This window comes from Atheta coriaria, unplaced genomic scaffold (genome assembly GCF_025399875.1).
Source record: "Atheta coriaria isolate IRGN ID8LTWV9N9 unplaced genomic scaffold, Caltech_Dcor_3.1 hic_scaffold_4_pilon, whole genome shotgun sequence".
Taxonomy (NCBI): domain Eukaryota; kingdom Metazoa; phylum Arthropoda; class Insecta; order Coleoptera; family Staphylinidae; genus Dalotia; species Dalotia coriaria.
In genome coordinates this window covers 2,471,180-2,534,248 of record NW_027045446.1, presented here as the reverse complement: position 1 = coordinate 2,534,248, position 63,069 = coordinate 2,471,180, and the positions used below count along the sequence as shown (strand labels likewise).

General features: G+C 34.3%; 4 protein-coding genes and 1 long non-coding RNA gene across 11 annotated transcripts; all 5 read left to right on the top strand.

Annotated features, from left to right (window-relative positions):
- The first annotated feature begins 1,365 nt into the window (after positions 1-1,365).
- Positions 1,366-4,852, top strand: LOC135791090 (TATA-binding protein-associated factor 2N-like). 4 transcript variants are annotated; one of them, XM_065301407.1, is made up of 5 exons: positions 1,366-1,517; positions 1,583-2,316; positions 2,895-2,927; positions 3,246-3,278; positions 3,879-4,852. In XM_065301407.1, exons 1-5 carry the CDS (start codon positions 1,515-1,517, stop codon positions 4,141-4,143), a joined length of 1,068 nt encoding a protein of 355 aa, XP_065157479.1. In that variant the 5' UTR covers positions 1,366-1,514; the 3' UTR covers positions 4,144-4,852. The 4 variants fall into 4 exon arrangements, with proteins under 4 accessions (XP_065157479.1, XP_065157480.1, XP_065157481.1 ...); XM_065301408.1 differs by lacking the exon at positions 2,895-2,927; XM_065301409.1 differs by lacking the exon at positions 3,246-3,278.
- A 10,785-nt stretch (positions 4,853-15,637) lies between these two features.
- Nurf-38 (Inorganic pyrophosphatase Nurf-38) lies at positions 15,638-18,012 on the top strand. Of its 3 annotated transcripts, XM_065300817.1 has the most exons (9): positions 15,638-15,792; positions 15,855-16,114; positions 16,210-16,325; positions 16,394-16,664; positions 16,935-17,152; positions 17,353-17,411; positions 17,469-17,578; positions 17,691-17,736; positions 17,811-18,012. In XM_065300817.1, exons 2-8 carry the CDS (start codon positions 16,051-16,053, stop codon positions 17,729-17,731), a joined length of 879 nt encoding a protein of 292 aa, XP_065156889.1. In that variant the 5' UTR covers positions 15,638-15,792; positions 15,855-16,050; the 3' UTR covers positions 17,732-17,736; positions 17,811-18,012. The 3 variants fall into 3 exon arrangements, with proteins under 3 accessions (XP_065156889.1, XP_065156886.1, XP_065156888.1); XM_065300814.1 differs by having other exon boundaries at positions 15,643-16,114; XM_065300816.1 differs by lacking the exon at positions 17,691-17,736 and having other exon boundaries at positions 15,645-16,114.
- A 1,339-nt stretch (positions 18,013-19,351) lies between these two features.
- Cow (Proteoglycan Cow) lies at positions 19,352-44,592 on the top strand. 2 transcript variants are annotated; one of them, XM_065300863.1, is made up of 9 exons: positions 19,352-19,679; positions 38,684-38,744; positions 39,304-39,406; positions 39,776-39,952; positions 41,063-41,208; positions 41,924-42,364; positions 42,422-42,679; positions 42,753-42,905; positions 42,967-44,592. In XM_065300863.1, exons 1-9 carry the CDS (start codon positions 19,578-19,580, stop codon positions 43,083-43,085), a joined length of 1,560 nt encoding a protein of 519 aa, XP_065156935.1. In that variant the 5' UTR covers positions 19,352-19,577; the 3' UTR covers positions 43,086-44,592. The 2 variants fall into 2 exon arrangements, with proteins under 2 accessions (XP_065156935.1, XP_065156936.1); XM_065300864.1 differs by having other exon boundaries at positions 19,354-19,679; positions 42,768-42,905.
- A 355-nt stretch (positions 44,593-44,947) lies between these two features.
- On the top strand, positions 44,948-49,937 carry LOC135790933 (uncharacterized). Its single transcript, XM_065301216.1, has 4 exons — positions 44,948-46,906; positions 47,046-48,531; positions 48,582-48,692; positions 49,048-49,937. Exons 1-4 carry the CDS (start codon positions 45,077-45,079, stop codon positions 49,881-49,883), a joined length of 4,263 nt encoding a protein of 1,420 aa, XP_065157288.1. The 5' UTR covers positions 44,948-45,076; the 3' UTR covers positions 49,884-49,937.
- A 3,020-nt stretch (positions 49,938-52,957) lies between these two features.
- Positions 52,958-55,822, top strand: LOC135790387 (uncharacterized). The gene is made up of 3 exons (XR_010547747.1): positions 52,958-53,190; positions 53,257-53,380; positions 53,443-55,822. It is a non-coding gene; the product is annotated as an uncharacterized lncRNA (long non-coding RNA).
- Positions 55,823-63,069: the final 7,247 nt, after the last annotated feature.

Sequence of the window (63,069 nt, the reverse complement as noted above, 5' to 3'; positions counted from 1 at the left end):
AGCCGCAACTTGTGAAACACATTTTGTATAACTCGAAACGCATGGCATTCATTACTTTTGACAGTACACTGGCTATGCAGCCCGCTGAATACGCATCAATGTATCGATTTCAATCGTCTGTGAGATTAACATGGCATCCTGCGGTTATTCTACGTAAAAATCACATTATGACTGATTCGGTGTATGTTTGGTTGCTGCACGTTTTCGAGTATGGTTTCGTTGATAAATTTTGGAAGGATATTAAACAAGTGAATTTAAATTATACATTAATGGCGTCTGTAGGGGATAAAAACGATCAAAGAGTTGTTTTGACACTCAACCACTATGAACAATTGTTTGTTTATTATTTTAGTGGACTTGCATTGGCAACGTTTGTTTTTATATGCGAGTTTCCTTTGAAGATCATGTATATCAAGATCGAGTATACTAAAAAACACACATTAATTTAAAAATTTACTTTTTATGAACGCAAATCGACAAAATAAGAACACTGTGCTAAATTTTATGAGTAATAATAAATAATTAGTTAATTTATAGATTTCGCACGCAATTTGTGACAGATATAAAAGAAGAAAGTAGTTAATGTTTAATGTCTTAGATAATTGGCAAAACAATTATGCTAACATCTAAAAAATAAAGAAGAAAAAAAACGTTAAAAGTAGGTTGCACGAAATCATCTTCTAAATGAATTCGATTCGTTTTTGTTTTCTAAATACACTCTTTATAATTATTTTATTTTGGCACATGCGATGCGTGTACAGGAAATTAGAGAAATTTACCGATTTTTTGAATTGTGTTTTAAAAACTACCGTTTTAATTGCGTCGCCTCTTTCATTATCCAATTTTCGTGCGTACCTAAACTACGAATTGTGCTATGGCCCATTATTAAATCGATCAAAGGCCTTAATTTCCTATTTTATGTTTTATATTTCAATTAAAGCATAAAGCATAGGCATAACCTCACAATGTCAAAGTTATACTTCCTGCCATGTCAAGTATATTGTATATTTGGTTGCCTAATTTAATATTCCGCTGTCATACAAGTGTTAAAACACACCCGGTGAGTTTTACGATGTCCAAACATTAAATTACTAGAACAATGTGTGCATTATTAATATTATTAAATACAGTGTGTTTAAAATGTTTAAGGTTTTTATTTTTTTGCCTTTTTTGTATCGCTGTCTATTACAAGCGCATTATTCCCATTCACAAGGTTATTTCACCGCGCTGTCCTCTGTCCTCTGTGCGGCGAGCGTAGATTTTTGCCAATTCGATGAAACTGTTTCACGTTTTACGCCCCACATGTCTACCTATGTGGGAGTCCGAAAAGCAGCCGACCGGAGATGAGTATAAAACCGACGGCGATTTGATCAACGCATTCACTCATCGCGCTCTCACCTGCAGAACACAATTCAAAAAAACTTCGAAAAAAGTGTGTTTAAAAACTAGTGTGCTAAAGGAATTTTTATAAAAGTGGACAGTTTTAAATGTTACAGTTGTGAAAAATAATAAAAATGGTAAGTGCTTTTTAACTTAATTAAATTTAATATTCCAGGTTAATTTTTGTATTTTTGTGGTGAAGTTTCTATTAGATCATCGAGAATCAACGCGATTTTTGCTTCTATTAGCCTGCGCTACACTCATCAACAGCGCATCAGTGAAATCTATATTTTCCGCATCGAAAGCAGTCGATGATGTTGACGCAGCCAAATCACTAGAGGGCGTTAGTAGCGCGCTGGAAGACACAGACAAAGAATTATCACGAGTGCCGCGTGACAATAAATATTTTCTATCGCGTTATGCAAGCGCCGATTCAGACGCAGCCGCCTCCGGACCCAGCAGTCGCTCCTTGAAACCCGAAGAGTCGCCGGAGGCACGACAAGCCGCTAGTGAACAAAGCAGTGGCGTGGAGAAACGATGCAGTCGTTGTGGTTACGGCGACTACTACGATCGTTACGACTCTCGCTCACGGTATGGCGGTAGTGACGATCGCTACCGCAGTCGCTATCCAGATTATGACTATGATCGATATGACAAATACGATCGCTACGATCGTTATGACAGTCGTGATCGTGGTTATGATCGATATGATCGCGATAGATATGACCGGGATAGATATGATCGTTACGATCGATACGATCGTGATCGCTACCAAGACCGTGGTATTGGTTATGATAATCGAGGTTATGATTTCCGTGGGAGCAGCAGGCCCTATGATGATATAAGTCGTGGATATGATCGGGGTGGATATGCGAGTGGGTACAATTACGGACGAGGTGGAGATGATTATTACTATCGTGATAGAGGATATGATAGGTATGCAACCAAATTAACTTTTATTTATTTTTTGTTATTTTTAACGTGAAAATCATCATTATTTGTCATTGTGCCTTCACTGCGTGATGTTGTATGCGTATTGCGCAAACAATGAGACGGGCATTTGTAACAATATTAATTTACAAATGTGTGTTTGGGAGTTGAGCACTTCCGGAGGAAGTTGTCACGTGCTACTTAACCCGGAACGTAATTATGCACGTGTTTAAATTGAAATCAGTTTGCGTAAAACTGAAAACTGAAAGTTTTATTGCGAAATTTCGAAATTCTAAATGGGAATTGATTTATGATAAAAAGTTTTTAAGTTTTTCGTAATGAATCGAGCGAGGTGAAAAGATTACAAAGTGCGGTTTTCAAACTTTTCCACCTGAAAAAGTGTGAAGAGTGAAAAGTAAAGAAAAAAGAAAAAATGAACGAGGATATTAAAAAACTTGACGAAATATTAAAGCCATTAAAAGGGCGGAAAGTTGAGGTTAAGTTAAGGTGTCAACTTTTGTGCCACTAGAATTTTTTTTTTTGTTAAAACACTAAATTTTACTGGAAATTTCTGCTTTTTGCAGAAATCAGAAACCCCTAGATCCACCAATTGACAGGTACGAGTAGTCCACTTACACAAAACACGCCTACAATTCCTATTTTCCTCAATTTCCTTATTTTTCCCTAAAAAAACAAAAAAAATTTTTCCTTAAAACTCCAAGATTACTTCATCCATGGTACTAAACTTGTACTGAAATATTAAAAATTCTATTCTCAATATTTTTAATAAATTTCCAAGCAAAAATTGCAAAAAACACACTGTATATTAAGAAAAAACGCAAAAATATATCGCATGCATATAGAATAGCAAATTTACGTAGATCTAGTAAATATTATAATTATGCGTTTGTTTTTTGTTTGTTACCAATTTGTAGAAATCAGAAACCCTCAGGTCAGCCGATGGACAGGTACGAAAAAAGTACAGGCAACGTCTTGCACATAATTTCTTAAAGCAAAAAACCAAAACAAATCAAAAAATCAAAACCAACGCGAAACAATTGTGCAAACCTCCACCTTTAGTATTTGCAACGCAATAATGTACAAACCATAGCAATGCAAAACGCAAAGTAATCGAATCTTGATCTCGCAAATCTTACAAATCTTCAAATATTATCACAAACAACAACCACAAATACTCTCAAACAATAATTGCAGCAAATGCACCTTCATCAGGTATTAGGAGATGTTTTTATTTTTTATATTTTTACTTCTTATAGTTTGCATGTTGGAGAATTGGAAACAATAAACAAATATTATTATTTATAGAATAGTTGCGAATCGGTGGATTGACCAATAAGTGGATAAGTTACACAGGGCAAACATTAAACATGATTTTATTACAAATGTGGACATATTACATGAATACATCACACATCACACACTTTTTCTTAAAATCATTTTTCTTGAACTTCAATTCTTTGCTTCCTTTCGCCTATCAATAGAATGCATGTCAGAATCACGGTAATATTTAATAATTTAATTTAAAAAGAAAAAATGCGCGATTACAGATACGGCGGTTATGGCGGCGGATACGGCGGTAGTTACGGAGGTTATGGCAGCAGTGGCTACGGCAGCTACGGAGGAGGTTATGGAGGTTATAGCGGATCACGCGGTCGGGACCCATACAACGCGTACCCCTATGATAATGGCTACCGAGGCACTAGCTACCTCTATGGCCGCCCATCCAGCACCAGTACAACACTCAGACCCTCATCAATGGACGACAATTCAGTCACCGATAGCCCACAACAAACAAATTCACCATCAGGTTAAGCACGAGATATTAACACAGAAAACTAAAAAAACTAAATTACCAACAAGGTTAGCCACAATTCGTCGTAAAACGTTCCGAAAACGCCGAGACAATAGACGTGTCGGTGTATTTATTTTAAATTAAGGCCAAAAATAAGCTGCATTTTTCTCTCACAGTCGCAAGGTCACTTATACTCTAATTGTAATGATATATCATTGAGTAATATTTTTATTCTCGCTATCTTAATGTGGTAATAATAAGTAATTTTTAATTTATTTCCGGTTACTTAACTGAATCAGATTATTTTTTTTATAACAAAAATTAAAATCATGCTGAAAATGATCAAATTCATTCCTATTCTCATTCTCATTTTGGTTTGACACGGATGAGTGCAATGGACTTCCGTTTTTTTACTTCCGCGCTGCGTGTTGTAACTTGACATCCGGTCGCGTTTTTTTCTTTCATAATGACACAAACTGTTTTCATATGTTCAAATACAAGCAGATAACGGATTTGTATTTATCTAGAGGTTTAATTTATGATTATTGATGTACCACTATACTGCCTGCTTTTTTTACAATATTTTTTTGTTTTTTTAACTTTATTATTTGTATTAACTTTGCATAAACATATTGTAGTTAATTGAAACGTGTTAGTTTATTGAATATGTATGTCACTGTATGATATTGTGAATGATAAACAGAAAATTATACAAATATTGATATATTATGTGTGTTTTTTACTCATTTTCCAATGGTTTTTTGATCGTAACTTAATTGTTTATAAAGATAAAATATTCATAATTTATTTGTTAGAAAGAGAAGTTTTTAAAGATTATATGGTATAAATTTTGAGTTTATATGTTTTGACGTTTTTATTATACAAGGGAAAACGTAAATTGAGATTTTGCTTTTTTGAGAATTTTATTCAAATTTTCAAAAGTTTTTTGTCATAATTTAATTGTTTATAACGATAAATTATTAATGATAAGTTCAACCAAGAGAGAATTTCTGAAAGATTAAATAGTATTAATTTTGTGTTTGTAGGTATTGACGTTTTTATAATACAAAGGAAAACGTAAATAGAGATTTTGTCTTTATGTGAATTTTACTCATTTTTTCAAAAGTTTTTTAGTCGTAACTTAATTGTTAATAATAATATAAACTTAGTGAATAATTCATTGAACTGGAAATTATTGTAAGATTAAATGGTATTAATTTTTATTTTCTAGCTTATGTAGTTTTTCCTATACAAGGGAAAACTTAAATTAAAATTTTCCAAAAATTGCACCAATATTAAAAATCACTATTACTCGCAAACTATTATTGGTATAAACTTAATTTCTACTTTAAATAATATATATTTTCATAAACCAATAATTTCACCATTCATAACTCTTATCAATATAATTATTTTCGTTAAAATTTAAAAACGAACATTTTAATTCCGCATTTTCGTGTCCAATGTTTTTTTCCTCTTGAAACTCTGTAATAAATCTTTGAGCTTGCAGAAAAGTTTCGCTCGTTTTTCGCGTTTCTCTTTGTTCTATTTTTCCACCTCGGGCACCACATCTTCCCCACACAACATTCTATTTTCTTCCCTCTTAGTTTTTTAAACTTTAAAAATTCCGAACAAATTTCTTAATGTATGAAAATTCAGACGCCAATCAAACAACTTCTACTAATTCCATATAATCTAGATTAATTTCCCGCCATCAACAGAGTATAAATATAAATTTGTTGGCATTTGTCCTTCGGAAAATTATATCTTTTTGTCACAATGCATAAAACAAGCAGGAGTGAGTTGGACGCCTTGGAAAGCCCTCGGCATGCCTATTTATAATGCGTATAATACGCCTACTTCGGCATCTCCGCGCCGAAAAGAAACCGACAAAGTTACGAACGCCGCAAATTAACTTTTATTCTTCCGCAGGCCGGAATATCAAATAAGGGTACATAATAATGTTCCTTCCTCGTGCGCCTTCGCCTGCGCCTTCGCTTTGTTCATTTCTTCCTGTTATAAATCTACTTTGCTGCTAGTAAACCTTTGTCCTTGAACAATGCTGTTTCTTAGATTTAATTGACAAGCGCCATTTTGCCTATAGTCAGCTATCGTGCAATTTGTGTGGCATAACTTAATACTTGTTCCTGACAGTCTGCTCAGCTAGAAATTATATTTTTTCTTGCGAAAACTTGTTTTGATGTTTTCATCTCTTCAACTTTTATTTTTACGCCGTGTCGGAATTAATTTTACGGTTCGCTGGTGAACGTCACACTCGCAGCTCGAAAGTAAACAGAGCCCAGTCGAGTTGAAGCGCCCAGACAACACACAATGGCGGCGTGTCCTAGGACGTAACTTGTTACATAAATTTTTCCGCAGCTGCCTCTTGTCTTTAAAGCTTTCAGTGCCTGCCCGACGACCCCGGACACAACACAATGGCGAACTTAAAAATCTCACAAACAGTGCATTTCCAACGGCGTGCAAGGATTAAAGTATAAATCAAATTCTCGTTCGCAGTGAACAAATTCGCATTTTCAGGATTTGCACGATTTGAATACGTATATAGTATATAGGTATATGAGGCGGCTTTGTATCGCTTTTAATCTCGCTTCAATTTCCGGCGTTATTTAATCAACTACACTGTTGCAGCGAGTGAAAGAAACAAACATTGAGAAGAATATTGTTGCCGTAAGCTACAGAAGTTGAAACAGTTTTCAGGGAGCAATTTCACAGTTCTTACTGGTTTTACTGGCTTTTTTGGGGCGCTGTAGTGTTGATTTACTTTACAAACTTCTCACTTTTGCAAACTTGAAAGTTTTGAAAGTTTTTGTTCAATTACATGTGTTTTAGAAAGAACAAAACTTAAAACTGTCAAGTTGAAAGTATCGGTTATAAATATAATATAGGCAACACAATAAACTACAACCATCAAATCAGTAAACTTTTTAACCTAAAAATATACAAAATATACTAAAAAATATACAAATATTGATGTATTATGAATGTTTTTTTCACATTTTTCATAAGTTTTTTAGTGATAACTCAATTGTTTATAAGGATAAAATATTGGTTATAATGTCGTATAAAAGAGAATTTTTGAAAGATTAAATGGTACTAATTTTGAATATGGAAGTACAACAGTTTTTGATATATAAGGAAAAACGTAAATTGATATTTTGCTGTAATGTGAATTTTGCTAATTTTTTCAAAAGTTTTTTGATCATAACTTAATTGTCTATAATGATAAAATATTGGTGTTGGATTCATTAGAAGGAAAATTTTTGCCCGGTTAAATGGTATTAATTTTGAATTTTTATGGGTTAAAGATTTGATATACAAGGAAAAACGTAAAATAAAATTTTCCTCAAAACAGCGTAAAATTAAAAATTTTATAACTTTCAAATTATAGGTGATTAAAACCTAGTTTTTGTTTTAAATAATAAAGATTTTGAATAATTAATAATTTCATTATAAATAAACTTTCTAAACATTATTACTTTCATTAAAATAAAAGATTTATTGCATTTTTTCTCAATTTCAATATTAATTAATCTCCCACTCATGAGAAAACTAATAAAACTTTCGCAAAGGTAATACCCACATGGCAAACATGAAATTTTAATTTTTTCATTAAATTCGTACGTTTTAATTCCATCTGCGTATACTACTCGTACATCTGATGTCCTTTAATTTATATTCTTATTTTTATTTTCCGCTGAGCATCCGACCAACCGGCCAGTAATTTATGAGCAAAATTAAAAATTTAATTACTGCTGTAAAGTTTATTTTCACAAACGAGCGCCAACACAGCACAGCGAGGAACTGAAAACGTTGACCCACAGAGGCACTAAATCGCAAATGTTGCATACTTTGACTTGTCAAAGTACTCCACCAGTTGAAATAGAAAATAAATGCGCTAATAACTAATTCGCGATGCATTCGTGGTAGCGTAGAAGAAAGAAAATGAGGAAAAATGAAAATGAGTGAAACATGCTTTTAATTTTCTTCTGTGCACCCCGAAAAAGTTTTAATTTAACTTTAAGTTGTCGGAAAGTTTCCGCGGTCTGCCATTTTTTGCTGTATATATTTCAATTATCGTTGTTTAGCGCACCAGAAGCATTCGCTACGAAAATAGCAACAACAAACGGACGCTAACGAGTCTTAATTATAACTGGAGCGTTCCTTGCCGCCTCCAGGGAGATGTTATCATGCTTTGTGAGCAGTATTTTCAAGCGGCCAAAAATTAAACGCAAAAAAATTTTCAGGTTAAATTGATTTTTAGACCAAAAAATTCCACAAAAGAGAAAAAAAAAACAGATTTATTCTGTCTGTGACGGAATAAAATACCAAATGCAAGTTGATAAGTTGATAGTTTTCGTCAATAAGTTTTTCCATTTTCTATCACGTCGCGTTCCCGACGTCACTTCCATTCAGGCCGACGTCAAGCGGATTTCCATGTGTATTCATGTTGCGATTTTGAATGATTGATATTTTTATATGCTGCCGATGTGCGCGGAAACGTCGCAGTAAAAAGAATACCACGCGCGACGAGAGTGTGCACTTGGGTGAGTGCCCAAAAATAAAATCGAAATAAAGACATTCAAATCTAAACTGAATTGCGCATAACCTTAAAATGCTACGTGAACATGTTCGGCGCGGGATTGCGTTTGAAAGACGTGGAAATTGAAATGTTAGATTTTAATAGTGCGCGTTTTGAAAGTTATTGCATATCGAAGCTTAAATCATCATCGTGCGCGCGGTGCACGGTTTTGATTCAGTTGTGTGCACAGCTTTGCAATATCTCGAATGATGCAGGTTGTACTTTTGGATTTATAGGCGCGCCGCAAAGCGTTGCTATGTGGGCACGAAAAGTTTTTCCATTTCGAATTACATTCCTGCTTCGCTTTTTCCGGATAATACTCAACGCTTCGGCCGTGTCTGTAATTAAACCAATAAATCAATAGCCGAATGGAAAACTTTTCATATTTTTCGGCTTTTATTATATACTACTATGTTTTAAACTAGTTTTTTGTGCAAAAAAAGAATTTGCAATTAAATTTTAATAAAAAAATTAGTCAATATGTATTTTTAATTATTAGTATTATATTGTGTGGATAAAGTATAATATTCACATCCATATAATTTTAAAATAAATGAAAAACATGAAAAATTATATAAAATAAGTTTTTAATGAATATTTTCTCATTAAAAATTAAATTTTGTTTACCGTGGGCAAATGTGTAGGCGCAAGCTTCACCCCGTGACTAAAACCCGTGACTAAAGTATTTTAATCACGGCCATGGCTGTCCATGTTTAAAAAACTACTTTTTGTGTAGTTTTAATTATTATTAATAAAAATACATAGAAATATGTTAAACTGGAGGTACAATATTTTTTGATGAAAACATAATTAAATTTTGATATTTGAGTAAAAATCGAAAAGTTTGGGTCGTTTTTCTCAGGATATGAACACTTTTGATATATAGAGGTAGACGTGGCGATGAGTAGAAAGGGGAAACAAGAATAATGCGGAGCAGTAGCAGTGCGAGACCTTAATTTCCAAAAAGCAGCGCCCACGCAATCGAAGTGCATGCGGAAACTGCTCGATCGCGCACACCCCTCGACACGGCCACCAATCATAACTTTTATAATAAAAACGACACCGCAAAAGTGCCGAAAACCTTACTTTCCTCTCCACACCTCTCCAGCAACAACTAAAATATCACAAACGCAAAACATTTCTACCTAAAAAACTCATTATTACCCCGAAAGCTTAAAATAAATGAAATTAATGAATCCAACAAGAAATTTGTATTGTAGAAGCTGTAAAAGTAGTAATAAAACCTCTGGCACCCCAGGCGTAGTGATTGTTGTTTATCGTTGTCATCCACGGAAAGAATTCACCAAAGAATTGCCACCACGACGCTTGCGGCTCTTCTGGCCGATCATAAAAACGTCCTAATATCCTGCGCGACGTTGTAACTCTTCTCAACGAGGCTTTTTTCCACTGCGTCAGATGAAAAAAACGTTATACTTTAACAATTTAATAGTTTGTGTGGAATGTGTGTACGAGAGGAGTAATTAACGAGCTTGTGGACACTTATTGGAAACTATAAAACATTTACGAGTTTGTCGGACTGATCAAAATTTATTAGGATTATATAGCGTGGATAAAGTATAGTATTCACATCAATATAATTTTAAAATTATCGAAAAATTGCAAAAAAAAAGTCAAAAAATTGTTTTTCAATGAATATTTTCTTAATAAAATTAAAATTTAAGTAAATATATATTATTAATCAAGTAAAATTAAATTTTTGTTATTTTTTACATCAATATTATCCAAAAATATTCGAAAAACATAAAAGAAATATTTTTTTTTACTTTCATCTTTAAAGCAACAATTTTTTCACGATTTTGAAATACAAAAAGTGGTACTTTAAGCACGGACGGCCAAAGCCGTGATTAAAGTACTTCAGTCACGGGCTTTAGTCACGGGATGGAGCTTCTATACTAATAAAAACTCAAAAAATAAGTTTTTAAATCTATTTTCTCGGCAAAATTAAAGTTTTAGTTAATTATATTATTAATCAAGTAAAATTTCATTTTAATTAGAATGAAATTTATTTATTTTACCTCTGAATTTATTATTCACGTCCAAAAATAGACAAAAAGCACCAAAAAACATTTTTTGATGAATATTTCTTTGATAAAATTAAAATTTAAGTAATTAAATATTATTAATCAAGTAAAATTGTGCTTCAATTAGGAATAAATTTATTTATTTTACTTTTAAACTCACATTCGCATATTTATTCAGTTTATTTACATTTAATTAATGTAATTCGGAGTTTTTCACTCCCGTATGACGAAAATATTTTTTACAGCGAGCAAAGGTTGCGCCAAACCGGCAACTTTTTCGGCGATCAATCATTTAATTACGTTTTAATTTGAGTGTGCCTCGGATTATAAATAAGGGTCACCTTTTTATTCGCCTCCCACACACACAACATAAAAAAAATTCGCATACAGCTTGTTCCTCAAGCAATAAAATTTGTAATCGATTTGGTGTCATGTGTTTCATCCCCGCATTAGTATTTCAGGGATGACGCTGAATTTAGCTGCGGAAAATTCGAAATTCCGAGAACGGTGTCAATGTTGTATAAGTGTCGGTTAAATGTGTCCTCGAAATCCGCCCTTCTCACAAAGTAGGCATGTAGTGATAACCCGCAGCTTTCAGTCGTATACCGAGTGTTTTCGAATAAAATAATATGAAATTATTAATTTTGATATGATTGAATAGCGAACACGCTGTATGTTGTGTTATATTATATTAGAGTATCCCTAGTAAAGCGAATGTTGAATGGTCGCTGATAGTATTAGAACTTGAAGGGAGACGACGGTATTATTCGAGATGCTATCAAAAGGGATCGGCGTTGTGCGAAAGTGGAGTATGAACTCTTTCGGCTGTGGCGCGTGTTTTCGTGAGGTGAATCTTTAATCATGACCTATATCTGTATTATTAAATCCGGATTCTCTAAAAATAGAACGTTTTTTTGCTTCTTTCGCTAAAATAAACACAGATTTTATTTGCGTAGAAATTATTTTTATCGTGTTATAATATTTTTAATTGTTTTTTGTGGTTTTTGATGTTTTTTCTCTTTTTTGAAAAAAATTTGCAAGAAATGCATTTTTTCTATTATAAATACAATTTTTATTTCATCAGCAATTATTTTAGTAATATATCAAAAATATTTTATTTTTTTGCAATTTTTTTCTTTTTAAAGAAAATATTTGAAAAAAAAAAGTTTTTTTTTTTCTTTTTGGGGAAATATTTCTCAAAAAATTCATTTTTCTAAAATAAACTTAACTTTTATTTATCCAGCAATTATTTTTTTAATATTTTAGTAGTATATTATTGATATTTAATAGTTTTTCACATTTTTTTTTTCTTTTTGAAGAAATTTTTTCCAAACCAAATCCTTTCTAATTCTTTATATGCCCACTTATTATCTTTTTTAATCTGGTATTAACACATTAAAAGTCCTTAACACGTGTCATCCTGTATTTTAGATTTTGTAACAATGGTTACTCCCTCCTCGGGTCCGATTTTTTGCAAACTCCAAGCAGTATAGCTGCCGCAGTCACTTTTTCTCCCCTGACGTATTTCCTTGACGTATCCGATAAAATATTTTGCGCCGCCATAATATTTTTTCTTTGGCCTGAAAGCGCGCGTCACGATTACTGATGGCCGAGCAGAGCTCGCCTTTGCTTTTAAAGTTTTAGCGCGCGTCGCTATTTCACTCACCGACGCGATGCACGTAGAAGTAGAGGGTGGAAAAGCTTAGCACGGGAAAGACGCCGAAAGGAAATAGAGAACCGCAAGCGAAAAGAAAACCTTTATACTTATTGACACGGGTGGCAAACGGCGGCAACCTCTCGCATTCTGCCGCAGCTTGCGATAAGAACATTAAAGTGTAACTCATACCTTGCAGTATCAAAGCTTAAAAAGTTTCAAAAAAACCCGAAAAGAAGATAAGTATTGGTGTACTCGTAGAATGTGAAATTTTGTATTTGAAAGCAAATTGATTTGCCGTGAGCAGTGCCGAAAACCTCAATCGCTCTAATTAATTAATTGATCGGCTTTATATTGCCGCCCCCACACAGCATATGCTCGCCGTTGTGGTATTCAACCGCCTCAGCTGCAAGCGGCCCTAACTTGATACTAATGGCCGAGCATATGGCCCCAAAAAACCGCAGCCTCTATCGATTTAATTGTAACGTGTTAATGCGCTGCGCCCAATTCGTTTAGGCCATTAATTTTGTTTTGTTTGCCTCGTGTGACACGCACCGGAATACGGTTATAATTAGAATAAATTGACAGCTTCAGTTACACTACAATAGGCAACACACAATACACACAGATTCAACTTAACCAAACCTAACGTTTTTTTTTCCAAGTTTCAGCTTGTAAAATCCACCAAAACGGCTGAATTTTCGCAAAATCTGGAACGCATTACAAAACCACTGATTTACGATATTTCCACGCTGGGACTATGTATGAGAGAGTAAGACAACAGCGGCGGCGAAACAAGATGAAATGGGTCGAAATTGGACGCAAACCGCGAACCTAATGCTTGTTTGCTCGCTGCCATTGCCTGTTATAACTAATGCGAACTAAATTAAACGTACATTGCCGACAATGGAACTAATCCCTGAGCTCACGGTCTAAATTTGTCACTCAACTCCACTCAAAAGGTATCTGCGAGGCAATAATATACATATTCATATTATAATCTCATTAAATTCAATTTTTACACAGCGAAATAACGTAGATTCATTGATAAACACGTTATTGAATGCAGGCGCACGCATTAGTTAACAATAATAAATAATATCATATAACTGCATGTTGTACGATATTGTTATTAACGTAAATTGAATATAATTCACCTAGGGCGTAATCTGAGTTCAAATGGATGCTTGTGTCATTGACCTAAAATCAAAGTGGCATTTTTTAATAGAAATTTAATTGAAGGTTGGTGACATTTTGCATTATTATTATTTTGTTGGATATAAAATGTTTAAAATTATTTGTTTTCAGTGTTTTCTTTGTTAAATGTCTAATTTTTATTTTTTCTGATTTTAGGAGAAAAAATCAATCATTTTCGAAGTTTTAACATGAAATCTTCAAATAGTCGAGAAAACACAATTTTCATGAATTTTTATTATTATTTTGGGTATAAATGCTTAAAAATTATCATTTTCAGTGTTTCTGAAATGTTTAACTTTCTTATATTTTTTCTAATTTCAGACCAAAAAAATGTAAGATTTTCAATGTTTTAAACTAAAATCCTCAAAAAAGGCCGAAAAAGGCAATTTTGCTTTATAATTTTTCTTCTGTTGAGTATAAAAGTTTAAACATTTTTGTTTTTCTGTGTGTGTATTCATTGAAGGTTTAATATAATATATTAATATTTTTCCAATTCTAGGTCAAAAATGTGAAATTTTCAAATTTTTAAAGTGAAATAATCAAAAAATTCAATAAAAGAGCGATTTTATTCTTATTTTGGGCATAAAAATTCAAAATATTATGTTTTTCAATGTTTTTATATGTTAAATGTTTAACTCTCTGATTTGAACTCCCTATTTGAAATGAAAAAACCTGAAATTCATTCAAAGTTTTCCCCCAATTTCTTGAAAAAGGTACAAAAAACACTTCATTCCAATTGAAAGCGATTTTCCTCTCACATCCTTGGTACGTATTTCGGTATTCCATTTCCGGATCATTAGGTAACTGGTAACTTTTCTTTGCCGCAGCTAAATGCTCCATTATACATCATTTCTTGTATGTTTCTCCTGGTTTTTACCAAGGCGCCACAAAAGAAAAAGATTTCGCGGCGGAATACGAAATTTTGGTCGTTCTCATGCGACACACACTCTCGGAATATTCGCGGAAGGCGCGTGACAGCGACGTATTGTAGTTGCGAAGCATAATGCATAAATAACCGCTGAAAGTGCGAACCGATTTTCGTCTCACGTTCGATTAAACTTTAAAGGCGAAACTTTTCAAATTTTCAAACGCCCTAGTTTCACTCTGACTAAGGCAGTGACTGTCGTTTGCCAACAGAGTAAAAAATAAATAAAGAGGAAAGGAAACTCAACTTGTTTAAAATGTTGAGTATTTTTGGTAATATATATTTAGCTAAAATGGCAGCCATACAATTAATTTGTTTACCTATATTCATAATATCGATAATGACTATGAGTATCCTATTATTTCCATTAGCGACTGAAACGTAAACGTACATAATGCTCTAATTAAATCGTTAATACTCTTGCTCATTGATGTCTGCTCGTTATATTCCCTATTAGAGTCTAATTAGTCTTCCAATGTAACAAAACTGAAAATAGAACACATATTCTATTATATTACCAGAAACAAAATAATAAAAAATTTGTTTCTGCCTACCAGAACATTGAATGCGACGAATTTGTAAATAAAACATTCACAAGATAAGAAAATAAGATTTTTATGCGTAAATAAACGCGAAAACAGACAACTATCGCCACCTATGTATCTAAACAATCACTAATAACCAAAACAATATAAATACTTGCTTATATCTATCACATCATTGACTGTGAAGATAAGTGAATATAAAATATTCACAAAATAAGAATATAAGATGTTTATGCATAAATAAAACAGAAAACGTACAACTATGGCCACCTATGAGTGCAATTAGTAACTAATAACCAAAACAACCAAAAAAACTTGTTTATACCTACCAACGCATTATACGTGTAGATTTGTGAATGTAAAATATTCACAAGACAAGAAAATAAGATTTTATGCATAAATAAAATGGAAACCATACAACTATGGCCACCTATGTATGCAAACTGTAACTAACTTGTCAATAAACTTGCACCACGTACGATTATGAATCTAAAACCATGACGAATCGAACTAGAGTACAAAATCCACGGTCAAAGTTATATAAATATTGATAACAGCGGGTTCGCTTTACTAGAGACATTCAAACATTCTAGAAAGCGTTAAATTTCACGTTTTGTGCGTGTAATACGCACGCGTGCTTTTTAAAAACTTGCGTGTTTTCACGCGTTTTTTAACTGTACCTAGAATGTGTAGATGGTGATACCTTGTAGGATCTTAGATAATGTCGCGATTCGCATCGCACGTGTTAACAAGCCGGTCGTTTTGTAGGTTTTGCACCTCCGGAAGTAAAAGTAATAAGCGAGCGACGCTCGAGTTGCTTTCTACGCAGGAACAAATTCGTCGCCGACCTCACCTCTCGCCGCTGCGCGTGAACGCGAACGCAAACTCTGTCAATTCTCTCGTGGCGCATTCGCGTTCTATTCACCGTTCCTACACGACGTCGAAACCTCTAGCAGCTGTAGCAATGTCTCAATTCACCACCATCGAACGCGGTGCTCCCAACACCACTGATTATCGTGTTTATATTAGTAAGTTACAACTTATAATTTATAATACTTACAATGTGCGCGAATAAGTTGCATAACCTCATTGAATTTTTAAATCTTAACGCATATGTTAACAGGTGATGGAAACGGTCCAATCTCACCACTGCACGACATTCCCTTGTACGCTGATGAAGAGAAAAAGACTTTCAACATGCTGGTGGAAGTTCCAAGATGGACGAATGCCAAAATGGAAGTGAGTTCTATGCAGAAAAAAAAGTTTAAATTTCATTGCTACCAATTTTTTATTGCGTTTATTACCAGATAACACTAAAAGAATCCCTAAATCCCATCAAACAAGACGTGAAGAAGGGTAAACTGCGTTTCGTTGCGAATTGCTTCCCTCATCATGGCTACATCTGGAATTATGGAGCCCTGCCACAAACCTGGGAGAATCCTGACCATCTTGATGATGGAACTGGTTGCAAGGGTGACAATGATCCCATTGATGTCATTGAGATTGGCTACAGGGTTGCAAAACGCGGCGAAGTAATTCAGGTGAAAATTTTGGGCACCATTGCACTTATCGATGAGGGTAAGTTGAATTTTCATGAATAATTCACCGATGGCATGTTGGATGTTGAGTTAATAGAGCTTAATGGACAAACAATGTTCAATTTACTCGCTTAACCAATAGAATTAGTGTAGTAAATAAGTGTAATTAATTTGCGTTTCGTCCTGGTTTTATCCTTGACAATATACATAATTTATAGGATAATACATCCTTTGTAAATTCTTTCTTGACATGCAACTGGTAATAATTCATTTCCTTCAAGTAGAAATCAATAACTTTCATTGTCTGCAGGTGAAACTGATTGGAAGCTTATTGCCATCGATGTGAACGATCCAATTGCGGATCAAATGCATGATGTTGCTGATGTGGAGAAACATTTCCCTGGTTTGCTGAAAGCATCTGTGGAATGGTTCAAAATCTACAAGATCCCTGATAATAAACCCGAAAATCAATTCGCGTTTAATGGTGAGGCGAAACCAGCCGCATTTGCTTTGAATGTCGTCGAAGAGGTAATAATATTAATCCATGGGAAAATACAATTATCACATAACATATAAATCATCATCATGATAAGCGTAATCTTAAGTTTGATTGTAATCTTGATCCGGAATCAAGGACAAACATCAAGTGGCTATGTTTACAACTTGAACTTGACTTGTACCATGTTGTAACACTTGTCATTGTAATCATTCGTTTGATTATTGATTAGGTTCACAAGTTCTGGAAGCAGTTGGTCAATAAAGAAGTGGATGGCAAAGGAATTTCTTGGTAAGTTCACAATTTAAGTTTAAAAAATGCAAAAATTATGCTATTTTATGTATAAAGTTCGAATGTGACAATTGATGGAAGTCCATTCAAAATCTCCGAAGAAGACGCTAAAGAAATCGTGGCTAAAACACCCGGAACTGGCCCGGCTGAACCAATTGAACCCATTGGTAAGTAAAACATGCCTTTCATTCACTTTTTATCTGCTTTACTACTAAACTTAAGTTGATTTTACTCGTTTAACATATAGTTGCGTTGTTTCTGTACGTTTTATCATTTCAGTTGATAAAGTGCACTTTGTCTTTGTGAAGTCACAACTGTAGGCGGTGTACGTAGCAGTTTTCTTATCTTTTAATTTTAGTTTATGGAGATAATGATTAAAATTACATCATTTCTTTGCAGTGGATAAATGGCACTACGTCCATCTGAAGTAAGCCGTGATGGCGGAGTCAACGAACGCATTTCTACCTACCAGCACCACAAAAAATGCATTTAAAGATAGTTTAGTGATAAAAACTCACTGGGCACTGGATGTAAATGCATACGTGTTATTGTTATCGTATTTAATAGCGACTAAGGAAATATAGCTGTTTTGTGAGGGTCATTATGGTTTCCGGAAGGTGTTTTAGTCATTTTCATTGCACCCAACCTCAATTTTACTTAACTTAAGTCACATTGTATTTTATTACCAGTTTTGTGGAGTTTGTGTTGAAATATTTACTAAATCCGGTGTGCTCATTGTTGATTTACTACGAAAATATGGCCGTGTTCTATGTTTTTCTGCTTGAACGCCAAAATTACGTTTTGGGGGTGATTTTAAAGGGTTACAATCAGTCTTAAGTAAGGTATCATGAGTTTCGTCAGTTAAAATTAATGCTATGCCATTGTCTTCATGTATTATTGGCTCTTTTTTGATAAAAACCTCTTCAAACAGCAATTTCTACAAAGACTGCTCCAAATTAAATAAGAAAAGTGCATTGCGACGACATCTGTAGAGTAAGATTTGATTGAGCTACTTATAGTAATCGGAATACGTGTGAACTTGGCGCGTTTACACGCACACAGTCTCTTTGCCATATAAAAAAGGTAAACTCACTGACATATATGCATAAGGCACGTACCCAAATGCAAAACGCAGAGCCTCCCAGAGATGGAGCAACAATGCACGTTTTTACTTAAAATAGTCACGCAATTGTTTTGCGTAGTTATTACATCGTTTACTATTTTTGTCTATTCCTCACAGTTTTATCTTATTTCACACTTGATATCATACGAAGTCAAGTAATATTTACTTGAATGAACAAATTTATATTCAATTCAATTCAACTCTGCGTTATACTTTCTAAGCGCTTCAGAGATGGCACTAGAATGCACGTTTTAACTTAAAATAGTCACGCGTTTGTTTTGCGTTGTTATTGCAACGTTTTGTAAACATTACTATCGCAAGAGTGAGTTTTTGTCTATTCCTCTCAGATTTATCTTATTTCAAACTTGATATCAAGCAAAGTCAGGTAATATTTACTACAATAAACAAAATTTATACACAATTCGATTTCAATCGAATAAAATTTAAAATAAAATCATGATTGATGATCTGTCCATAGAAATTAAATGGTTAACAGTTTAAACAATCAAAAGAAGTCCTCGCGGTGAACAAAACGCTGCTCGTCTAGTATCAGGCATTCGCGAGCATGTGGCGCATATAATAAAATCGATTCGCGTTCTTAATGGTTTTGAGCGAGCTGGCGCGTCGCGGCGCCGCGGCGTTGCGCACCCGCTGCGGATTCTTCGCGCTTGGCGCGCACCGTCCTCCCACGCCGGGCGCGCGCGCGTATGATAAGGAGGCGCTTATCGCTCGCCACTATGTTAACGCATTGCAGGGCTTGCGGCCGGTGGTCTCCACGCCGACGGGCCGAAGAGCGAAGGAAGGAGGCGCGCCGAGAAAGCGCCGCACAGCTCGCCGCACCGGAGAACGTCCCGAGCGTGTGTGCCGTCGACCAGCGCGCGCCATCGAAGACGAAGAAGTGCTCCGGTATCGTGTGACCGCTCAAAACAGTTCCCAACCAAGTTAACCAAAAGGATAATTATTGATAGATTAAACACACTCGCACGATTGGATAGGGTGGATTATTTCGTGCGCGTGAGGGACTTGTCATTGTCATCATCGCCATGAAGGTGCAGGCGCTCGTTTTGATCATCGCGGTGGTCGCCTATCAGTGCGACGCGAAGCACAAAAAGAAGTTTGATGGTGATTTTGAGTTCGCCGAAGAGGTAAACAAAAATCAAATATCAAAGAACTTGTATTTCATTCCACAATTAGTATTAAGACGTTTTAAAAGGGGGTGTAACACATTGTCAACAGCACAATACAATTTTATTTGACATATTTATCGGAAGACGTACAAAAAAGACCACTTGAAGGTCCGACACCTGTTCATGCTACCGTGCTACTGTGTGAATATTTTTTTAATGAATTTCATCAAAAAAACACAAAAATTTTCGTTTTTTAAACGTTTTATGATAGAAATTTAAACTTAATTATGATCTAGTATTTGTTTTGGTGTTTCTCCGGTGTTTCTCTTTGTGGTATGCGTCTTGCTGCTTGCTCTTTCTTTATATTTCGAGGATGCCTGTGAAGGCGCAAAGTGCAAGCGCTCAGCGCCAAGCGGTCAAGCAGGTTCTTCGACTCCGAAAACCCATAGAGTTTTCGTTCTCGTGTTTTGTATGTATATTACATATACTGGATGAGATTTTTATCTCGTGGAGAATATTAGTATTTCATCCATTATCAACTTTTCACTTCGTTTACTCTTCGCGCTAAACCAGCAGCAAAGAATCCTCGCGATGAAGATAAAATGAATATTTGTTCATAAATTATCTTTCTATGTATATATTCAAGATGTGCATGCAGTGGCTGTGGAGTTATTCAAATAAACAAGAAGCGAACGTGATCAGTTATAAATTCACTGTAATTATCACTTACTCAACATATAAATTAATACAAAAATAATAACGATTACACACCCGTAGAATTCGGGGAATAAATTTCTGGTCGAAATTGAATTACTCACATTGACCCTATGACCTCCTGAACATGTTTGCGCGTGTAATTTCGTTAGTGATTTCGTGCGCGGTGGTCGCGTCCTTCATGTTGCTTGTATTGTGTGGTGTTGTCCGGGGTGTACCTGGGTGGTACCCGCCCTTAGGCGCGAGGTCGCACACGAACATTTCACATTTCACGTTGGCTTCGATGTTGTTATAGTTGGTAGGCTGGTACTACTGGTATAAGCTATGTTGTGAAATGTGAACATCGTTTGGGGCTGGAGGGACTCTGGAGGAGGGTCATGTGTGTGGTGGTCGATGTGGAATGAGCTTTCGATCGCCGCGCGCGGTTTAATGACGCTGTGTGTGCTGCGAATTTTACGATGTAATAACAACGCGTGGGTTTCGCGAACCGCAGCCGGTGTTGTTTGTCTTTCGGCTGCACCTTGTTACGTTGCAGGTTACAGGTTACGTGTTACATGTCATATGAGTCCCACGAGTCGGTGGTAATATTAGTTACTGATTACTGTTCATACAGGGCGGATATACTGGGAAAAATTTATGTTTTTTGTCGTTTTTGGGAGGATACAAGAAAATTTAAAGATTGTTTTGATTTGTGGTTGTAGATGATGTAATTATGTATCTATTAGAACAAGAATTGTTGATGAATGACTATTAGTTTGGAAATTATAGTAATTTTAGTTTTTTGAAAGAGTATGTATTAAAAAGGGCTTTTTTGATTATTATTGATATTTATACACTGAAAACTTTAAAATTGGTTACATGCAAATTAAAATATAACTGATAATTTGCAATAATATAAAAACTGTAAATCGTTCTTGAAGAAAATGGGAAATTATTAAAATTGACGCAAATATTGACATAAAATTGACAATAACTTGGAAATTAAACAAGATAGCGAAATAATTGTGGCTTCTATCGATAGATCTAACCAAAAACCTTAAGATTAACTATAATAAAATAAAAATATTGTTTATAATCAGCCATAGTCTATGAAAAAATAAGTAAAAAGAGGGCAAAAATGCAAAATTGTCTGAAAACTGATGTTAAATTCTTCTATAACTCCAAAACTATAAATGATAGAATAACAAATTTGATATCAATTGAAAGATCACAACAAAAACTATAAAATATGTTTTATATAAACTTCTATATTTAATTATCTTATCAGTAATATAAAAAAATATGGTCAATTTTTACGCAAAATTAAATTCTAGCAATTTTCAATGAATTACAACAAAATGGAAAGGTTATTTTATTATACAGCTACGTTTATATATTTATTAAAACAAAAATGATTAATTTATAATCTAATATTCTATTTTTAATCAATATTTTACAAAATGAAACACTAGTCTTCCAACGCCACAAAAGCAAACAATGTTTTTTCCCTGGTAACTATAAGCTGCACTTCATTCATTGGGCTTCAATCAACGCGCCACTTCAATCGCGCACATATTAAACGCCAGATATGAGCATGTCTAGCCAGGAAGCATCCTTCATCGTGATTTCTCCGCCGCATACAGTCCAAGTGCGTTCAACCCGAGGGTGGTTCTAGTCCCTAGAATGCCAGGATATTGTTCGCGGGTGAAAGCCACTCTAAATAGAAGTTGTTTATTGAAGTGCTCCACTGCATTTAAGCTGCGCTGGCATCGACCCTCAGACTCAGACTCTTCACGTGCATATATAACTTCCGTGTGGGCGAATACCACGCAAAGTGACAGGTCAGACACTTTAGACAGTTGCATTGTTCATGAATTTCTTCAAAACAACATCAGACTTCTATAAAACCAAGAATAAATGCATTCTTTTTAATTTTCAACGTTAATTGAGGTTGGAATTAACTAGCTTGTTTATTAACATTAACCTAATTTCATAATACAGGTGTACGCTTACATAGAACATGAAGAAAATCGATTTTCATGAATACACGCCATGAATAAAGTTTATTACACGTAGTTTTCTATTTGCTTATAATTATTATTTCAAAAATACGTTTGTTTTGTTAAAAAATCGTTATTTTACTATTTTTAGGCATAAAATTGTACGAAATAATATAACTGGTTTGAAAAAATTTAAAAAATTTAAAAAATGTGAAATTGCAAGAAAATTACGTAAAATTTGACTGAAAATTGAATATAACTTCCAAACTAAACAAGATAGCAAACTAATTTTAATTTCTACCAATTGATCTTATCAAAAACCTTAAGATTAGCTATATTAAAATTAAACTGTAATTTATAATAAGCTATAATTTATAAAAATAACAAAAATGGTGAAAATTCAAAATTCTGCAAAAACTGATGTTAAATTTGTCCATAACACCTGAAACTAACAATGATAGAAGAACAAATTTAGTGTCAATTGTTAGATCTTAATCAAAACTTTAAGATTGGCTTTATATAAATTAAAATATAATTTATAATTAGCCACAATCCACAAAAACCGTGCAAAAAGGCCAAAATCCAAAATTACGCAAATCTGATAGTAAATTTTTTATAACTTCTGAACTATTAAAGATAGAATAACAAATTTAGTATCAATTAATAGATCTCAGCAAAAACTTTAAGATTGGCTTGATATAAATTAAAATATAATTTATAATAAGCAACAATCACAAAAAATAGCTAAAAATATGACAAAAATGCAAAACTGTACAAAAATTGATACTTTTCATTGATTTTCATGAATACACCGCATGAATAAACTTTATTATATGTAGTTTTCTATTATATTGTACTATAACCTCAAAAATACTTTCGTCACATTTAAAAAATCGTTACTTTCCTATTTTTAGCCCTCGAATGGTACGAAATAATTTAAACGGCTTAAAAAAGTCAAATAAGTGGTAGTACAGTTTGTCCTTCATTCCATCGACGACCTTGCGCATTTACATTATATATTTAGCATGAAAAACGGGGCTGAAAACTTTAAACACTTTGCGCTCGGCCGCACGGCATGAAAATCGCTTTCGTATCGATTTATACAGAAAACATGCATATTTTGTGTCAACTTTGCGTTTAGTTACATTTACGTCTAACATTTCACCCTATTAATATACAATATGTTCTTTTCTATAAAAATTTAGGTTGTTTTTTAATATTTTCAAAAACACACTGTATAGTTCTCCGTATGGTAACATTGATAACATTTACCTTGAACACCACTATGGGTATGTTATTCGTATCGGGCTGGCGGTGTTCACATCAGAAAGTTTCCATGTTCGTTATACACGAATAAGTTATGCATAAGCATTGCCACGCCATGACGTGACGTGATCGGCGGCGAATCGAAACGAACGGAAATGTACCAGGAGAATTTTCACCCCTGGCGTGCGCGCGCGCCATCGCGGTTTTTCTTTTCTCTTGATTCGCCCCTGCAGAGTGGAGGAGCGCAAACGTGCCCGCGATTGAACCGCTGCGATAAAACGATAAACACGATAAAAAGCTAATATATGAAATGATTGATGATGCGTGCGAGGCGAGTTTCGCGATGCGGTGAGGAAGTAAGGAAGTCGGCGGTTGCTGTGCAGATTTTTGTTTGCTAACGCATAATATGCCAACATGGTGCCAAGCTGAATTTAATCGCAAGAAATAGATTTACTAATGTAATATGTGAAAATGTTGTGTTTTCGTGTGAACGTGCTTGAGAAAAATGGGAAATTATAAAAATCGGCGCAAAATTTGGTATAAAATTTGCAATAACTTGGAAAGTAAACAAGATAGCGAATTAATTTTGAAGTTAATCGATAGATCTCATTAAAAACCTTATATTTAGCTATATTTGAATTAAAATATAGTTTAAAATTAGCCATAATCCATAAAAACTTAGGTAAAAAATTGTCAAAATGCAAAATGACGCAAAATTTGATGATCAAATCTTTTATAACTCTGAAACTAAAATTGATAGAATAACAAATTTGATGTCCATCGATAGATATTGTCAAGAACTTTAAGATTAACGTCAAACAAATCAAAATATATTTTATACTTCGCCACAATACACAAAAAACTTGCAAAAAATTGGCCAAAATGCAAAATAACACAAAAATTGATGTTAAATTCTTCTATAACTCAAAAACTAAAAATGATAGAATAACAAATTTGATGTCAATTGATTGCTCTTATCAAAAACTACAAAACTTATTTTATACAAACTGTGAGTTTGTAATACCTTATCAGTAAAACTTAAAAAATCAAATGAATTTTGAGGCAAAATTTATTCCTCTTCATACATTTGCATATTTGCTTCAATTTTAGTTATGTTTTCATCATTTCACTCCACTTTACGAGTGTAAAATGTAATGTAATGACATTTTCCACTCCGTGGCTCACGCGTCGCAAATAAATGGAACTAACGCAAGAAACACACAGTCCCACGACGCGATTGTGGCGAACAAGTCGCGCAACTTTTGCGTCTATCATATCTTTGCTTTTATCTTCACAAAACCCCGTCTAGCGTGGAAAAATTTACGCCACGTTGCGCTACATACGTTATCATTTCTGCTGATATGTGCATTATCCATGCACCTAGCAAATAATTTACGTAAATCACTTTGATGGACCTGTCACTACCAAAGGCCACCACGGAGGAAAATCAAGCTTGTCAAGACCCCGAATTCAAAATCAGCGTATTTGACTTGGGGCTGTTTCGGGACGATGATTGTAGGGTTTCGAATCAGGCGAGTTTAACTTGGTCGTAATGTCGCCGTCGACGGCGAGCAGAGAGAGCTTTTAATGCTGAAACCAAGTCAGACGGAAAACTAGATAACACACACAAACACACACACGTGTGCACCGCCAGCATTCGCAAACAAATTTAATCATTCCAGAAGCAGAAGCTGGACATACCGACATGCAGGTTGTGTATCCGTACTTGAAGGGAAGACATTCTATTTACTATTGACAGATTTATCTCCAAGAGAAAGAATTTAAATGCAATTGAAAGTTAAAAAAAGAATTTTTGGGTAGATTTTTGTGGATTGTGGCGCATTGTTAGCAATATTTTTATTTACATAAAGCTGTTCTTAAAGTTTTTATGAAAATCTATTAATTGACATCAAATTTGTTATTTTATCTTTTTAATTTCCGAGTTATAAAAGAAATTAACATTAGATTTTGAGAAATTTTGCATTTTTGTCATTTTTTCGTAAATTTTTTGTAGATTATGGCTAATTGTTAATAATATTTTGATTGGAATGTTGCCAAATTTATAGCTTTTGATGAGATCTATCAATTGACATTTTATTTATTATTCTATCATTTTTAGTTTTAGAGTTATAAAATAATTTAACATCAGTTCTTGTGCAATTTTGCATTTTGCCAGTTTTTGCCATATTTTTGTGTATTGTAGTCAATTATAAATAATATTTTCATTTCTTTGAAGCTTATCCTAAAGTTCTTGATGAAATCTATCAGTTGACACCAAATTTATTATTCTATCATTTTTAGTTTTAGAGTTATAGAAGAATTTAGCATCAGTTTTCGCGCAATTTAGCATTTATGTCATTTTTAGCTATTATTCGGGGATTATGACTAAATAAAGAGCTCAACAGCTCTTTAAATATTCTATTGTTGTATGACATTCATGATATGTGCACCGGTATATTTCAAAAACTTTAAACTTGGCATTTTACAAAATCCCTCTGATGTGTGATATGCTTGAAAGCTCACTTTATGAATACGTAACGTGTGAATGCAGTGATATTTCACAAAATAACACAGCATAACAAAATCTTTTATTTAAAATAAAATAATTACGATAATTTTACAGATGTCTAAAATATTCTTACTAATCTCCGTGATTTGAGCTCTCAACAGTCTGCAGTCAATTGTTTTGATTGTTGTGATTGCTGTGATTGATCGGCTTGCAAGTTGCGGTTTTGTACACATGATCCACATGATGAACGACTTCATGGTTCATGCGCGATAATGCACTGAGCGTAATGAGCACAAGTCAACAACAATAACAAACACCATTACAACAGAATACTACGTTTACTAAATGATCAGTTTTGAGACATTGACGTCATCCATATCATAATTGAGGTTATATTTTTAAAAAGGTAGCAATAAATTAATTTGTTCTAGTTTTAGTTATCATGCAGACGAAGTTTTTGAGTAAATCAATAATAGTGATCGTCGAATTATGCCCGCAAGGAGGTCAGCGTAATATGTAACACAATAACACAATATGTAAATTGAGTAAACAAGTCAACAACATCAACTTTATAACTTTATAATACAAACATTTTTATTGGAGTTTTTGTTGATTATAAAAAGTGAAGTAAAAATTCTGTTTTTGTTGGTTAGGGTTGATGTTTGCATAAATTTACAATGTTACTGTGGATTTTTCCCTTATAGCAGGCAAATAAAAAAGGGAGGGTTTATTTCATATCTTATTTTGATGTTTCATGCACCAAAAATTTATTTTTTGTTTTCGCGCGTTTATAATGAGAGTTTTTCGCCTTGCATTCGCAAAATATTAAAAATCTCGCTGTAATTCACAGCCCGGTTGCATATTTCCCGTGAAATATGCATATGCAACCCAAAATACACAAATGAATAGCTGCAACGTGAAATTTACACCATTCAAGCATGCAAAATGCTCGTACGTGTGGATCGATCAATTCGCACGATGAAACATGAAAGCCCGAAGGAATTTTTACCAGAAAAGTGAACGAAGCGATAAAACACACGTGATCGCCGCTTGTATTGGCTAATAAATAATTTTTATTGGGAATTACGTGCGCTTGCCAACAGTATATAAAGCAATAATGCGTCGTAATAGGAAACGTGCGTAAAATAAATAATTTCAAATCGAAATATATTAGAATACTGCAGTTTATTCACGCATTATAATATGAGCGCATGAAATAGCTTCCAATAAAGCACAATAACATAGTAAATTTGAACACAAATAGGCAATAAAATTCGAAGACGTGCCCCAGCCGTATCAGCTACGTGCAAATTTTTCCGATTTCTTTCGACGAGCGTAAAGTTTGCACATCATCTCAGCTTTCGACGCCTGTGCGCGAAAGGTTACTTCCACATCAGCTTCACATTCGGTTCAGATTGTCCCGTAATGTGGATCGAGTTATGAAAATTGCATTTCGATGCGATGCGGCAATGTTTTCCCATTTCGTCAAATCGAATTACGCCCGCCTTCAATCAAAGCGCTTATTTCATCTTAATATAATCCTAAATCGATGAAAATGAAAATGTAATCGCCGAAATAAATTTCTGATATTGATCGTCTCATTTATTTCATTTTATTTTATATGGAAAGAAAATATTAAATGAAATCTTTTGATAAATCGTTTACTTTATTATTTGTATTTTGTTTCTGTTGGTTAAAAGGAAAATTCATTAAAATTTCGTTTGATTTTTGACCAAATTAATTTTCCGTTGCGAATGTATAAAATATACGAAATAAACGACTCGCAGAGGTCGAAACGGAGACAATTCCGCCGGAAAACTCGATCCCGGGGGCGGCGAATGTCGAATGTCGGACCGCATGGTGCACCCGGCACCGGATGTACTCTAATGTCAATCTATAAACTCAAGAAACAAAAATCTATATATAAAAATATGGCCGAAATCAATTTTCTACGAAATTTCATCAAAAAATAAAAGAAATTTTTTTTTGTTTGAAAATTTTTACTTTTGATTTATAAACCGGTGTCACGTGTAATATATCGCTGCGCTTCCGATGAAATCTGACTCTTTGCAGAAGATTGAAATACGTGAATGAAATATGATACACCAATACGGGTGGAATTCACTTCACCGGAAAAATATTTGTTCATATTCCCGAGAAAATCTGTAGATATTAAACATTAATACCGAAAAACCTGCTGGTTTTATTTATAAATTTATATAGAATATTATTTATGCGATTTGTGAGTGATAACAAATGCAATTTGCGTTTGTACAGCGCATGAGGCTTGCCAGGGCGTGAAATTTAATGAAAAGCCATCATTCGTTATAAATTGACACGACAAGCATGACCAACATTGCAGCGTGCGCAAATATAAACATTCACAACTGATATTGCCTCCCATTTTTCATGTCTGAAATTCAGTATTACACTAAATTATTCAAGCGTGGATATATTTTTAGTTTTTCTGCGCGAAATTTTTAAACGAAAATATCGAAATGTAAAGAGATAAAAGTAATGGCAATGGAAAGGAAATAAAATAAACGACGTGTCGATAAATCATCATCTACATCCATTTTCGCCATTTTTCAACACTTCTCGTCGGTTTTTTTCTTCTTCGTTTTCTTAGAAGTAACGTTTCCGCATTTTCTTGCGCACACATATAACGTTTTTTCTTGGTGTGTTGGGGGTGACCCCTTTGCGACGGCACATTTTATTCGTTGTCAGTTATTGTTATACGTGCGCGCAGACACATTATATATTTTTATGTCGAATGGAAGAGTAAGAAGAAGAAGAAGTAGGAATTGTAGATATGCGGGCGCCATTAATATTCACCAGATCTTAAATAGGAATTATATTCTTGGATATAAAATGTGGTAGGAATTCTGGAGAGATACAAATACAGCTTGTCAGGTGTCAATCATTTGATTGTTTATTTGTTTAAGTGCACTAGGAAAAAAATATTATTTTTTTCATAGAAAATTTGATTATTTTTGCTTATATTCTTGACAAATGATTTTTTTTGATCAAATCAACGTGAAATTTCACGAGTTTTGCATTTATTTCATTTTATCGACAAAAATAACATTTATTGAACTCCAAACCCAATCAAAAACTAAATTATTCAATTTTTAATGCTTTAATTCAATAGTTTTTGGATTAAACGTATAAATCTGTGTTTTAAAAATTTATTTGAAGCACAAAATTGACAAATATCGAAAAATATCGCTTGGAGACTTCTTCTTAATGTTAATATTTTATAACTTTCTAAAAACTTATTGCTTCTAGTGACAAGTAGATAACGTAATAACCAATCCCCGATGTTGAAAGTTGTTAAGAAACTTTAAAATACTCATCGTTGACATATTGAATCAATATTTTCTAATTTCTTTTTTGTTTTTATATTTTTTTTTAACTTAAGAATCAGAAATAATTCAGTCTGGTTTTAATGGAATTTAATTTAATTTTAATTGCATTGGTTTTATTGTAATTCTTACTTTACGATTGCGATAAGACGAAGCATGGAAACCTAATGATGTCGAAACACGAGGCGCACCTAAGCGAGTTTTCCATAAACATCATCGTTAAGTCCAAGTTTACAGCCCGCTTGACTTTATAATCCATAAACACAATTTTATATTTTATATTTGGCGTGTAATTTTTATTGCCACGCACTTTTTATTTTATTTTCCCCCAAAAATATATTTTTCTACTTCTACTTTTAAAACACCTGTTTTTCTCCGATCCTGATACACAAAAAGTGCTACTTTAAACACGGGCGACCAAAGTCGTTACTAAAGTACTTTAGTCACGAGTTTTAGTCACGGGATAAAGCTTGCGCCTGCGCATTTGCCTCAAATATTGGAAATAAAGTGAAAATTGAGAAAAGAGCATAAGAATCACATGACAAAAAGATGTTATACACTCGATTGATTAAGCACTCGTGACTAAAACTCTTATTTTACCACTTGATCGTTAATATACTATTTTCATGTATATTACTGTCAAACCGTTAATTTTACACAGTGTAAAATGTGTAATTTCCACTAGAATATCGTAGATAGTATATATTAGGTGCGATGTGCAAAACCTGCATTAATTTCCGGGATAAATTCCTTTCTTTTTCTTTTCCTTTCCAGCGACCTAGTGCGCTGTACTATCGCGTTTCGATCTAACCTGCACAGCACTATTATTTGTGTCAGTAAGACGCGTGTGTATTGCACATTTTCTCCACTACGTGCCGCGCTACACTCACCCTTAACTTTACCCTTCGTTTTACCCAAACAGCACCCCCACGGGCGCAGGTAGTTTCATGTCTCATGTTGCCGACATGCGACACAGTCTTATCCGCTTGTAATGTTATTATTTTCAATTCTCATTTTCTCATTTTCTCAAGTTGAATTTAGAATTTAAGTACCTCTTAAATTTCCACATTAAACGCACTCAACGTTTGTTAGCCCGCCTTTAATCTGATAAAATAGTTATGTTAGTGGGTCAGTGGAAACGCAATAAAATGTAAACACGATTTGTTCTTACCTGTGTGCAAGTGCACGTGCCGTGTACGTCATTTCGTTGAGTATTTGGAGTGTTTTTCAGCCATTTGGCCGGTGTGCAAGTGAGGCGGAAACAATTCAATGAATCGCAAATCCAATTAACATTACCACTAAGCCATTACGCCGGCAGAGTGCTCGCCGCAAGAAATAATTGTGTAGTTTTTGTGTCTGCGAGTACAAACAAACGCAATTGCGCTCAGGGCTCGCTTTTGGTACTTTTGATTAATTTGTTTTTAATGTCGGTGAAATGTTTCCGTACCGGTTACGTCCGGACGACGTGCCGCACATAATGAATAAAGTTTTATGTATATTCAAAGGATTCGAAACCCTAAAAGAAAAATGGAAAACACATGGTTTTGAATAAATAAAGATTAATAATTTGCTTTATATGCTAGTAAAATATGATTTTGTGTTGTTGATATTAGAATACCATTTATATTGCACAACAAAATCATACATTTTAGCGATTGAAAATTTTCAGTTGCAAATATCTCGTAAACTAAAAGCAATAGCGACTAACCGATTGAAGATTATAAAAGACGGGAAAATTCTCTATCTGGCAAACATTAAGAATAATTAATTTTTGTAAGGTGAAAGGTGTAAAAAACGTGACAAAAGTGCTAAAAAATAAAATTTTTGTTTTTCACAAAATTTCAAATTTTTGAATTACGAAGATCTTCTATTCGAAAACCGCTAGCGACCAACGAATCAAAGAATACGAAAGGTTAGAAAATTCTTAATAAAATAAAATAATATCAGATACAAATTTTGTAGGGTAAAAGTTCAAAAATTTTGACTAAAAGTGCTAATTTCCCAACTTTTTTATTTTTCCCACTTTTTCAATTGCAAATCTCTCAACAACTAAAAGCAATAAACAGAAACGGATTAAAGATTCTTAATCTACGGGAAATTCTCTATAAAAAAAGTTATTTAAATCATTATATAAGTTGACGGATCAAACATTAATCATATGCAAAAAACGCAAATTTCATTTCCCATAATTTTTAATCTCAAATATTAAAATATTCAATAATTGATATTGCAATTTCAATTAATAGCAGTTTGAGCTTCCATTAGTTGGCAATTACTTGTATTAATCTGCAGAGCTGTTACCCGCGCCGACACGTCCCCGGGTCGCCAAATAATGCGGCAATAAATTAATAATTAAATGATTAATCGTTCAATTATCAACGCGCCAACGCTGCTGAATGAAATTATTAATTTCGACAAAGCGCGTTCAAGGAGGATCGGCGCATAGAAATCTACCCTCACCAAGTCTGAATACAAGGGGTGAGGAGTATAAGGTACACAAACATTTCCTTTGTTTACAAAACTCACCTTAGAGTAGGTAAATAATAAAAAATATAAAAATCACTTGTGCATTACGCAATTAAAATTAAAAACTTGATAAACTTGTTTGCTTGGCGTGATGTCAAAAAGTTGAAAGTATGAAGATGTGCAAGGGGCGGCGACGTCATTAATAAAAGACGACTAAATAATAGAAATGCACTGTCGGCGTGGCTCGGGGGGCGGCCGGCGCACAGAGCATGGGTAAAGTAATGCGCATTCGGCTGTGTGCCGCCGGTTTACGAGATGCGGTCGTGTGGCGGCGTTGTCATGGCGACCAACGTATATCGATCTCGGGGGCGGCGCGGTACGGGGAAGCGGTCTCACACAACCACGCAATTCAAGTACTTATATTAAAATTCTACACATACACGAATATTATTTAAATAATTAGTTTTTTTTATTCTCAACTGAAATTTCTTTTATTTTTCTCTCAAAATTAGAAGATTTTTGTGTGTTTTTTACGACACATGTGAATGTGACTGTTCCAAGGATCATTAATGATACTAAACGAGGGTGAACGATGTCGAAAGTCCTGCAGGGATGTTCAAAACAAAGCATGAGTTCTTCATCCAAACCGGAAATGGAACAGAGCGAAAATCATAAAAAAAACTCTCTGTTACAAACGGTGACTACACTTTCATGTGGTTTCTTCTTCGTGAGCCCTTAAAAACTCCACTCGCATATACGAGGGAGGTCGAGTGTCATTAATAAATGACAGCGTCAAGAAGTCATTTTCAGGCTGCCTACACAGCAAAAGAATTTTAGTTTGCTGAATATTCTAACTCTAACGAGCTGTGCATATTAAACCAACTCATCATAAAAGAAATAAGTAATAAGCACCTCTACGCGTAGCGTAAAAAAATGCAAATGTGATCACCAGTGACGGATGTGAAGGATGGCCTAGGGTGTTGTGAGCTATGCTAACACCCTCTAGTGGTGAGTGGTGTTCACTTCAGACGGTAATTAATGGCTTCTTACTTTCACTTTTTTGCTGGCTACAGCAAAGATTTAGAGTTCAAGGTTTTTATCCACGGGCTGCAAACGATGCAGATCATCAATCACAAAGTGTGGAGAATCTGATTTTGATTTTGATTGGAATTACAAACTCTTTTCTGTAGAAGAGAAAATTAATGTGTATAGTTGGTCTCGTACACATTATGAAAGCAAACACGAATTGTGTGCTTACTAACTGTGGAAATTCAGGTATTCTGAGAGCAAACAACAAGCAAGCGCAAATATGTAATAACACGCTGGTAGCACCTACAAGTACAACCATAGAAACTAGAGCAGGGTGTCAGAGCTGTATGTTGAGCTAAAGCGGAAAAAACCAACCAACACATACATTCACGTTGCTATATTCTGGGAACAAACATGAGAAACTAGAGAAATACATCAACGCTGAGAACGCAACCAGGTACACATTAGAAGTGGGTTGTGGTAGAGTGGTGGGGGAAAACACAAGAACGCAATTCCGTGGTGCAAACACGTGCAATTCCGGAAACTAAGCATTTTTACAAATACTGTACTTAATGCCTTCGGATTGAGTCTACGGACAAAAATAGGAAGTGTAAAGGTTTAAAGGTTAGGAATATGACCTGGTTGAGGTGGAGAGGTGATAAGTTCGTAGGTAAGCGTAGTTTGATAAGGCTGTCGAGTGAGATCGCAACGCAGCAAAACGCAAAACACAATAGAAGCATAAAGGGATTATAAATATGGATGCTAATGGTTTCCTTACGTGCACGCCGCGAATTTGCCCACACTTTTGTTCAACCCACACACATGGAAGGACGAATATCGATCGTTTGCCATGTTCAGGGTCTCCTCTAATATGAATTCCGTTATATTTTCGCATATTTCCACATTTTCCCATGGTATCAATCGATAAAACAACATAAATCGTTGTATAATAAATTTTACTTCGTTTTGTAGCATATAGATGGCGAAACACACTAAATATCTAACCTAACTAGTGGTTAAGATTAAAACCATAAATAAAAACAAAGTTTCGTTCGTGGAAAATATGCTGCACTTGCTCGTGCGCCATATTTGCGGAATAGTTGAATTGTTTAAGCATGGCGGACATAAATTTCCCGTGCGTGCCCACGTTGTACGGGTACAATGCCCCGTGTGGCTGCGAATTCCAATTTTCAGCAAAACTAGTTACCAGTTACCAGTTACCAGTTACAACTTGGTCGAAATACATAGTATCCTACTATTACTTTCGCAGGGGTTGGAAACTTTGATCAGGGAAGGGATGCTGCAGCTACAACTTGTTTTCGGGATGGTAATGTGTAAACTAGCGCTGATTTCAATAACAAGCGAAACAAACAACAAACAATTGAATTGTCAAATATTCAAACAAATAAATTTCACAAAAGTTAACTTTTTGGTTAAGTGAATTAATGAATACGTAAAGTTCCAGTGGAGTCATAAAAAGTATTTATGGGAATTCGTTAATTAAGTTTTCGCAATTCCCTGGTTCATAACCTACATTCATTATGACCTAACCTATGAAGTCGTAAAATATAAATGTGTATGTTGGGTTGCATACAGTTTTTTTGTAAATTTTCTATTTTTATTAACTTTAAGTCTTTAATCTCACATAATAATAATAATAATAATAATTTCAAGAGTGGAATTGTCAGCTCTCATACTTGTGTTCCGCCGCACATATACTTAGGCAACACACAACGCGACGCAAACTTTCTTAATTACAACCTCTATTGTTTGCCAGTTTGCCGCGACAGGGGGTGACTTGACTGCGTGCACTCTTTAGAAGCTCGTCAACATTGCATTGAGGGCACTGAAGACACACACAAACGATATGAACAGTGCTCCCAGCTCGACATACGAGTACAAAACTTTGAAGTTCCAGTCTTCGAGTTTAATTCGCGCATAAAGTATGTCAAACAAATAACTAATGCTTTTATCTGCGTGAAAGTGACTCGTGATTATTTCTATTTATCTCTGCGTATTGTAAAAGTCTAATGAAATGTTTGATAAAAAAGTTATCAGCGAAAAACACAATGGTGGAGGCGCCGTGCGGAAAGAAAATTGTGTCGGGCTTTTGTGAGTGAACATTCAGATATTGCCGAATCGCACGCACTCTGGAAGCCACATTGATCGCGTGTACAATGTACAAAGTTAAACGAATAAAGGAATATAACAGAACAGAACAAAGCCATTACACAATTTGAATAAAAGACGAATTCTGCGTTGTAAAGCATTTCGCGATTGCTTTTATTTTGCTGTAAAAAATACAAAAATTGCATCTGACAGTTTTACGCGTGTGGATAATTAATGCAAGTGGGTTTTTTTCTTCTTCTTGGTTTGGCTTTATGTTCTAGGTTATACATACGCTCGGTGTAGTTTGCAACCCTTGGGGGATGTTCCGACAAACGCTTTCTAAGCAGTCTCGCGTTCGCATCTGTGAACGACACGCAAACGCGCGTTGTTGTTGCCTTGGGCAGGTTGCTAGGGTTTTGATTAAAACTACTAAACGCTCATTATGTTGGAGTTTGTACTTCAAGTTTACGCCCCCCTACGAAAGTTTAAACTAATTAACATTTTGCACTTTTGGAGATTAGCCACGCATAACCTAAATATCATTTTTAATTTTAATTTTAATTCTAACGCTATTATAATATATTTTCATTAAAAAACGTATTCGCAGACGTGTTGAGCGTTAGGGATGAAAAATATTGCGTGAAGATAAATCCTAGAAGCCGGTAGGTGGTAATGTTATTAAATATTTTCTACAAGATAAAGCTGATGCGCTTAAATTTAAAAATTCATCCGCTTGAAAAATGGGTCATAAGCAACAACTCCCGAGGATATTTTAATAACTAAACATTCGGCGATAACAATACATCAGCGTACGTTCGAATGTTTGTTTTTTGAGGCGGTGTGTCGAAAGTGGTTTCCCTAAGCGTTATGTCCCATCGGGGGCTGAATACAAATGACCTCTTTATGATTTTGCGTGGTTAGAAATGGACATGGAATATATTGGACTGGGGCTGCAGCAGAGGCACGAGACCCTAGAAATTCGAGTCCTAGTTTAAAATGGGATGACATACCAGAGTCCGAAGGGGTTTTAGAGCTTTGGGAATGAAGTGATGCTTCATAAAGTTGCAGTTGCAGTTGGCGGTTGCATATTCTGTGACTCGGACGGGTTTAAGTGGGAAATATTTACGATCTGCGTATTTTTAATTCTGGATATATCCGGGGTAATCTTCTGGGTATTGTAAACAAAAAAAGCTGGAAAAATTGTTTTTTGAAAAAAAAAAAACCTCAAATTTTTCGTTTTTCTGTGTGTTTTTTTATGGTTTCCAAGTATTAAGTATCTAACTAGAACAAGGTTTACCCGTTAAGCTCTTTTAATTGAAAACGGAATCAAACAACATCTCAACCAACACTCAAAAACATCCCTGGAATCAAATGGAATTGCACTTGAAATGAAAGTTTCGCTGTTTCGCCCGTTTCCCCATCCGTGAGTGACTAACTTGTGTCGACATCTACACAATCATCACTACTTCAAGATCCTGCTCAATGCAACACAATCCACCTCTGTAATCCTTCGCTTCTCTCTACGAAAAATAAAATTTTATCTGAACATATAATTGTATTCAATTTTACAGCGTTTTAGACATTCGCAGGCTAATAGCGCGCGCAGAGCATTTTTGAAGAAACTTTTCGTAATATCCTGAAAACGTTTCGAAATTGCTCGCGAAACGATTTCACGCTTACCGTAAAAGTGGAATTGTTCGTACTCGTGCAAAAGTAAAGAAAACTGTTGAGTTCTTTGCTGTGGCTACGGCTTCGAAGAGTCGAAATAAATGGTTGTTACGTAAAAAGTTGTACGTGAACAATACCGCAAGGAAACTTGGCGATACATTGAAGAATTTTAACTGTAAACATAAATAAATGTCACTGGAATGAAAGAGCACTTTTATTTTCTTTACTTCGAGTAAAATTTTCAATTTCTACAGGTTATAGAATCGAGGTTATGTTTTTTTAGGTTAAGTATTTCTTATGCTGTACAAAAATCGATATAAGTTGTCGGTGGAACTAAATAATTTCATAAAATATTTCTTCAGCAACTCGAAGCCAACTTCCCAATCAGTATTCCAAGTATATTCTGAGTCCAGTGGGACGCATTCGGGAGTATCCAATGTGCCACCCAGTTTGTTTAAACTTTAGCTGGGATTTACCCAAGTCATTCTACATCTACCATCTACTCGTATTTTGTAGTATGTTGGTTGGGTTGCCTAGTTTTTGTTACTTTATCTTTATTTGTTCCAATTTTCTTCTTTCTCCTTTTTTTTCTCTGTGTGATCGATTTGCTTTAAACTCAAAAAAAACTTATTTTGATCATTTGCAGTATCCAGAGACTTTCATACCTCCTCCAAGTTTATGTAGAAGATTCATTGGCGCAGAGTACTCCCGGGATGCGAACTTTTTTTACAGTTTGCGAATTTATTTCGCGCGAGTGTTTTTTTATGGCACTTAGGCGGCGTTTAATTTGAGGACTTCTAAGATAATGAACTCCGGACGTTTTGCTTGGAGAAGGTGACAATGAACGCGTCGACAAAGACACTAAATACAAAAGATATCAAAGAACAAAAGCACGCGAAACAAAGACGAGTGGAATTAACTCCAGAGCGCGTACATTTTTCAGCGTTCGGAGTGCGATGTGATCGCTTCAGCATTAAATGTTTAGTATTTTCAAAAGTTTACAACTTTCCTCAGAGTTCGTTTACGTACTCTTATCTCTCAAGATTTCTTTCATCTCCAGCGGGTGGTTTTTGGGTCAGGAAAGATTGTGTGTGCGGAAATTATGAGGTCGTAACCCTTTGACCCGCCTGACTGCTCCCGGGACCTACTTTGTCTTTTGCAATTTAAGATTCTTTGAGATCTCAACTTTTTCTTTCCAGAGTATGATGAATTTCTGCAGTGCTTTCTTTTTATGCGAATCATAATAGTCCGTGGAGAATATTAGAAACACCAGAAGCACTTAAAGGCTTAAACTCTCTTTATCTCTTCTACTACACATATGACTTAGACTTAAATCTCTACAGGTTGTAATTTGTTTACGTAAGCATACATTATCCTTTTCCGGTAGGAGATGTGAGATAAATTGTGGCATAGTAATATATTGCGTCTGGGAAAGCGTCGGGCATAATAAATACGAGGGCTGGAGATGTTGAGAGGAAGTGCCGTAGGAACCTGAAGTGCGTCGTGATTGATTTAAGTGGTATGGGTTGGATTTGCACCGCCCAGGTCTTGAAATGTTACAAATGGCAAGATTATAAACTTTAAAGGCCGAGGGACTTTGGAAAATCTCCGAGGGACACCTGGGAGCAATGATATTCGTAATTATCGGAAATATACTGAGTGTGACAGAAAATTTAAATTTTTAAAATTTTATTCTAAAAACCAATTTTCTAAATGTCAAATAGGGGATTGTTGGGACTAGGAAAGCTATTATATCAAAGTAGGTTCCGAAACCGGGGCTTAACGCGGAAAGCTACACTGATGAAGGAATCTTGTACCAAACAGATTGTAAACCTAATCGTATTGTACCCAAAACACTTTCCCAAGTTCCCCCAAACTCTAATTCTAATTATAAACCATTTTTTGTTGTTGTTTCAGGATGACAATGTGAAGTTACCGAAACCCAGCGAAAAGAAGCGATGGATTCATGACCCAACAAGTAAGTATTTACATTTAACTACTTTTAGTTTATTAAGATGTCCGATCTGTATATCCATCTTCCACGATTTAATTTTATTTACTCGCAGTGTCATTGTGCATTTTCCGGCTTTGTTTTCCCAACACCGGCGGTGTTTGTCTGATTTAAATTAATTCAAATGGAGGTGATTTGTATTCGTCACCAGTGGGGGTAACGTTTAGATTGCGTTTCGTGTTTTTGTCATTTGCTTAATAACAGTCATGCTATTGTTGGCCGGAAATGAAAGAAAATTAAATAAATTTCCGGCAAGTTGCAAGGATATTACAGTGTGAATCCGACACGTGTATATTGTGCACATTAACAATAACATTAATCTTATCGATTTCCCGAATTGTGGAGGCGGTTCTGGTGGTGGCAATAAGGGATAATGGTAATGGGAATGTGGATACATGCTGGTATAATCCTTGTGGATTGCAAAAGTGATTTATTTTTAGCATTACAAGGGGTTTTACACTTTTTTTTGTTGAAATATTGATTTTTAGGTTAAAAATTTCGATTAATTACAAACGATTTATTTCAGGTGATTTGTGTCGACCACTCAACTGTAAGAAGAAGGAAATGTGCCTGTTGGAAGACGCATTCACAGCAGTGTGTGTCTCCAAAAAGGAATTGCAGAAAAACGGGTAAGAAATACGAATAAATAGTGTTTTTCGGTGTCGGACGCCAGCAAAAAAGAACTCCAGAGGGCATTGGGTCGTTACGGAAAAATCGACGTAGCTTACGAAAAAAACCATCCACCCCCTCCGGCTGTTAATGGTATTAAATTTTAAACGACGCAATTCGGCGCAATTCATTATTCCACCAGTTTTGGCCCCACAGAGCGATTTTTTGCGAAACGCCTGGCGCTGCCACCAATCTACTCGTACAAAAGCATGGTTATAAATGAACAAAACGAATTAAACGAATCAAACGTGCAGAACGAAATAAATAAATAAAATCCACTGACGTGAATAATAAATTTTTTGATTCTTTTATATATTTTTTTTATTTAGCGATGTGGTGATACCAAAATCGCCATCCGGAAGCTTCGAGTCAAACGACGGAAACCGGAAGCGTCAGCAACAACAAGAAGATGCCGCTGACTTGGACGACAGCGACGATGACGTATTTTATGACACCGAGGACGATCCCGAGGACGATGCTGACGAAGATCTCAGCGATTCCAATCTGTGAGTGTAGAAGTAAATTTTGTGTGTTTCCCAGTTTTAAATATGGTTGACATTTCGTATTAGGTTTTCGTTTATACTTTATACAAATCTTACCTTTCCCGCTTTGTCCACATCACACGAAAGAGAAAAAGATGGAGTGAAACGCTTTTCATCAGCTTTAAACCCTTTTCGTGGGTGTTGCGCGACGCGTCTCCAACATCCGGAGTCGACGTCGACGTCGGTTAGAGCCCCGCTTAAGCCAGTTTCGACGTAATCCGATTTTCCTGCGGTTTTCCAACCCCGTCGTATATTGCCTCATTCAAACTATTGCTCAACCCTCGCTTTTGAAGGGCTTATATACCGATCTAATCTTTACCTGCACGTGCACCAGAATTTGCACCTTTGAATCATATTGGTATTGGATTTTCGACGAATGCCAACGAATGGAATTTGATTATTTGAGGTTAGAATTCTCCGACTTCAGACCGGAGTTTCATTTATGTATTTAGATATTTCCATCCCATTGCGAGGCGACTGTGGTGCTGCTGATAAATCCTAATTGGGTTTTTAATTGCCAATTTGCATTTTTAAGTGCACGCAACCTCTGCACAAATATCAACAGATATAAACATTAAAACATTAACGCTGCAAGCAAGTCGCATTTAATTGCTGCGTTAAATTTGAGCGCAGCTATAAAAACATTTAACAAAGTTCATTTAAAACTCACTCAATTACGAGCTGTGTAAAAGTCAAACGCAAGAACTCTCAAGGAGACCCGCTGGGTAGTTTCTTCATTATTTGTGTTTACTTTGGTTAACAGTGTTGACTTTGAGGTTAGGTACTCAAATACAACAATAGGATATAAATATAACCTCAAAATATAAAAATAATTCATTTTATTTTATTTTTGCTTTTTTTTTTGTTTTACATTTAAGTGGAAATGGAAAGATAGTGAAAAGCTCAAAGGACCTTTTGTCATTATCCTCTTCGATGCGTTCGTCCCCATTGCTCCCAGTGGTCCTCCCAGAATCCTTCTATCTTTGGAATCCTTTGTTTCACAAACTACTCGTTTTTATAGTGCTGAAACACTTCCCCAAAAATACTGACTTTTGCAAAATAAAAATTTTCCAGATGTAAAACTTGTCCGGTGATTAAACCAACGTTCCTCTGCGGATCGGATAACAGGACCTACAGCTCCTTATGTCGATTGGATTATCACAACTGCATCCATCATACAACGATCCGCGTGATGTGCAAAGGATTCTGTCCGTGTAAAGGTAACTATTTTCATGTCATAAAATGGCCGACCATAAAGTCATCTACTAGAGGGTTGTTAGTTTATCGCGCTTCATCAGCCCTTTATAGAGGATATTACCCGTGATATCAACGAGGGTGCAGAAACAGGGTTTTATTAATTAGACTTGTATGTTTGAGGTTAGGTACTATTAACTTTCAAAAACATCATGGTTAGGGACTTTAATCTACTCGGGTGTGAGGATTTGTTTTTCACGTTTTTTGCACAACGAAGTGCGACGGTATTGAGCAGGAAATAAATGGCGGTCATAAATTTGATATAATACCGTTTGGTGTATTATGAAAACGGGTCTCTTTCCGGCCGAGCGTTTGCTCCTAGGAAGGATCAAACTTATATCGGAAAGGTCCCACTGCTAGGGAAATATAGCCGGGGCGTAAGTCAGTGGGAATCGTCCCATCGGCCGTGTAAGAAGGATGGAAGTGTGGAATTGTCAGGATAAAAGAAAGTTATAGGCACGGGATACACAAAAGAGCTTGCAGCACTCCCCATAGTGGATGCACAAGTCGTTCCGAGTTCAAAGGTTGCTCCAAGGCGTTTTTCGCTCGAATAGCTTCCACCCCTCCTTGTGCTTCGATTCAAATCGATTTGAAACGGTCGATTGAATCTGGAAACACAGACATTTTGAATGCTTTCAATTTTCCAATGATCATTAACGGTTTTATGTTGTTTTTTTCAAGAAACTGACGTGCATTTGCGAAAAAAGCAACGCCAACAGGAACGTCTCAATAGTTTCATGAACAAGTACAAAGCCACGCTGGATAAAACCGGATCCATATCCAATAGCATGACAGCTGAGAAACCGGTACCATCTTCATTGAAGAATGATGTCTATACCTTCACACCACAAGACTTCAAATACGAGAATAAGCATTATAAATACATCAAGTACACAAAGTATAACAACAAGGATAATAACATTTTATATGCCGAAGATAAGGAACACCTTAGAGGTTACAACGATGTCCTTGAGAATAAGATAAACATGGTACCTGCTACACCACCAGGGAAAACCTGTACTCCCAATGCGTTGCAAGCGATGGGGAATCGTCTTTTGGACTGGTTCTCGGTTGTTATGGCGGATTCATCCAAACGACGACGACCCAATCGCAAATCAAAAGGTTTTACATAATTTTAACCATGGGGTACCATCAATTAATACAATAAATGTATTTTAGCTCGTTTTCCCACTGTGTGCAAAGGTGAAGTCCGATGGATGTTCCAACACTTGGATCTCAATGGTGATGGACGATTATCTCTTAAGGAATTATACGATTTGGAACACGATCAGAGCGAGGTATGCCTCAAGCCATTCCTGCAACAATGCGACACCGATCGCGATGTGATTGTGACACCCAATGAATGGTGTCGCTGTTTCCAACGCACTGAGCGTCCCTGTGCAGCTGTCAAGCGTAAGATCACGCCGGAATTACTAGGTAGGTCTGCGATGCTTGTTCTGGTATGACTATTTCTATACTTTTTGTACTGTTTGTGATGGTATTAATCTAGTCATGAACGTGTTAGGAGTCTACGTGCCTGACTGCGATGTGCAGGGGTACTACAGGCCAACGCAGTGTCACAGTGCCATTGGGATGTGCTGGTGTGTCGACAAACATGGCGTCGAATTCGCTAATACTCGCACGCATGGTAAACCTATGTGTGGTAAGTCAAAACATGAAAAATTTTAAAATTTGTTTTAATTTTTTAATTGAATTTTGTTTAGAATCATTATTAAGCAAATCAAATGATCCACCACCAGTAGCACAAGAGTCTAGTGATGATGAAGACGACGATGCGGATCAGGATATTGAAGGAAGCGCAGACCGTCCGGAGGATTATTAAATAACACACAACGTGAAAGTAAAAAATAACAACATTCCATTAAAACATCATCGATAATGTTATTGATACAAGAAGGAAATCAAAGTTTAACATTTATAAGACAACCATATAGCACAAATTCGTAAGCGGAGAAAAATTTGAAAAAAAGTCCTTCAATCACACAGATAAACAGATAAAGGTCAATAATTATGTAAACTAAACCTATGTAATGCGTAAGAGGACGTCATTTGTACTTAATTAATTGTTAAGTAAGCTGTGCAATGTGCAATCCATATATTTGGCTCGCGATACCAACGCAACAACATATGCGCTGAATATAATGTGTAGTTTTGGCAATACGTGTTCATCCGCCTCCCTTTTCCTACCATTTCATCTTCCACACACCAAACACAATCTAGCAAGCCCTCGAAATGATTTAAAATAGATTCTAGACGCTAAGAAGTACTAAATAAAAACACAACGCTTTGTAAGAATGATTCACACGAGGGCAAACATCATAAACATTGATATTAGATAATATAAGAGATGTAAGCTATGAATTTCACACTTTAAATGATACAATGAGGAAAATGTATGTGGACACACGAATTATACGCACACACACGTAAAAACACACAAAACATGAATAATCGACACGAAACCAAGGAATCTTTTTTGCTAAATAGGTTAGTAGCTAAGTGTACATAGTCTTTAGTTAAATTTCACTGAATTGCGTTTGACGTGGTTTTGTTTTGTCTTTGACAATGCTAGATGAACTGTATTTACATCTTTTTGAAAATGAATCTATCTGTCCACGAATTAACGATTTTCTATGCTTGGAATCTTAGGCTCTCTGTGTGTAACAAGAGTGTTTTGACTGGGCCCTAATTTTAGCACTCAAAATGAAAAAAAACCATACACGATACTTGATATTGATGATATTTATTAACTATGATATTAATTGTAATAACGACGATATAATGATGATAATGAATGCAATTAGTTGATATTTACTGAATAAACCCCTCTCGATTGTATATCAATGATGAATATTATATTCTATATTAAATGAGATTTTATTTTAGATTGCAGTGCATTACAAATATCAACATATAAATATATATTGCATTCGTTAGAACACAGCATTGGTTAGAATTTCGATATTTCGATTTTACACACATTGATTAACCCCGTTTGATTGATGAATGATGATCATCATCTTCTTGCATAAAATAAAATAAAATAAAAATGTGAAAGCGGCACTAAATTATGTTCCTATCAGCAGCGCGTACATAACATCGTCGATCGAATGGGCGTAATCGATGACAAATGAATCTATATATGAATATATTACAAATATCTATATGATAAATATATGATAAATAATTAATTGTTAGATAGAGAGGAATGTTTCGTTTCTTTGATTCGTAACGTGTTTCATATTGAGTAATAATTATTTTTATGTCGGTGATGATGTAAATGCGCGAAATGTAGTAGATTATTGAATAAACATATACACAAACATTAATTAAGTATATTAAGTATCATGTGGTTAAAATGGAGTTTTAGTCACGAGTGTTTAATCAATTGAGTGAATAACAACGTTTAGTCACGTGATGCTTACGTTATTTTTTTACTTTTACTTTATTTCTACGTTAAGTTTCCGTATTTGAACTTTTTATTTTAAAATTTCAAAAGTCGTGACTAAAACCCATGACTAAAGTACTTTAGTCACGACTTTGGCCGTACGTTTTAAAATACCACTTTTTATGCCTCAAAACCGTGAAAACCTGGCGTTTTAAAGATGAAAATAAAAAAAAATAACTAATTTGTTTATCTCTACTAGTATATCCATAGCAACACCCTAAATTTTAATAAATATTAATAAATAATTTTGATTTGAAAACGTCATCCTAAAAATTTCTAGGTTTTAAATTAAAGTGTAGTAAAAAAGCGTGTAAAATGCACGTTTTCTATTAAAAATCTCCTAAAAAAATGCTCGGGGTGTGAAGATGATTGCACGCAAACGTTTGAATCGCTGCGATTCAAAAGACATGCATTCTTTGATCGAATCCAGCGGTTATAGCAGTGGATTCGCCAAGCAGTCAAGACGCCTGCAATCATCCTCATCTGTGAACTACGACTCGAGAGCAAACCCCGATGAAAAATGCAGGTTCAGAGCACGATCTTCAGTAGCATGTACTAGTTTATCAGAAACCGCAAATAAACCAAGTGTTGAAGAATGTAGATCCACTCAAACAATCACCTCGTGGATCATGTCCAATAATATGACCCGATTGAAAACAGCGTATCGATATTTAACACCTATCATTGATGATATCATCAGTCGAGCAACAAGTTACACACATCAAGAATTCAAGGAATTGTTAATCAAAAGACAACCGATTTGTTCTATAAGTTACACGCAATACATCCGCGCTTATCAAGCATCAGAAATCATCAATCAAGTCGGTGAAGAATTGGGTTCAGTGAATAAAAATTTACCCTGCGAGGTGGATTTTACAGTTAATAATGTAGCAACTATAAAAAGAGAAGATTTATTAGAAAATATTGAACGCATGGCAGATAGAATTTTCATCGATCGTGATTTAATGAAACAATTGGTGAATCTACATGAATTAATCACAGAAACAATCAGAAAATTAAAAACTTCTTTAGAGCAAGTTAGTGTTGAAGGTCTGGGACAGGATACAAATACACCCGATGCCGCCAGTTATTATCAAGATAACTTTGAATACAATCAAGGAAAAATTGATAAAGATGCCATCCGGAAACATATCGCGAAACATTTTATAGTAATAGGTGAACCTAAAGATAAAGGCTGTCATTGTGATGATGGACCTGTAAGCAGTACAAATATTGACATCAAACATAATAGTATTGTCATGGATGCACAGATTGATGAATCATCACAACCGTTACAACAGAAACAAAAACATAATTATGGTTCAGGTGGTACTCTTATGAATTCAGTGGATTCACAAAAGTTTACAAAGAAATATGTCACACGTACAGGTGATTATTTATTTGATCATCACTCTGAGAAGTTCTCAATTGATGAAATTCATGATTTAGCGAAGAAAAGCGCTCCCTACACCGTCGGAGTGCGTAGATATGAATTAAAATGTAATGAAGGTGTGACTAAAGCATGTGCAGTTCTCCCTGAAGAAATCCAACAGGAACCTTTACATAATTCTGAAGAACACGATCCGAATCATGTACAAAATTATTATGATATTGATGATGATCCTTTGGTGTTAGCTGAATCAGATAGCAATCAAATGGTGCATTATGAAAATATAGAACCTGATATAGTGGCACCACATGAACATGAACATGAACATATTGAGAGTGAAGAACAAATTCAAGAGCATATAATGGCTCCTATGCCTTCACCTGCACGTAGTCCTATTGCTAGTCCTTATCAGTCTCCCCGGACGACTGATGCAGGACCTAATTTTTGTAATAAAACTTGTTCGGCAAAAGAAGAATCTTGTTCGAATGTTACACCTTTACTTCGTGAGATGATGGCGAAAATCGCTGAACAATTGATGATTTTAAAAGAAGATCAGTTGATTGATTTTGAAAATAAGGAGTTTACACCCGCGGAGTCTCCGGCGGTTGAAAAGGAGCATTATATTATGCAGGAAGTTATGTATTGTCTACAGGCTTTGGAAGATGCGCAGGAGAAGTTGATTTCTATGAATTGGTTAGAAGTTAATTCCGAGATGGCGGATACTCCTCTTGGGTGTTGCTATAGAGAATATCCACATGTACATTCAAAAGTTGCTGGGATACCTATTATTGTAAAAATATCACAGGTAGGTTAAAAAAAAGAGCACCGTGACTAAAGACCGTGAATAAAGTACTTTAGTCACGTCCGTGTGTAAAGTACCACTTTTCGTGTCTCAAAACCTTAGAAAAAGTAAAAAAAAACTTTTTTAATTTTTTAATTTTTAGACGTTGTTAGATTTATTAAACACTGGATATCCTTACGGTCCAGGAAAAGTAATCCCTGAAGAAATTATCCAAGTCGCTGATGAAGACACAACGATTAAACCAGTGACAGCAACCAGAGGTTGCGGTTGTAAACCACCGACTTTCAAGAGTCTCATCCGAGAAAAATGCGCTTTAGCAAAAATGATCAGCTCCCGCAACAGATTCACATCCCGTCATAATAAAGAAAAAGACAAGGTTGTAATGATGACAGTAGATCCAATGATAAACCCAATGATGGATCTGTTCGGTATGAGTGCAAATTCACTCCTAGCAGAACCACCTCCGGCTTTCCAGGAGTACGAACCTGATATCTTTCAAGTAATGCAAGTCGCTGATAGTAACACCAGTTTACCCTACGCTGTCACACGTGCCTCCCTACCAAATGTAACCATATGCCCACCGATGGACATAGAAATCTCCCAGTTTAACATGTCCGTGCGTAATTCCATCGTGGATCATCCAAAACCACGCATTCAACGAGAATTACAAGAGATAGGTATGCATAATTTACTGCGGGCTTCTGTTCCTGCAAAATGTTGTATGCCTAATGTCCTAAATCGTGTTGATGCCGATGATGAACCATATCATGCCAGTCTGAATTCACTTCCGCTCACCACTTCGGATTTGCAGTTGATCGTCGATGTCGTCCAGCAAGATACTATTATGGCAAAGCACTGTAATTACCATCCGATCAACTTCACTGCTACCATTCAATTCAGTTTTGAACGTTACACCAATTTTCAGGAGCGATTGGTGCCAACGTGTCGCGTGTATCTCGTCTATTATTTTGAGATTTTCAAAAAAGACGCTGATTCCACTGAGGTTATGGGGAACTTGAATGATAAACATCAACGGGGAATAACTTCACATCATAGTCATCGCAGGAAGCAACGATTTGAGCATCGATATTCAGCGCCATCTACGAAGAGTAGCTATGAGCGTAAAAGTCTTGTAAGCGATTTTTTTAAACGTTTTATGTTCTCGACGCAAAGTTATAATAATGGTGAGGATGCAAGATACACGCATCAAGTGAAAGTTAATAAAAGTAAACCTAAGAGTTCGAAATGTAAAAAATCTGAGAAGGATTACAAAAAGATTCATACTGTGCCTAAACGGTTGAAGAATCAAAGATTACAAGCTTGTTCAGCTGAATTTGAACGTTTTGGTTCACCGAGTGAAGAAGTGAAAAGAATTGATGATGGGAATTATACAGAAATGAATAAGATTTCGTCTTCGATGAAGAATTTTACTGTTGCGACGATAACTCCGACGAAATATAAGTTTAAAACACGGAAGGAGAGTGAAAAAGACTTGCAGAATTGTAAACGGAGCAGTGTTTCTCCTTTGAATCAGTTTAAACAAAAAGTTGCACAATCTACACTTGCAGAAAGCAATAGTAAGGAGACAATTGCTGAATTTGTGCTGTTAACACCGCAACAATCTAAAAGTAATTTTGTTTTTTTAATTTTTGGAAGATTTTAATTTTTTTGTGTTTAGATTCGGAAGAAGAGAAAAAATCAGAAAAAATGAAAACTAGTAAAGATTTTACAACCAGCACGCATAATTTGGAAACCATTTATGAAAGTGAAGAGAAATTAATATCTAAAGGTACTAATATTGTTTATATTTAATTTAATTTATGAAAAAAAGTTTTTTTCTACTTTCATCTATAAAACACTGCTTTCTCGAGGTTGAAACACAAAAAGTGGAACTTTAAACACGGATAACCAAAACTATGACTAAAGTACTTTAGTCACGGGTTTTAGTCATGGGGTGGAGCTTGTTATTACTACTTCTTAATTCGTTCATTCTTCTTTTCTACTTCTTCCAATTTTTCCATGGTTTTAAAACATAAAAAGTGGTACTTTAAAAGTGGACATCCAAAACCGTGACTAAAGTACTTAAATCAGAGGGTAGAACTTACGTGTGCATATTTATAATATACTATTTTTTATTAACCTAGAAATGTTAGATTCTACAACTCCACAATCAACTTTCTTCGATTTTCTTCGTTCTTCGGAAATATCCAAATCCTTCCGTCGTTTCATCGAAAGTGACGAAGCTTTAGAAATCTTTGAAAAAAACCAAATGGAACCCGAAGAGTTCTGGAGCACATATTTCAAAATGCGTCGTGAATTAACTCGCACACCTCCAAAATGCTGTTCGGTAACAAGCGCAGGTGACTCAGAAATACTCGTATCTCACACCGAAGACGATCACACAACAATCGAACCACAACAAGAATTAACCATCAAAAAACCAACTAAAAAACAATCACGCATTCCTCAGAGAATACGCACTCCACAAATTGTAGACACAACAAGTGATTTCTCCATCGATAAAATTAAAATCTATGAATCTGGAAATTCTAAAATGCAATGCGCTTGTAGTCACCTCTCCGTCATGTCAAACATACAGAATTCGCCATCACCGAACAAGACGAATATTTACTTCTCGGATGTTTTAAATGAAACCGCTGCTAAGCAACCAGCAGCTGAAGCGACATCAATGCACTCATTGCGTGTGTTGGCGAATAAAAACGGCCCGGGATACATCACGATTCTACATCCGGCATGCGGATGCCCGGAAGTTTCCATCTTTATTCCTTGCTACTGCGATGAGAAAGGTCCGAAACGCGCAGGATTAACAACCAAACACATGGCACGCATGGCGGCGAACACGAACGGCAGACATATTCTTTTACCAGCGTCTTGTCGAATTCCTCGACTGCGACACGAAACACCAAACAAGATGAATACGAATAAACTACGCAGAGTGCCTGAAAAGTCGCGATTCTAAGTATTACGATTACGAGTAAACTGTACATGAAGTAAATCTAACCTCAAATCAAAATCTAAAATATTTTTCTTTGCGTAAGATTTAAAAATATTACACTCCATTGCGTTTCTTTTCAAGTTTCAGTACCAATAGTATTATCCCCTCGTGCTTTTCAAAATACTAACAATGGCGGATCTTTCTTTCGGTGGCTACCTGGCTTTATTTTTAATTTCTTGTGTGACCCCCGGACGGCAAACGTGTGCGCACACCGGTAGGCAACACAATGCAAACCTACCCTTCGTGTATTTAAATTCGAAACTTCAAGACGTCCAAATTGAATGGAATCAAAGTCTTGCGTCAGCAAGACCCTCGGAACGGTCGGCGGGCATTGAAGGTGACTCTTTCTCATCGAATTGAATGCGTTCTATAGGAACAAAGGTTTATGTGTATCACACGTGCTCCTAAGTCAGCTGCGTGCTGAGATGGTTTTAAGAATAAGACTCGTGCCAACACTTTTGGTTTCTAGGGTTGTAAAATTGAGAATTCTTGGATTTTTATGGCGCAGATACTTAAGTAGACTTGAATTGAATAAAATTTATCTGTTTTTGTTAACTTTTAATTGAAATATTTATTTTTTTATTTGTTTTTTATTTTAATCTTTAATTAGATACTTTTTCTATGGTTTTGAGACACAAAATGTGATATTTTAGACACGGGCGGCCAAAGTCATAACTAAAGTACTTTAGTCACGGGTTTTAGTCACAATTTTAGAAATTTTAAAATTAAAAATTCAAATATAGAACCTCAACATAGAAATAAAGTGAAAGTAGAAAAAATAGCGTCAGCATCATGTGACTAAACATTGTTAAACACTCGATCAATTAAACACTCGTGACTAAAACTCACTTTTTACCACTTGATACTAAATACACAATTATATATTTTAGCTTAATTTGTAATTAAAACATTTTCATGTTATTTATTTTTATTTCCCACGATTTTTACTTGAAACTTATGCCGGTACTCTTTGATTGTCATTTAAATCTACCCCATGGTGGTACTACTAGATCAACTCACAGCAATAAATTTTGTACATTTCAACAGAATAGATATAATTATAATAGATGACTATGATGGTGGTGGCACGCGCCATACGTTCTTAATTGAAAGTGAAAGTGCAGCACGCACCCCACGCATTTTATTCTTATCACAAAAAAAAATTATGCGGGTAATACTCGGGAATGCATAGAACTCTGCAGATTTCAATTTACTCGAATATTTACAAAATCTTATTTTTAATTTTAAATTCAACTTGTAAACTCAACAATGCGTATCTCCACTGTATGAAAATGTTTATATCCGGATGTAGGGGTGAACAAGGCGCTTATTTTGATAGGGAATAATGAAAAAAGAGCGGAAAGTGTTTCATTTCACTACACACCCTTTGAAAATAGAGAAATTTGTGTTAAAAGGTTATTTCCGGTTAAGATAACCTGATAAATTCATAAAAAGCGTATAAATGTTTGATAAAACTCAATTTTAATTTTAATTCGATCCTTTTTTATTCAACCCCGAAAAAAAAAGTGTTGCTCACGTGCTTTATGTGGTGGTAGGCCCAGCATGCATTCCCACGGTCACGCTGTTTGGTTACCCTGTATTTTGGGCTTCGAATTCTTTTGTCGTCGATGCTTACTCACGTGTAGAGTTCTTTTATACTGAGATTTTTTGCATATTGTGACATTTTACTTAAAAACTCAAAAACTTCAAATTTTAAACCTGCAGCTGCAGTATATTGCATTGAGATGTTGTTTGTGCACCCTGCACATTGTCAAAATGCAAATCAAAAAACATGCTCGAAATATTCTCATTCTCACAGTTGCAGCAGGTAAAAAATAAAACAGGAATGAATTTAAACTCGTTTTTCGTTTGTGCAGCGCGCAGGATTGCAAAAGACTAATAATAATTTGCTTGTCCAGCCTTACGACATCATAAATCCCACGGGAACTAGACTGGAATTACGTGCAAGCCCACCATTAAGATTCAGGGTGAGTTTTTAACGGCCAGAAAGTAAAACCAGAATTGGGGCGCTTAAGAAACGATCCTCAAAGGAGGGTGATCTAAAAGAATATCACCCAGACATAATTCAACGTATTTTCGTGTATGGGCCATCTTCTGGAGCATCTCACCCCTAAACCTCTAAAATAAACCGTCATGGACGAATTTCAATTCATCATTGGTATTGCATCATAATTTAACGGAAATCGTCTGCGAAATTTAAAAAAAATCAAAAAATTAAAAATTTACTTTTAAAAATTTAAAATTCTTGAAGATTACGATCGCCCAGCATGTGAGTAATAAAAATACCCAAACATTGCCCACCGGAAGTGCGACCACAATGTATGCCAACTTAAAAACTCACGGAATAAAGCCCTGTGACGCCGGAAGCGTGAGCGCTTTATTCTGTACGAGTAAATCACTAAGCACGAATTTAATTAAAGAATTAAATAAAAATGTAATTATATGGTGCAAAACGCTAGGTGGTCGCCATTTTCTTTTTTAATACAATTCATAGATGTTTGCAATAATAGGGGTGATTTTCTATAGCATTTAAAAAGGTGATGGATCATATTTTTGAATTTGTCCCACGGTACACAACATTAAGCAAATCTTAATTTCTTCATCCCCTTTTTAGAAGATAAATTCCCTTGCATGTACCATTACAATAAAAGAAATCACAGAGTGTTTTATATCCACAAAAATAAAAAATTTTATTTATAAAAATATGAAGTAAACACCTTGTATTAAATGTTTTTGTAGTCTGTACCTTTAATCCTCAACCAGTTTACCTTTAAATTTGTTCTAGACGATTCGTAATGTTTCTTCAAGTTAGGGTTGTGTGCAGCATTGGATTCCCCCTCATACCAGCATGTTTTCATGGTGAGTGCTTCTTACCCACGGTCAACAAGTCGTTTGACTACTGGTGGGGTACGCTTAGGGTGCGAAATAAAGGGGGCCGAAATAAAGTAAAAGAAGGGGAACATTTTGTATATAAGCAGGGGATACCGATGGCAAACTCATTCGAAATTTGAGTTTCGTCCAGTGAAGAACAGTGAGTCAGCGTTTACTCTGCTAAGCATGGGCTACCTTCATCAGTTCTATAGATGTGGTATGCCCATGCTTTAGCAACCACCTGTGAAGAATATAAATATAAAATCAACAAGTGTTAAAAGTGTTTTTCGAGAAAAATTCGACAAAAATTTAAAAAATTACTTTTTCAAGTTGAAATTTGTGAACAATTGTTAACAAAATAACAAAATACATTAAAAATGTAAGTTTTATTTTATTTTATTATTTCTGAAGCAATAAATACAATTTTTTTTTGTTTGATTTATAGTAAAATATCATCATCAACATGGTTCCAGTAAGAAAAATGAAGAAATCAAGAAGAAGATGTCATAATAATTATTTATCAACCAAAATATTACACATCGATATGTTTTATCTAATTGACAAAGAAGGTATGATTAAATTTATCATTTTTTTCATAAATTTTCGTCTAATTTTAATAATTTTTGTGTAGTTTCAGATCTTGCCCCGGAAGGATCTCATCATCATCATCATCATCACCAACACTAAACTATCATCATCCACATCATCACATCATCAATACGCAAGTACCAGAAGATTCCACATCATTCATCAGCAGTTATCATCACCAAGTCAATGGCACCAAGACTCGAGGTATTTACAAACATATATTCATCGCTATCTCAAGCGCTCAAACCACCATTTCATCAATTAATCAATTAATCAACAAAACACACACTACTACTACCCAATGAACAAATTTGAAAGTATTACATGTCACACACATAGACTACACCCATCTGAATTTTCGGCTTTGAAACAATTTCAAAATCTACAGCTGTGCTTGTGATAAAAGCGCAAATTTGTTACGTTTTTTGTTACAACTACTACTACTGTTACTGTTAAGTTTTCGTTATCGTTCTCAAATGTTTCCATCAAAGCAGGCGAAGTTACCTGAACTGAAACTATTGTTGTCACCGGCTTATTACATAAAAATCGCACACAGAAAAATGATTACATTCCGTTTTTGTTTTGTTTTGTTACAACTGTTAAGTTTTTGTTTGAATTCAATTTCCGGGTGTAAAGGAACATCAGAATCAGAATCCGAAAATAGGCAGTTATGAACAGAGAAAAAATGGATAAAAGGGGAGAAGTTGTTACGTTCTTGTTGAAATTATTGCTTGTTTCGTTTTGTTTTTGTTTTTAATGCGGCAGTTGTCTGTTTCTCGCACCAGTTGAAGTTATTTGTTGCACTTTTTATTAAGTTTGAATCGTTTTTCTTTTCTTTTTATCATTTTTGAGTTTTTAAATTTTCTATTTCGTATTATTATGTTTTAATTTGGCGAAATGTTTCTTTTTAGTTTTTGTTTCTGTTTTGTTGTGTTTGAACATAGCCAAAGTGCCTAAAATTTCAAATTTACTTCAGTTTTGTTTAAAAATTTCAAGTTTTTTTTCAATAGTTGCATGTTTTCACTTTTGTTATCATCTGCATTGTTTAAGTTTTCACTTATTAAGTTTTAACATCCTTAAAATTCAGTTTTGTTCATTTTGAAATTTTTGTTTTGGTTGCATGTGTTTTTATTTCTTTAAATTTTTCTCATTTTGCATGAATATTTGTTCATTTAAACATTTTCTATTTGTTAAGTTTAATTTTGGTTTACATTTTCTATAGTTTTGGTTTAATTTGTTTGTTTGTTTGTTTTGAATTATAATTTCATTATTTTTTATAAAAATTACAAGAATTGAAAGAAAATCGGAAAAAAAGCGGAGAAAAAATAGGTTAGAATTGGTTAGGATTAAAATACACTAGATTTATAGGTTAACACTTAGGTTTTGTAATCGTGTACGTGTTCGTGTTTAATTTCATTATGACTCATAATTATATTACTCTTATCAGTTAGGTAAATATAAGTTAGGATGATAAATTCCGGTAACTCAAAGACACTTTTTTAATATTTTTTATATTAAAACTCGTAACAAGCCAACAATTTATATAATTCCTTTAATGCGTGTTTTTGGTGTTCGTGTGCCTTTTTTATTAATCAATATTGACATTCAATATCAGCGCATACAAATAGAACGGCTGTAAACAACAAAAACACATTGATAACACTCACTTTCTCAGAATTTTCACATAAACTTTTACTGGTTTTATTGACAAGATGCCTCAAAACGAATGAAAATTGACCATGAAAACCCTTCATTCGTTTTTTTGGCACTAGAAGTGATTTTTTTCAATATTTATACAACACAATCAACAAATATACATTTATTTGTAACAGCAAACAAACTACAAAGCTGATATTGAATTAGTTGATAAATTATTTTATGTTCAATTTAAAAAATATGATAGGATTATTTAAAACAAACAAAAAAAAACTTTAAAAAACTTACAAAAAAATCTGTGAACACAAAAAGTGGGAAAATTACAAATTAAAATTTGATTGTAAAACTTATTCAACGCACAACAATTTTGTTTATTTTTTTATTTTTATTTCTTTTTATTTATTTATTTTTTGCTTAAATTTTTGTCAAATTAAAACATTGCGCCTTTATTTTAATTTCAACTTAGTTTGCTTTTATTTCTTTTTGTATACTTTGTTTTTATGCGTTATCTATTATTATTTATTGTTATCGTTTATGTTTATGATATGATTTATTTCTGTTTTTGTGCGTATGGAGTGTAAAGAATGATCCATTCACCGGTCATCTAAGTTCCCCAAAAATTCTTTTCATTATGTTCGACTATGAACGACGAGAAACGTTCGTTTATTGTGTCTTTATTATTTGTAATCCTTAATGTATCCATGTATAAGTGTGTGTGTATTATAATTCTATATAATTATATAAATAAATGTGTGAAAATCGTAAAATGTCTTGTTTTTCTTTTTATGAAAGTGACTTCAATTATAAAATAACTATTTTTTGACTATATCCACATTTAAAGCAACACTTTTTTTCGGTGTTGAGACATAAAAAATGGTATAATGGTATAATGGTTTTGCCTGCGAAAGAATAAGAGAACACAAATATACGAGTATAGTGTTTCCAATTATCTTCGTCTCCCATTTATGCGATGCTTCGTTGCTTGCCACAAGACACTTGATTCCGAATATTTTCTGAATATACTATAATAACGATCTTCAAGTATGCCAAAAACCAATACCGATAAGTGTCGTGAATATTCGCAGCAAAATATTAAAAAAACTTTTACACCTGATTCCAATATTATAATAAATAAACCCCAAAATTATCCCACTTCTGATACCACTTTCGTCTCATTCTCTCGCAGTGCAGTGTTCTGAAGGTTTCACTTCTACCGCGTGTGAACTGCACACAAGACGACGATTTTTGATAATTAATATTTTACAATTGCGAATATCTGGTAAACTACAAAGAGATCAGAATGGAACGAATTGCCGCGTCTTAATCTACGGACTATTCTCTATAAGATAGGACAGTTAAAACGGAAATCTGAGAGATGAAATTTTAAGTCTTAAGAAAAAATTGCTAAGGGGGTGCTTGATACTTTTTTCGACGATTTTTGATAATTAATGTCTCTTAAACTAAAAGCCTATATCTCTTAAACTAAAAGCGATAGCTACCAACGAATTGTTGATTATGAAAGATTGGAAAACCCTCTATCAGATAAAAATATAAAATAATTATATTTTCTACAGTACATGGTCGAAAATCGCGACTGAAAGTGCTAAAAGTGACATTTTCCAATTTTTGCCCATTTTATTCAATCGCGAATATCTCGTAAACTAAAAGAGATAAATAGGATCTGATCACAGCGTCTTAATCGACGGACAATTTTCTATAAGATTGGATAGTTAAAACGGAGACCTGAGAGATGAAATTTTAAGTAACTAAAGTACTAAAGTCACAAGTTTTTGTATTCAAATCTATTTTGAGAGATATAAAGGAAACTCAAAATAAATTGCAGAGGCAAGAAATGTTGGTAAAAGCATATAATGTACATCAATTTGCTATGCAGTGAGTATAAACAATTATAAAAAATAATAGTATATTTAGTATTAAGTAGTATGCTTTACCCCGTGACTAAAGTACTTTATAAACAACAATAGTATATTAAGTATAAAGTACTAAAACCTGCGACTAAATTACTGTAGTGTCGGTTTTTGTATTTCAAATCAGGGAAAACACTACCGCTGTAGAAGTAGCAAACAAAAATGAAAACATATGCAGAAAAATGTATTTTAGTGCTTGGAGTGGAGTTGCTAATACTTTCAAGTGGCCTCTAATGGTGCAGTATTTGACATCTGCTATTATTATTGGATTGATTATTATATCGCAATTAATTGTATGTGTTTATTATAAAATTGCTTTTTTAATTATGCTTGTAATAAATGTTGTAGAAATTTGATTTTGTATCAATAGCTCATATGTTTATCTATATTATTGGAATTTGTTTGTTTGGATTTATGGGTGAAGAAATGAAGAGATTGGGCGAAGAATATGAATATGCGACGTTCTATTCAATTCCTTGGGATGGCGACGTGAAAACTGCAAAATTTTTCATATTTATGAATTTAAATTTACCAAAAGTGTTTGAATTACCTTTAGGTAATTATGCTGTCTACAGTAATCCACTTGCACTTCTGGTAAGTATTAATTATATTCATTAATAAATAATTAATATGGTTTATTAATTATTTTAGATTTTAAAACTGTTTATTCTGTTGTTATGTTATACATTAATGAACTTAAAGGTATAAAAATGTGAATCGTATTGAAGTGAGTTAAGAATAAATAAAAATTATAACTAAGCAAAATAAATTAATAATAAAATCGTGCATATATGAATAAATTAACAATGTGCAAATTGATAAGAAATAAAACAACGGTTGATTCGAATGATTCCACTGAATACTTAATAAAATTACTATTATTTAGTTGCTAATTGTTGTTGTTGTTTTATCGTTGATTAATATCTTGTTTTATATTATCTTGAGCATCATCCCTAAATATATTAACAAAGAATCCAGCATCATCATTTATTTCAAATCAACTGACTATCTAATTGTAATCCAAGTAGCTTATACTAAATATCAAAAAATAAAGACAATAAATAAATAAATAAATAAGCAAATCATTTCTGATGCGATGGTAATTGCCTGATTATCTGGCTGATACTAACGATTAGTCAGAATATAATTTATATACGAATAGTGCTGTTTTGGGTTTAAAATATTATAAAGATAATTATTAGCTACCAAAATATACCATGTGGCTAAAACGTGATCAATTTCTCGCGTATAAAATTGCTGAATGAATTTATTGGCCTAGCAATATCCTACTACACCATAGCGTATATTTGATTTACAATTTTGCATTTTGTATCGTTACTGGAGGCAACATCGCCTATTTGATCAATTTACATCGTAAGCAAAATATAGTTTCACTCGATTTTTAGCAAAATATACAAAAATAACATATTTTTTCAAGTGTCTGGAGCAAGTTTCAGTCAACTAGCATTAAATCTTTCATGGCTAACATCATTATCATACGGACATTACGTCACTTATGCAGTAAGACATGCATCAAAAACCGGACCAAACCTATGGCAATTTATCGAAGACAATCCCTTATTTGCATATCCACCTAACAGGCTAAGAAAACTAATATATAATCACACATTTCTGGTGTATGTTATTCTTACATATCAAGCCTTACAATGCATCTTAGGAATTCTCTTTTATGAATTCAGAAATGACGGATTGGTATATCCAGTTGTACGTAAAATTAAATTTTAAAATTAACTTTTATTAAAATTTTCTTTATTATTTCAGTATCTCTACATTGATATAAGCAAATGGCCTTACCGTCCGGTGTTCCATTTATTGTTTGTGTGTGTGACAACGTACATTTCAGTGGGAATCTTGATAACATTTTCTTTCTTTTTTATTAATGAATCTCGCATACAATTGTTTGACTGTATTCAAATTTATCTTGAAAGATATTCAGGAGACTCAAAATAAATCACAGAGGCAAGAAAAATTGGTAAAAGCTTATAAAATACATCAATTTGCTATGCAGTGAGTATAAAATTTATAAGAATAACAGTGTATTAAGTATTAAGTGGCAAGCACTACCCCGTGACTAAAGCCCGTGACAAAACTACTTTACTCACAATTTTGCCATTTCAGTTGAAAATATCACTTTTGTGATTCGAAACCCTAGAAAAACTGACTATTTAAAAGTAGCCGTAAAATGTGAATAAAAAAAGCATTAAAAACATATTTTAGTGCTTGGGTGAAGTTGCTAATATTTTTAAATGGCCACTGATGGTGCAGTATTTGACCTCTGCTATTATTATTGGATTGATTATTATATCGCAATTAATTGTATGTGTTTAATATAAAATTCATTTTTTAAATTATACATGTAAGAAATTTTGTAGGAATTTGATTTTGTATCAATAGCTCATATGATTATCTATATTACTGGAATCTGTTTGTTTGGATTTCTGGGTGAAGAAATGAATAGATTGGGCGAAGAATTTGAATATACGACGTTCTATTCAATTCCTTGGGATGGTGATGTGAAAACTGCAGAAATTTCTCATATTTATGAATTTAAATTTGCGAAAAGTGTTTGAGTTACCTTTAGGTAATTATGCTGTCTACAGTAATCCACTTGCACATCTGGTAAGTATTAATTTTATTCATTAATAACTAATTAATATGGTTTATTAATTATTTTAAATTTTTAAAAGGTTTATTCTGTTGTTATGTTATACATTAATGAACATAAAGGTATAAAAATGTGATTATATGAATAAACTAGCTGACCCGGCAAACTTTGTTCCGCCTCGCTTTTCACGTGCAATTTCTTGTTCTTCTTCAGTCCTTTCATTCGCAATCCTTCAATCCTAGTTGCATTACGGTTTTGTCGGATAAGATTTGATTGTTTTGGTCGCTGCATGTTGAGTGGGAAGCTACGAAGCATCGCACAAAGAAGAGACGGAGAAAACTCGTTTAGTATCTTCAAAGAAGTTTTCATTTCAAAAGTATTAAAAAGTATCCTACACTTACTAAGTCTTATTCACACAAACACATCAAAACCGGGCAACTTCAACCAACACGTACAAACCCACGCACGTCTATGCTTAGGGGGAAGCTATGAATTGCACAAAGGGCAGACGGAGATAATAGAAAACATTATATTTGTGGGCTCTTTTTCTCCAGTAGGCTAAACCATGTAAGCGAATATGTTTGTTTCCTTTTAGTGTCGTTTAGTGTTCTCTAAAGGAGTTTTCACTTCAAAAAGTATCCTATTACCTTCTCCTGGCCCTAAGCTACCTCTCCATCAATTTTTAGCTAAATTGGATTAGCCGTTCTTTAGTTATAAAGGAGTTAACCAACACGACTTTCTTTTATATATATAGACTAGTTAACCGGGTAAACGTTGTTTTGCCATATAAATTATTTCTAGTTTCTAGATAAATTTTAGTGTAGACAAAAAGTAACTTACCTATTATAAAAAATAGGGGTTGGTGATAAGAAACCAAAAATTTAGGGTTGTATGTATATTTTAATGCCACATTAAAAAAAAAACAAAAATTTTGACCAAAATTTAAAAAATTAAGGGTGAACAACCCTTATCACTTAGAGATATGAAGTTACCGATTCTCAGACCAACTGAATACGCATATAAAAATTTTCTTTGAGCGGTATGAAAAATGATTAAATTACGAAAATGGCTATAAAGAAATAGGGGTTGGTGATAAGAAGCTAAAATTTAGGGTTGTATGTATTTTTAATTCCACATTATAAAAAAATAAAAACAAAAGAATTTGTCCAAAATTTTAAAAAAGTTAAGGGTGAACAACCCTTATCACTTAGGGTATGAAAAATAGATGTTAGCCGATTCTCAGACCTACTGAATACGCATATAAAATTTGGTAAAATCGGTAAAGCCGTTTCGGAGGAGTATGGAAACAAACACTGTGACACGCAAATTTTATATATATAGATAGATAGATAGATAGATAGAAGATAACGATCTTCAAGTATGCCAAAACCAATACCGATAAGTGTCGTGAATATTCGCAGCAAAATATTAAAAAAACTTTTACACCTGATTCCAATATTATAATAAATAAACCCCAAAATTATCCCACTTCTGATACCACTTTCGTCTCATTCTCTCGCAGTGCAGTGTTCTGAAGGTTTCACTTCTACCGCGTGTGAACTGCACACAAGATTGGAATGGAACGAATTGCAGCATCTTAATCTACGGACTATTCTCTATAAGATAGGACAGTTAAAACGGAAATCTGAGAGAAGAAATTTCAAGTCTTAAGAAAAAAATTGCCGGGGGGGGGGGGGGTGCTTGATACTTTTTTCGACGATTTTTGATAATTAATATCTCTTAAACTAAAAGTGATAGCTACCAACCGAATTGTAAAATAATTATATTGCCAACAGTAAATGGTCGAAAAACGCGACTGAAAGTGCTACAAAGTGACATTTTTCAATTTTTGCCCATTTTATTCAATCGCGAATATCTCGTAAACTAAAAGAGATAAATAGGATCTGATCACAGCGTCTTAATCTACGGACTGTTCTCTATCAGATAGGACAGTTAAAAGGAAAATTTTAGAGAAGAAATTTTAAGTCTTAAGAAAAAAAGTGCCAAGGGGAGGGGGGTGCTTGATACTTTTTTTCGACGATTTTTGATAATTTAGGGGAGGGGGGGGGCAAAGTGGGTTATTTTCCCCTCTTATTTATCAAAAATTTTAGGGGGCCCACTTTGCCCCTCAATTTTTTAAGCCACCTGAATTTCAGGTGGCCTATATCTCTTAAACTAAAAGCGATAGCTACCAACGAATTGTTGATTATGAAAGATTGGAAAATTCTCTATCAGATAAAAATATAAAATAATTATATTGCCAACAATACATGGTCGAAAAACGCGACTGAAAGTGCTAAAAATTGACATTTTGAAATTTTTGCCCATTTTGTTCAATCGCGAATATCTCGTAAACTAAAAGAGATAATTAGGATCGCATCACAGCATTTTATTCGACGGACAATTTTCTATAAGATTGGATAGTTAAAACGGAGACCTGAGAGATGAAATTTAAGTAACTAAAGTACTAAAGTCACAAGTTTTTGTGACCCACAATCAACAACATTTATTTCAAATCTTATGTCTGTCTAATTATTATCAAAGTAGATTCAAATAAATATCAAAACAAGAAAATAATAAATAAATACTATTCCTGATGCGATGATAATTATTTGCCTGATTATCTTGTTGACACGAACTATTGATTTTTGTCCTAATAAAACCTAAAAATATTATACATATTACTTTAGAAGTATATCCTCTCCTGTATGGTTGACTTCTACACGTTGTTCTTAAATTATTATAAAGATAATAAAATACTATGAGGTTAAACCGTGATCAATTTCTTGCATTTAATATTGCCAGAAAAATTTATTGGCCCAGCAATACCCTACTATACCAAAGCATCAATCTAATTTACAATTTTGCATTCTGTATCGTGACTGGAGGAAACATTACCTATTTAATAAATGTATATTGTAAGTACAATATATTTATACTGTATTTTAATAAAATCTACAAAAATTAAAATTTCTTCAAGTGTCTGGAGCAAGTTTCAGCCAACTAGCATTAAATCTTTCATGGTTAACTTCGTTGTCATTTGGGCATTACGCAGTTTATTCACTAAAACATGCATCAGAATCTGATGAAAACCTATGGCAATTGCTCGAAGACAATTCCTTATTTGTATATCCACCTCGCAGGTTAAGAAAACTAATTGATGATCACACATTTTTGGTGTATGTTATTCTTATATATCAAGCCTTACAATGCATCTTCGGAATTCTCTTCTATGAATTCAAAAATGACGGATTAGTATATCCAGTTGTACGTAAAATTAAATTTTAAACTAAACTTTTATTAAAATTTTCTTTATTATTTCAGTATTTGTACATTGATGTAAGCAAATGGCCTTACCGTCCGGTATATCATTTATTGTTTGTTTGTGTGACAACGTACATTTCGGTTGGAATCCTGGTAACGTTTTGTTTTTTGCTTCTATTAAGAAGTATCGCACACG

Coding starts and splice junctions, on each gene's coding strand:
- LOC135791090 (XM_065301407.1), top strand. Junction 2,317..2,894: donor CGTGATAGAGGATATGATAG/GTATGCAACCAA, acceptor TGCTTTTTGCAG/AAATCAGAAACCCCTAGATC. Junction 2,928..3,245: donor CTAGATCCACCAATTGACAG/GTACGAGTAGTC, acceptor ACCAATTTGTAG/AAATCAGAAACCCTCAGGTC.
- Nurf-38 (XM_065300814.1), top strand. CDS start 15,808: ATGTCGCGATTCGCATCGCACGTGTTAACAAGCCGGTCGTTTTGTAGG. Junction 17,412..17,468: donor GATGGCAAAGGAATTTCTTG/GTAAGTTCACAA, acceptor TTATGTATAAAG/TTCGAATGTGACAATTGATG. Junction 17,579..17,690: donor TGAACCAATTGAACCCATTG/GTAAGTAAAACA, acceptor TTATCATTTCAG/TTGATAAAGTGCACTTTGTC.
- Cow (XM_065300863.1), top strand. CDS start 19,578: ATGAAGGTGCAGGCGCTCGTTTTGATCATCGCGGTGGTCGCCTATCAG. Junction 39,953..41,062: donor GATCTCAGCGATTCCAATCT/GTGAGTGTAGAA, acceptor AAAATTTTCCAG/ATGTAAAACTTGTCCGGTGA. Junction 42,365..42,421: donor ACCCAATCGCAAATCAAAAG/GTTTTACATAAT, acceptor AATGTATTTTAG/CTCGTTTTCCCACTGTGTGC.
- LOC135790933 (XM_065301216.1), top strand. CDS start 45,077: ATGATTGCACGCAAACGTTTGAATCGCTGCGATTCAAAAGACATGCAT. Junction 46,907..47,045: donor TTATTGTAAAAATATCACAG/GTAGGTTAAAAA, acceptor TTTAATTTTTAG/ACGTTGTTAGATTTATTAAA. Junction 48,532..48,581: donor AACACCGCAACAATCTAAAA/GTAATTTTGTTT, acceptor TTTTGTGTTTAG/ATTCGGAAGAAGAGAAAAAA.